We start from the raw sequence: 72,089 nt of genomic DNA, 5'->3' as shown, positions 1-72,089 counted from the left end.
AGTAAAACTCAAGGATCTGAAAGATACTTTAGTCGTCAGAAAGTTTGGAACCGTTGAGCCGGACAATTACTGGTATCGTGTCTGTGAAGGAGAGGCAGAATCTGTTATCCAAAGACCGTGGCACATGTTATGGAAGTCAAGAAGGTTGATGGACATAGTCTCTGCAATTGCATCGAGGTTAAACTGGGATTACGATTCTGTTCATATTGTAAGAGGGGAGAAAACAATAAACAAAGAATTATGGCCTAATCTTGATAGGGATACTTCACCCGATTCTCTTCTTACAACATTGAAGGACAAGATTGAAGAAGGAAGAAACCTTTATATTGATACAAATGAGCCCGATAAGTCATTTTTTGACCCGTTGAAAGACAAGTACACAACACATTTTCTAGACGAATACAAGGATTTATGGGAAGAAAACAGTGAGTGGTCTTCTGAGACAACGAAGCTCAATAACGGGGCTCCTGTTGAATTCGATGGGTACATGAGGATATCGGTTGATACAGAAGTGTTTTTGAGAGGGAAAAAGCAGCTCGAGACGTTCAATGATCTTACTAGTGATTGCAAAGATGGGGTAAACACTTGCACTACTTCCTCTAGTTAGTCTTAAATCTTAATATAATGTTCTTAGAAAGTCTCATTTGTTTAGTTTGATGATGCCTTCTTCCACTTATTTATGGTAAAATAACTCTTATATCCTTTGTTAGTTTTGTCCTTTTATTTTGTGACTTTAACTGTTTTGTAATGATCGAGTATGATTTTAACGAGTACCTGGAAATACTCAATTCTCTGTATGAGTGACAGATTTTTCCTGGGAAGAAATAATTGATTAGGAGAACATCAGAACATATATAGTACTCAAATCCATAACTGGCAGAAACTTTGATGACTTAGCTCACTTCTTAGTGTGACCACAAAAATACAGTTATAACTAATCACTTACGCACGTATAAAGATGGCTGTGGGTCGGGCCCATGGCAAGCCCATGTTGTATTAGGCCGGGCCGGGCAAAAATGTCAAAAACAAGACCTGGCCAAAGCCCATGGGCTTTGTGCCGGGTTGGGCTGACCTGTCGTGTCTAAGGCTAATTTTACTAAAATTAGTATGCTTTTCGTGCCGTGTTTTTTCCAAAAAATATTAGGCAAAGGCCCAGGCCCGCCCCGTCCCATGACTTCGTGCCCGTGCCGGACCGTGCTTTTTTCGTTTCGGGTTTCGGATCGGCCCGGCCCACAGTCATCTTTACGCACGTAGTATTGAAATATGTACAAGAGAACATGGTCTGATTTTAAGTTAATTTTTAATTTCATTAATTTAAAGTTCCAAACATCTTATGATCAGCACTTGCAGCATTCCGTATCAAATCTTTCTTTACTATTAGTTAATAAGTTATTGGTAGTCAATGAAGATTATGATATTACAAGATTTTGTGCCTGGATTTTGATATTATATCATCACACCATGAAACCATATTATGAACATTCCACAGCTTCTGCTAACACAAAATCAATAGAGCATAGCAAAATTGACCATATTGTGTATAGAAACTGCCGACATTAAATTATGAAAATTTAATTGGAAAAAATAGACTTTATAACTAGATTACATTCAACATTAAATACCAACATTAACACATGATATTGACTACATTACTAGTAAAATTACAATTTACTCAAATTATACATTGATTGTCAACATTTAGGATTTTCATTTTGAGCTCTTGGGAAAAAAATATTTAAATTGGGAAACACTTAAACAAACGGCTTATCTGATCGTTTATCGGGTACCCGTTCTTCGTAAAACGATATCCATAACCATATCAAATACCCGAATTTCGGATTTGGTACCCGAATCGATAACCATATCGGTTCGACCTACTTTTTTGGATCATACACCGGATTGAATTTCAGGTTTCTGGTTTTTCGGATAGTTTTGATCAGCCATATTGCCCGAACACCCGGAAAAACCAGACGTACACAAGAGATCAAAGATAACTCGCCGTGATTCAGCACTTGGCGAAAGGAGTAGACGCCGGGGCTCCAACGTACGAGACGAGATGAACATCCTGTGGCAAAAGCTGATACATAATCTGCAGATCCTCGAACATTTTCTTCATTTCCAGGACAAGATCAGACCTTCTACTTCCTTTCTCTCCAATGTTTTGGAAGTTGATGGTGTGATTGACATATAAAACCATCTTAATCTTGTTCATGTCCAGAATTTCTTTCAATTGTACACTGTGGCCTGATCTCCAGTGTTCAGGTTTGCTTTCTATATACCTGATCAAACCAGTAAAGTATGCTGAAATAAGTACAACGGAAAATCACAAGAGAAAAAGGGAACTGTACTCCCTCTGTATTTATTTAAGAGATACACTTGTCTTTTTCGGCCGTATTTATTTAAGAGATATACTTGCCATTTTTAGTAACTTATCAACCCCACCATCTAATTAAATAATCTATCTATACCTCATCCCCACCCCCCATCCCCTGAAATGACGTGGTCCCCACTTGTTTTACTTATTAAAATATCTACTCAACTCCACTTGTTTTATTACTTTATTTCATTCAATTCTTTTTCTTAATACCCGTGCCCGACCAAGTGTATCTCTTAAATAAATACGGAGGGAGTACTAGCTTATGACTTCAATCTAGTGTCAGCTCTCCTATTACCAGTGTTCATTCGGTAGAAAGTACACCCGGTTGCATATGTACAGACTTTAAGGTCGTTTTGTATTTTTAACCCTCAAAAAGAACATTTTTTACATATTAAAAGCACGTTTTTACAGCTTAACGTACGTTTAAAAAGATCATATTGTTAATAGTATCAAAAGGGATGCAATGAACCATTAAAGGAATTTAAATCTACGCTTGAAATAAATTGGGGTTTTCAAATTTGAGTGCAAAAGATTTGAGAGGATATGTAAATTGTTGTTGGTTTCTCCTACATTTAGATTTTTATCTAATTGGAAGAAGATACTCCGAATTATAGTATTTGAAAAAATACGTGCTTTAAAAGTGTAAAAATGTGTTTTTAAAGCGCAAAAATGTGATTTTAAACTAAAAAAAAGTTGTTTTTAAGGGGTTAAAGTACCAAACGATCTGATTGCATCTAGCTATACAAACAACCGGGTGTATCGTCTAATATGTGAAAAGTGTTAAAGGATGCAGATAACTTACATTTTTATCCTGGTCTTTAGAGCGGCGATGGTATCTACCGTAGTAGAGAAGTGGATGGCGAATTCAACTGAGTCGCCCATTTCCGGGCTCCGGTAGAAGTTGCTGATAGGCTTGGTTGCCAAAACAGAATTTGGATAGATAATCTTTTCATTATCATATCTTAAGAATATGGTGGTCAAGATGTTCATCTCTTCAACAACCATCTGCCAAAAAAAAAAGCTCGATTGATTAAACACAAATGAAAGAGATCAAGATACAGAATGTTAAAAAATAGTATAAAGCACGACGTAAATAACATTATAAAACAGACTAAAACAGAAAGTGTAAGATCATTTTGAAACGGAGGTAATAATAGCCATTTTCAGCTTACCTGAACACCATCAATCACACAACGGTCACCCACATCGAATGGATGCATTATGAACACGAAAATTATTGCTTCGAAAACCATCTTGACAGAATTGCCAAACACAAATGCCACAAGTAGACATTGTGATGTGATAAAGACAAGTATTTTGGTGTTCAAAAATCCCATCATAAGATTCCACACAATAACCATGATAATCAACACCACGACTGAAGCTATTCTATTCAACTCCTCCACAGCAGTTTTTGTATCATTTAATGAATGAGCAAGTGATTTACGCTCCAGGTAAGAATTAACCTGCAACCCAACAATGAAGTGAAACATCGAATCATGTCTACAATACAAACTCAAAGTAATTAGCATAATAACCTACAATCAGAAATTAATACTCAAGTCCCTCAAAAAGAAATTAAGATTCATATCTATAATATCTATAGGTCTTATAAATTACGAGAAATTCCGAGTTAATCTCACTGATTGGGAAAACTTTTTGATCAAATGGCAAATTCGTAAATATTTTGCTTGAACATTGTAGGCAGTATAATCTTATCTGTATATTAGTTGAAGTTGATTGTGAACTACTTGCCGTTGACCGTATATTTTATGATTGATGATGTATTACAAAAATGCAATATTATTTATTTGCAAGTGATTGAGTGAATATTTATAGTGTTATATTGTGTATTAGTAGATATTTATTGTATAATGTTAGTTGACAATTGATGTATTACGAAAATACAACGCTAAATGTACATCTGGCCTACATTTAAGGTCTTGTGACTGTACATCTGGCCTACATTCAAGGCTCACATTTAATGACATTTTCGTAATAAAACCATCCATTATTTACAAAGACGTCATTTGATTAGGAAAAATTCCCAATCACTGAGATTAACTCGGAACACCTCATTAATTACATTTTAGAAGACTTCTTGAAAAAATCAAACATACTTCAGATTTCAGAATCAGTAACTTACCACCCACTTCTTCAAAGTTGTCTTCTTGATTTTACCCGTTTCAACAGCTCCCTCAAACAAAGGAAATACTTGGTTCACTTCATCCATTTTCATGAAACGTAAGAGATCATCCTCATCAATATACCTACATCCAACAAATGATACCAAATTAGTGCAACAATTTCAATACAAGTACTTACAAGATTATACTTTCAGATACAGAGGAGAATACATCTTACTTGTAACCAGGTTTAGCAACATTCTTGAAGAGTTCAATAGCAGAAACTTTAGCTTCCCATTCACTTGTAATCTCTTTATTCTGCTCATTCATCTCATCATCTTCACCAAAATCAAGCGTATTCGATATAGTAGACAGCTTCGTTCTCCTTATAACATCAATCAACCCTTTCATAGTCCATGCAGAAATTTTTCCCTGGTCTATTTTATGAAGTTTCTCTACATTAATAACTTCTTCTTTCAACCCATCACCTTTCGTTATTCGTTCTAAACTCAACCTTCCACTCGTTCTTGATCGGGTCAAACTTTGGGCCATCTCCATTAACGGAGGCCCAGAAAGTGTCTGAAGAACATACTGATCAAATAAAGACTCCTGAATTCTATCAAAGAATCTCTTAACATGGAAATTCAGAGCTAAAGTTTTGATCAGTACAGTTTTCAGTAGCCATATTCCAGATCCAACCAAAAAACCAGCAATAGCCATTGTAATATAATGTAATACTCTTTTGGTCTTCCTTGATCTGTTATTCCCATGTGCAAACAACAAAATCCATGCTACAAGAATAAAACTCAACCAAAGGAAAACTCGTAAACTTTTCTTCAGCCCGTATACAAAATACAGAACTTTTTTCTTAAGCAAAAGTTTTCTTTCAACCAAGTATACAAGAATGGTGATGAGCCACCCTGTTACCAATCGACCACAAACTATAACTATGACAAAAACACACCATTTCCAAAGGCGTAAACTCCACATCGCGGTATCTTTCAAACGGTTGATGGTTAAGCTAGTGATTAACAAACCCATCAAGCTAGTGAACACTATCCATTCCAACAAAACAAAGAACTTCGGTCTCCTACGAGAATTTTTATTCTGAAGGTTAAATGATTTGTATACATCCTCATCCTCCTCCTCGTCTTTTCCTAGGACCGAAAATGGTGATTTTGTGTTGCCAACTAATGGAGACGCCGCCTTTGGCGTTCTAAGAGGTGTTTTAGAACCCATCACCAAATGAGTGTTTTCATCAACAAAAGCATCATTATTATCACTACTAGGATATGGTGGCTCGACTAATCTCGATTTAGTTTTCGACCTAGCTAATGAACTGCGCCTTCTCATGAGGTCATTCGGGATTTTGGGAGGTTTTCGGGGAGTTGTCATGGGACTTGTCTTTGAAATTTCAGGAGATTTAATCCCAAATCCCTCTTGGTTACTACTTATGTAGCTAGAACTCCCACCTGTCTTATTCATATCAGCTGCTACTCCGGCAGCAACTATAGATAATACAACATCATCAGTTCCAATCTGCTCACCAAATTCTCTGCTACCCTCCATTCTAATTCAATAACAACTCTTAGTTTACTACTCCCTTCGTTCCAGGAAGAAATTTGCCAAAAAAGGAAAAGATTCGGAATGGGAAGAACAAAAAGAAACGTCAATTCGGGAAACGGGAAGAACTTTTAGGAACAGAGGGAGTGAGAAGCAACACCATCAACTAAGTGAAAAACCCAGAAAAAATTGAATCAAACATACACAGTTACCCAGAAACAAACAGAGAAAACAACTACTACTACAACCACAATAGAATCTCAATCCCCAATCTGATGAGATCCCATGTAAACCCACATCGCCACATGTAGGTTGCATGCACTGGAGGAGGGTTCGGACCACTTATAATCCCGTTTATTGCTATTACAATCAGCCAAATATGTTACTTTTCACAATGACATCAGTAACAAAAACAAAATTCCTAAATTTTGTTCATTCAATCATTACCAAAAATACCATTCTAACACTAAAATTTTCACAATAATTAGCTTGTAGCAAAGCAAAACTGACAGATTAAAGGTTATAAAAGAGCTACTTTAACTGACCCGAAAGTTGTTACTTTCCCAGTTTGGAGGAAAATGGATTTTTCTGGTATGAAATGCAAAGTTGCATAACTTTTATAATTGTTTAAAGGGGTGTGAATATGGCGGTGGGAATGTTCAAAGTTCAATATTAGTAGACAGTGGCTTAAATACGTCAGCTGAAATGACCAAATTATTAATTGAGTAAAGCACATCCAACGTGTGACATAATTTTATACTATTATATGGTTTTATATTCAGGATTACGTTAAAACATCTAAATCCTGTTGAATATAATAAGTCAACTTACACCACCTAATCTTTTGGTCATTTTTGGATCTTTTTGGGTGGCTAAAAGAATGTACAGCTAACACTGTTTCATTATTACTTATTAGTCCTAGTGAGTTCAGGCCTTGTGGGTCAGCACTCAGCACCAATACTGCAGGCTGGAATTCTAACTGCCCCTCCCCTACAGCAAAATAAGATTAGTATTGTAATTAGGTAAGATTATGATAATCCAGCTAGAAGCAACTAGCTTTTAAATCTCGTCTACATCATTTCCTTTTGTGGTTCTATTATACCAAAATAAAAATCTAACGGTATTTATGATCACGATAATTTAATTACGGCCATAATAGAAATCATATCTTAAATCTCAAAACAAATTTCAACTCCAATTCTGCAAATGGTTTTACGATTTCACTACTATGTTACAAAACTGAAGCTTTACTATGCTATAACCGTTTAACCGATGAAAGCCCCTACAAAAACCACCGATATCTTTTTGGGTTATTTAGGTAATGGTTCTAGAGTGCTCATACTAAAATAGAAATCAAGAAAAACAACAACTTATCATTTTAGCATCTTTTTGGGTTATTCAGGATAATAGACAACAATAACACACTGAATGTGGCAATGAAGCCAACATTATATTCAGCAACAATGATATTAGTAACTATGTTACTCGGACTCGGGTACCCATGTCGGACACGGGTACGCGTCCAGTGTTCGGCTCGGCTATTTTGTGAAAAAAAAATTCAAGACCTTAGTCCAAAATGAAGTGTCCGGTGTCCGTACCCATGTCCAAATGTCGAAGATCCAACAAGGGTACTGGAGGTAAAATGAAGAGTCCAAGTAACATAGATTAGTAACACCATTGTACTCAACCTCTGCAATTTTGCATTAGAGCAACAGAGGGTTGTTTCTCATCTAAACAACACAAAAATTACTTTTAACATTGATAAAAACACGGCATTCAGAGATTAAAAAGAACACGAATATCTTCAAAGGAAATAATTAGTGAGCATTCAACAATAGGATTAAGATGTTTTAACATAATCGTAGATGCAGCAAATTAAAACCAAAATATGTAACATGAATCTTTTGTGGCTAAAGATGATATCGAATTCCTAACTCTTCAAAAATATTCTTAAGTTCCAAGATAAGCTCAGACCTTCGATTGTATCTCTCCTCGCAATTTTGGAAGTTAATAGTATGTTTGATACCAAGACACATCATAATCTTGTTCATCTCGACAATATTTTCCACTTGAACACTATGACTTGATCGCCAGTACTGAGGTTTGCTTTCTATGTACCTGCAATATCGAGAAAAGTCAACAAAATTGAGCTCTATATCGAAAATTAAAAAACAAAAGGCAAGAGGAAATGAAATATGTATAGGTTTTTTTTTTTTTTTTTTTGATAAGGAAAAAAAAAAAGGCTAACTAACCCCTTTGACTCTTTGAGAGGGCAAACCTAACTCATGATCAAAAGACGAAAACCATAACGACATAGTAGGACATATATAGGTGAAAACCAAGAAACATGTATAGATGAAAATAGCTTACACTCTTATTCTGGCTTTGAGAGCAGCAATGGTCTCCATTGTGGTCGAAAAACTGATAGCAAATTTTATCGAGTCATTCATTTCTGGACTCCGGTAGAAATTTCCAATAGGTTTTTTTGCCAGCAGTGAATTAGGATACATAATCTTTTCATTATCATGTTGTAAGAATATCGTTGTCAAAATGTTCATTTCTTCAACAATCATCTGTCAGCAACAACGCATCCACAATTAAGATTAGCAAGAATAACACGTAGACTCTAGCATGTAATATACCTGATCAAAAGGCGAGCCTGGTTCGGGACGGACCACGGCCTAAAAATTTCCATTATTTCGGGCCGATTTGTGTACCCATACCCCGCTATTCGAGCCAAAAATAGCGGCCTTTTCGGGCCCGGAAAAAATACGTTGCCCCAAACCCGTCAAATTTTTTAATTGGGCTGGGCCTGGTCCAATAAACGGGACTAAGCAAAACCCGCTAATTTTCGGGCCGTGGCGGGCCATCAGGCCGGCTCAAGTTGATCAGGTCTAGTATGTAACAATTGACATGATAATTTTATGCGTTGTGAAGTTACCTGAACACCATCAATCACGCAGCAATCACCCACATCGAATGGATGCATTACAAAAACAAAGATGATAGCCTCAAATATGTTCTTGACTGTTTCACCAAACATAAACACTACTAGCAAGAACTGAGATGTAATAAACACAAGTATTGTGGTTGTCAAAAATCCCATCATAAGATTCCACACAATGATTGAAACAATCAACACCACACCCGAAGCAATTTTGTTTAACTCCTCCACAGCTGTTTTAGTATCGTTTAAAGAATGAGCAAGTGATTTACGCTCCAAGTAAGCACTGACCTGCAACCAAGTTATTCGTGAGCTCGGGCCATATTGCTTATAAGTATTTATAGTAGACCTGATCAACATGAGCCCAGCCCGAACCAAATTGCTTATAAGTATTTATAGTATTTTGGGCAAAATTTGTAGGCCCGTTTTCCGAGCCCATCCTGGCCCGAATTTTTAATTTTTTGGTGGGTTTTGGGCACACAAAATCGACCTGAAGCTTGGCCCGGCCCGGGCCGACATAATGAACTGATTTTTTACGCCGCAGCCCGACACGGCTTTTGATCAGGTCTAATTTATAGTGTGATTACTATGTACATTAACCTAAATTAAGAATAAGAAACTTACCACCCACTTCTTCAAAGCTGATTTCTTAATCTTTCCAGTTTCTATGGCTCCTAGAAATAAGGGAAATACCATTTTTACTTCATCCACTTTCATAAAATGTAGGAGATCTTCCTCGTCAATGTACCTAAGTCCAAAACACGATAGGAGTGACTCAAAATCATAAAAAAGAAGATTCCTTCCAATTACTTGACCATAATCTCGATCCGACAAACATTTATTAGACTAAGTTTTGTCAAATAATGCAATATCTTACCTGTGATCAGGCTTGGCAACATTCTTGAATATCTCATCAGCAGCAACTTTTGCTTCCCACTCACTTGTGATCTCTTTATTCTCTTCACCCCTTGCATCATTTTCATCATAGTCAAGAGTACTAGAAATAGTAGATAGCTTTGTTTTGCTAATCACTTTCATCAACCCTTTCATGGTCATTCCAGAAACTTTATCTTCCTTGATATTGTGCAGTTTCTCCACATTAATTACCTCTTCTTTGATTGTTTTACCTTTTACTTTTCGCTCACAAATTAACTCCCCACTATTTCTTGTTTTCCTTACCCTTTCAACCATCTCTGATGATGGAGGCCTGGAAAGTTTCTGAAGCACATACTGCTGAAATAATGACTCTTGAATTCGATCAAAGAATCTATTAACATGGAAAGAAAGAGCTAAAGTTTTGATCAATAAAGTTTTGAGTAGCCATATTCCAGCCCCAACTAAACATCCAGCAATAGCCATTGTAACATAATGTAATACCCTTTTGATCTTCCTTGATCTATTAATCCCAACATTAAACAAGAGAACCCATGCTAGAAGGATAAAGCTCAACCACAGGAAAACCCGAACACTTCTCTTCAAACCATATACAAAGTAGACAACTTTCTTCTTCAGCAAAAAGTTTTGTTCTGCGAAATGAACAAGAATGTTGATGAACCATTCTGTTCCCAATCGACCACAAAATACAACTACAACAAGAACGCACCACCGCCAAAGCGGTAAACTCCATATCATGATAACTCGCACTTTGTGGGTAGTCAAACTTGCAATCATTAAACCCATCAAGCTAATGAAGAGCATAAACTCCAATAAAACAAAAAATTTGAATTTCTTACTAGACCGGTTATGCATTCGAAGATCAATGGATTTGTAAACATCCTCGTCCTCCTCTTCGTCATCTCTTTCAGCAGCTGGTAATGTTGTTGCGTCAACAAGAATAGCTTTTTGAGTGTCAACACTAACTCTTGAAGAGAAATTTAGTGCATTTTGAAGGAGTAAATCTGAATTTACAACATTATTCCTCTCTCGAACCAAAGCTCTTCACTCAATCAACCTTGATTTGGGTTTGGAACAAGTTGATCTAGCTAGCAAAGAGCGCCTTCTCAATAGCTCATTAGGGATTGTTGGAGGTATTTGAGGAGTTGAAAAATTACTTTGCTCTGTAAACTCAATGCCAGAGTCATTTAACTCGTTACTTTCTGATTCTATCCCAAATTCTGTTTGGAATGTGCTTCCATAACGTGAACTACCACCTCCCTTATTTGATTCACTTACTAATCCAGGGGTAACTATTGATAAAACAACATCATGGGTTGCAATTTCCTTAGTACATCTTTTGCTATTCTCCATTGGAATTCAATCATCAGCACCACATTAACAGCAAGAGCGAATCTTGCCTTAGTAGTGTTCTCTGTAAACAATAGGGTGTACAAAAACCCTGTGAATATTACTCATTAAAGTTGAAAAAGAAAAATAAAAGCTTATAATATTATTTGTGCGTGAAATTATGAACTATTTGAGAGGTCTATAAAACATTTCCAACCAGGAAAAGAAAATTGCTAAATGTCTATCTAAGCTTGCTGATTGTGAAAATATTTTCAAGGAAACTATTTAGTGGGAGTAATAAAAATGGGTACATTAGACATCATTATTTTCTTGTTTAAACATCAGTATATTGTTACTTCATCACAATAATAGTTGCGAATTAGAGCATTTCTCTTAATAACTCCATGTTTGCTGCAGAAATGATATGTTTATAAGAGGTTATGTTTCTGAATTTATTAATCATACGGGTTTATGATTTATAGCTTATTAAACAGAGATGTTTCAAGTTAGAGCATTAATCGCCAAATATGAAATATACAACTCCTTCCAATGGAATGACCAAATGATCAATAAAAAATGCAAGAAAATAACCTCAATTCACAAACATGCAAATTACTCATTCTTTTACTATTCTGTCATTTCAAAGTTCAAACCATTACGGACCGAAGAGACTGCAAAATAATTTTCTTGTCATGGCAAAGACAAATGACAATATTGAATATAAAGGTATTATGTGTCTACGTATGTCACGAACAATTGATTTAGTAACAAATCAACACAAGAGGAAAATAAAAGAGGAATTCAAGACTGACCTGGAAGTTCTCATTCTCTGTATAGAGTGACAGATTTTTCCTGCAAATTTTTCTTGGGAAGAAATAAACCAAGAGAACATTAGAACATAGAAGTAAGAACTGATAATGCTTACCAGTACTCAAGTTGGGGGCTCTTAAAATACTCTAACAATGGCGGGTTGATATGTTCAAATCTATAACTGGCAGAAACTTTGATGACTTAGCTCACTTCTTAGTGTGACCACAAAATACCGTTATTAACTAATCATTCACACACGTAGTATTAAAATATGTACACGAGAACATGGTCGGATTTTAAATAAATCTTTAATTTAATTATAATTAATTAAACATCTCACGATCTAGTCACCGAAGATTATGATATTACAAGATTTGTGCCCGGATTTTGATATTATATCATCACACCATGAAAATCATATTATGTACAATTCACAGCTTCTGCTAGCTAGCACAAATCAACAAAGCTTGGAAAAATTGACCATATTGTGTATAGAAACTGCCATCTATCTTCGAAGACTAAATTGACCCAAATTGTCTACACAAATTTTAGCTCTGAAATGTGTTAAACATTGTGTAGAGCCAAGAGGCCCAAGAATGTGATCAAAATATACATGGGCAACTCGAGTGACCAGTTGACGCGTCTCAGCAAAGTCATCTAAATATATCCAAAGACTCAGCTAAAAAGGTACAGAGTATGAGATAAACCTCTACCTGCTTTGCATGCCTCGCTTCATTCATCACGATCTATAAGCTTCAGTACATTATGGTCTCCAGATCAATTCAATGGGGTTGAGCAAAACCTCGTCGAATAATCAAGATGGAGCACAACATTGCATTGCTGTTTTGTATATGTCACCTTCCCCTGGTATGGTAATCTGCAACATCTACTGGTCTCAGCTCAAAACAGCAACAGAAAACAAAATAGTACTTCACTTCCTTTCTGTATTTTTCTGAGCAGTTCATCTGGGTGTTGATAGTCTTGTTCACTTCCTACGACTTCGTTGCTCAGTAGTAGACATGATCATCATGATCCCGGCCCGAAAATAGCGAGTTTGGGCAGAATTTTTTGGCCCGTTTTTCAGACCCAGCCCGGTTTTAAAATTTTGTGGGTGGGTCCATAGATAAAAAATGCGGTATCGGTCACGGTCGCGGGATCGGTCGCGGAGTCTCGGTAACGGAAATGATGCGTTAGTCGCGGACCGTGTCGCGGTTGGCGCGTAGGAATTCGAAATTTGAAAAAGAAGCCCTATGTCAGCCCCATTCACTACCTACCCTAGTCCTCCTCCTCTAAATCATACACGTGACATAATTAAAATGAATTCCTTTGTCTACCTTCTCTCTCCTCTCTTGTTTTAGATTTGAAAATGGAGTTCTCTACTCTATTTCAATGGAGTTTCTCCATTTCTTTCCCTTTTCCCTTTCTTTTTGTCGAAAACATGGGGAATTCGGCCGAAAACCAAGTAGATATGAGGTTCATAGAGTTTAATGCGGACAAACATTCGTTCGGATCGGTTGAACCGGCCGAGATCTCGCCGTTTTTAAAAACACCTTTACAACTCGGGATATCTCGTATCGCCAGCCTCCAAAACCTTGTTAACTCGGGCGACACGAGTTAACTCGGGCGAGTTTTTACACCATGGGTGGGTCTTGGGCAACTCAAAATCGAAATTCCAGTTATAATTTAGGCCCGATCCGAAAGCCCGTTATTTTTGGCCCGAGTATCGGGCTTGGGTAGAAAATTCGGCATGAAGTTTGACGCCCGACCCAACAGGGAAAAAAATTAAGGTGTGGCATGACCCGAACCCAGCCGGCCCGTAAGTTAATCATGTCTATTCAGTAGCATTCTTGTTCTCAACTTCTCATTCTTAGAGCTGGATGGAAGAGCCGAGGTTGTAGATACCTTTCCAGCAAAAGCTCTGACTTTTCTGGAAACCCATTTCAGGGGCAAACAATGCACCACAGTGCCAACATCATTTGCACTAGCAAGTTCAACTAGACTCTGGGTACTTGATTTAGCATCTGATGTGTCTACAGTTCCACACCATTGCCATGTCCATTGAACCATCCACAGATCACAGGCTTTCATCACGTCTTTAGATATGCCAATATGCCATGTTTATCTGAATAGCTGTCCAACCGGTAGATATACTGCAGCTTAGTAGTCAATTGTGCACTAGAGTCAATCAATTCTTTGACATGCAGCTAGGCAGATTTCATCATTTTCTTTTCGAATAGATATGATAGAATTTATTAGCACCAGTAGGCCGCAGCTTCCGGCTTGGAAGTGGAACACTTTGTATTATTGACAGCCACGTCTCTAACAAAATCATGTACCTAAGGTAAGCTCAAGAAAGTAGTTAAAACTTCATATTTATCATTGAAAGAGAAAAGGAAGCAGAACAAACCAAATTTAGGCAACCAGCAATCTTTGAAATACTGCATGAATGCAATAGGTCGATGAAATCTTGCATGAACTTTTCAACAGAGACTGAAGATTCCAGTCCGTCCAAAGTGCTGCTAATGATAACACAAAGACGTTTGAAGATATTTCTTTGAACTTCCATTTGCACTGCATTTTTCACTATAAGGCGTGGTCAAGTGCCCTACGGACACACCAAAGAAAAAACCACAGAGGACAGTAAAACAAAGTCCTGCAGCAGTAATAAGAAGTACATTAGTAAACAGCATATACAGATTTTACCAAACAAACGTATATCATAAGTAGCCTGCCCTATTGGCTCCAACACTGCTGCTGCATCATCTATTCACAAAACCACACCAGTATCAACTGCAAACAATTGACCTACTAGACCTTTCATCCACTTCGAAATATCTGTCTAGGAAAAGTTATGAGTGATAAAATTACGCCACAGGAAGTGCACGCTGTCTTGAATCAAACAAAAGAAGTGTGCACAAAGGATACTGAATAACCAGGGACAAAGCATAACCAGTGATTTCTGTATAGAAATGAGGCTTAGATATGCGAGAAACATAAATCAACAGAGTTTCAGAAAAAGCTTCAAATTTTCAATAACAGCATATTGCTGTCATCTTACTTTAAGCTTCTTTATCCCAAAGGTAGAACCAGCTGCAATGATGCTGACATGCCCAAATCTTATCATCTGTTGCATTCGCCACTCAGTTTGGATTCCCAAAAAAAATGGATTGACGTCAGGATGGAATGATCCCTGAACAGTTATATGAAAACGGACTTTATATTGCGCTCAACGCACAGCAGGACACTAGCTTGGTCATCCAGAATTCCAGATGTAGTTCATAAGTGGATCTTTTAATAACCATTTCTAGCTTCTGTACATAATTGAGTGGCCATGTTACTAAGTTTTGTAACCTTGTCACAATAACGTAAAAATCCCTTCATTGTTTTCTGCACTACATTATATGCAGGAAGGCCAAGGTAAATCATCTTGTCTGTTACTGAATTATGGTGCTAGAAAAAAATTCTTAGCACCAGGACCTAAGGAATCTCTATCAAGAATACCATCTTGTTCACATGACGCCTCTCGTAATCTCATTATACAGGATGAGTACAAGTGAAGGGCATGCATACAGGTGCCTCACCACAAAATGACATGTTCAACCTCTTGTAGACTGCGGCATGGCAGTGCCATTTCAGGTATTCAAACATTATCATCGACTAAGTAATATGTTACTTGCTCTCTATAGTGTTTGGGTCCAAATGGACACCAAATTTGCACTTCAGGAGGCAGAAATTCCCATCAAATTAAAGTCTACTTGATCTTGCTGCAAGCCAGAGGTAAGCTTTCAAGATGTGAAAACAATCGAAATAACCTGATGTAATATATGGCTCATATGTAGTAAATAAATATACCAAGCAGTGCTTTGGCCTAGTGAAAGCATATTATTTAAAGTGTCTAGCATGCTAACTCGGGCCGGGTTGACCTAAGAGGGGTTCCAGCCCAGTAGGACTCTTCGTCTAACCTATTAAAAAAACTGTAGTAAATAAATATCACTTCTGAAACCCATCACAACAGAAGGTGGCTGCTCTTAGTATCTTTAAGCAAAAATCATTTTCCACAAACCCAAAAACATATATAAATGGTCTTCTGGAATGCAAAACATATGATTCTCAATTATAAAGGATAAAAGAGCATTCCATCTGTACGTCAGATATGCACACAACATGTACACTTTCCAAAGTCACAGAAAGATCCTTGCAGAATACGCTTCCTTGTTTCACTTAGGTACATGGAGTGAAACAAAATAAATCATTTGTTGATTATTAAACATGTTCTTCAAAAATTTAAAAAAGACAATTAATTCGTCAAGACATTCCATTTGAGGTTATCAAAATTCAGATAATTTCATCTAATGCAAAAGTTGAAAGTTCAAGAACATGCAATTAAACGTGGGTAATATAACGGTCTCACTCTATCTGAATAAGAATTAGTTCCTACGAGCCACAGTTTCTAGGAGTAGATTTCAAAAACTAGATTTCCTAGGTCATGAAAATTCAAACCCCCAGGCCCCAAGTACATTTGATTGGCAGCAGGATAATTTGCAGCCTCAAACGACTTGTAACTTACTGAAGGTAATCTACTTACCTACACATAGTGTTAGAATCCAACCTTCCTTTACCTTTATTTCTCCTTTCTATTGCTTTCTAGGATCTTTCTAATAGTTTTGTAGGGTTTAGGGAGAATTATTATGTTACTATAATTCCAGTGTTCACTGGCAAGTTTTAGCTAATTCAAAATAAACCTCTATGAGGGGTATGAACCAATACCTCTCATCAGAAGTTGCTTTTGCTTAATTCATGTGTTGTTGCTAGCCTTTATAGATATTGTGCTGTCGCATGCTTTTAAGCTTTCCAAGACCCATCAAAGTCCCTCGCAAAACAGATACACTCTCGTCGTCGGTCCCGCTTGTGCCTGCTGTGCGCACACAAGCGTCCCGATCGACCCCCGACCCTCGCTCTTGTCGCCAATAGGCAAGAGTGCCCATTCTGAAGCAAACACCCGCTCGTGCCCCGAGCCTTGAGATTCACTTTCCGCACAAGGCTTGCGCCCTTGCCTCCCCATAGGCAAGAGCGCGCCGCACGATCCGTTGTCAAAACACTCGGACCGTGACACATAGTTTCTACACTCTTTTACTATGTTACTTCGATTCTTCATTTCACCCTCAAGTATCATTTAGACACTTCATTTTGAACCAAATTCAGGCAAAATTTTCATAAGATGGTCATGTTTAAGACTTGGACATGTAACCACATCTAACACTTCTAGCCGAGTCTGAGTAACATAGCTCATTTAGGTAGCTATCTTGGGGTGCGTTCTATTCACCTAATTTTCACTTATTTTTCATGAACTTATCTTATCTGAACTTAACTGAACTTATCAAAACTTATTTTAGTTATAAATTATAATTGGTCAACCCTTTTTTTCCTGAACTTGTCTTATCTGAACTTATCTGAATTCATTGTTACTTAAATAAGTTAAAATAAGGTAAACATAACATAGTCTTAGTTCGACATGGTCGAAGTTTATAATACACTATGCACATCAAAGTTTCAAACCCGTTTTGGAGAAAAAGCTGAAATTGGCAAAATACAGTAATACACTAACAGAGGCCAAACCCTTGGCATTACTACCAACAAGGCAACAATGGTCAACAAACAAGATAGCAGAAACAATTACAATACTACAGAACTTGAATAATTCATAAATTTGAAGATTTAGACATAACAAATCATTCATAGTAGACTGCAGGCCATTCTGCCAACTACTAAATTGCTCAAATTTCTAGAAATTGGGGGGCAATATCATTATAATTCGATTTAAATATCTGGAAATTCCAGATTTTGAATTTCCAACTCACATATTGGACAAATTATAAACAACAAATAACGATAGAATTGAATAAAATGAGAGAATTCCAACTCAAAATCAAGAACTCGTGTTAAATCGAAGAAATTAACATGTTCATACCTCAAGCAATCAATCGCTGATGGCACTCAAACGGCGATAGTAAGGATAAAATAGAGCTTGAAATTGAATCCCCCGGAAAATTACACTTGAATTTCTCTGGTATTGTAGAAACTAGAGAGAGATGAGTAGATGACGGGTATAGGATTTTGGGGAAAAGATTTTAATTTTTGTTTTCGTTAAGCTTCGAACTCGCGTCACAAGTTCACAATTATTTTCAATTTCTTTTTAAATGTTATGTTTATTCTTTGTATTATCATTCTTGGTACACCAAGCCTATTTTCTTGATAGACAAGAAAACAATTTTGGGGATTTTAAATGAACAAGAAAATTATTTAGTAGTAACCGTTGAAATTGATATAGTTGATGTATAGCAAATCAGCAATAATATCTTATCTTGTAGGGTGATTAAAGTGTCAAAAGAAACCTTTAAGAATGGTTGCCCTTTTCCGAATAAAGCTAATAAATATAAAATCACGAGGATGTTACTTCTATGGTTATACGAAAAAATATGAAAATTATTAGGTGCACCCGGATGCAACGTGCACTCAAGTACATTTTAATGCTCATTGATGATCCCTCTTACATTTTCTCCTCACATTAAAGAGAAAATGTGAGAGGCCAGGGTGCACGGTACACCCGGGTGCACCTAATATATTCTAGAAAAAATACACTAGCGCTAAACCAGTAACGCTGTAATACATTACGGTGAGTTTAGAAACTACACTATGCTACTGTTACACTACTAAGCTTAGGCCTACACTAAGCGCTAGAAGCTAAGGCCCTGTTCTGTTCACCTTATTTTCACTTATTTCAGGAAAAATAAGTTTAGATAAGTTCAATTAAGTTCAGATAAGTTCAGATAAGATAAGTTCAGGAAAAATAAGGGTTGGCCAAGTACAATTTATAACTAAAATAAGTTTTGATAAGTTCTAATAAGTTCAGATAAATTCAGATAAGTACAGTTAAGTTCAGATAAGTTCAGGAAAAATAAGTGAAAATCAGGTGAATAGAACGCAGCCTAAGTAGGAAACAATGAGAAAATGTTCTTAGGCTCACGTGCATCCGGGTGTATAAACCATATACTGTTAGGTTATGATACATATGACAATTCATAAATCATGCGGAAAAACCATTTAGCCAGGAATACATATTATTTACACATAATCATTTAGCATAGTTTAGATGCATACTCTTTGTTGCGTGCCTTCCCTAGCTGCGCCCGAACCGAACAAGAACAAGTCTTTAGGACTCCAAGTGTCGTCCCTCCGTAGATAGTCCACAGCACGTCCGGATCCGCCTTAAGATTGACCAACTAGAATCGCCCCTAAGGTACTATAAATTTTCGGCACTTTTGAGCAAGATGTGTGACTGAATTTTTCTCTCAAAAACTCACTTTGAATACTTGAATAACTCGTTATAAATTGTGAACCCAGGCCACATATTTATAGGGGTATGGAAAGAGAATTGGAATCCTATTAGGATACGAATTAATTAAATTAGAATTATAATAAAACTCTTATTTAATTAATTTATCAAATAGAATTAGGAATCTAATCATTAAACGAATTCTGCACGTTTTAGGTTTCGTATGCGAACACAAACACTTACGCGAGCATGACCCGCAAGCGTGCAGGCCATGCCCGCGCACAGCCCACACGGCCGCACGGCCCACGCGAGCTACAAGCCCACGCGAGCTGCAGCAATGCTCGCAGCCCACTGCTCGTAGCTGCGCGCGCTGCCACGGCCTGCTGGGCCTGGCGTGGCCTTGGCTGTTCGTGTGGCGCGCTTGGCTTGCTGGGCGATGGCCTGGCTTCGTGCTGGGCCCTCGTCCGATGCTTATTCGTACGATACGCTTCCGATTAAATTCCCGATTCCGGAATTTATTTCCGATACGAACAATATTTAATATTTTCGATTCCGAAATAAATTTCCGTTTCGAACAAATATTTAATATTTCCGTTTCCGGAATTATTTTCCGATTCCGATAATATTTCCGATTCTGACAATATTTCCGTTTCCGGCAATATTTCCGATTCCGGCAATATTTCCATTTCCGATAATATTTCCCGATACGTACCATGTTTCCGTTTCCGGCAACATCTACGACTTGGATAATATTTATATTTCCGATACGATCCATATTTCCGTTTCCGGCAATATCATCGTTTCCGGAGTATTCATTTCTTGCCTGTGACGATCTCAGCTCCCACTGAAACCAAGATCCGTCGATTCCGAATATCCATAGATGGAGTATTTAATTCCATTAAATACTTGATCCGTTTACGTACTATTTGTGTGACCCTACGGGTTCAGTCAAGAGTAAGCTGTGGATTAATATCATTAATTCCACTTGAACTGAAGCGGCCTCTAGCTAGGCATTCAGCTCACTTGATCTCACTGAATTATTAACTTGTTAATTAATACTGAACCGCATTTATTAGACTTAACATAGAATGCATACTTGGACCAAGGGCATTATTTCCTTCAGTCTCCCACTTGTCCTTAGGGACAAGTGTGCATTTCCTAATTCCTTTGTCGCTCGATGCTTGCTCTTGAACATAAGGTAAGAGTTGTCATCCTTATTATGTCCAGAGGTGTTCCTCGGTTTCAGAGTTCAACTGATCAAATAAACAGATAATCATAGCCTATGATTCATCCGAGCACGGCCATGCATTTCACAGTTTCTAGCTCTCCGAGTGGCCTTGTACAACTTTTAAGCATCTCATCCCGATTTATGGGAGGACAATCCCAATCTCGTGATCTTGAGATTAGACTTCGTTTGATAGGTGATTACCTGAGCGTTGCCTTTATAGCCTCCTTTTACGGTGCGACGGTTGGTCAACGTCAAAGCAACCAGTTCTCAAACAAGTAATCTCAAATCACTCAGGTATTGAGGATTTAGTGTCTAATAATTTTAATGAAATTTACTTATGACAGATTTTCATCTCTTACAGTAAAGTTTCATAGGTCTTGTCCGATACTAGTCTTCCCAAAGTAAGTATCTATGCAAATGATTATGACATTTCCATGTCCACATAGTTCAAGAAATAGAACTACTAGTCATCTTGCATTCTAATCGTCTAACGTTTTCTATGCGTCCAATTTTATAGAAAACTCCGACTAGGGACCATTTTCAACCTTTGACATTCAAGTTCACTTGATAGACATTTCTTAGTCACAGGACTGGTCCTGACAGTCTATCTTGAATATATCGTCAAATTGAAGGGACTCATCATTTAATACTAAACCAAGATTAAATGGAATATGAAAATACATTTCATATATGATAAATGTTCAACCCCAATGTTTTACAACCATGGGCCTCAAACCCATCTTCTAAAACATTTCATGGAATTCAAAGCTATGCTTGATTTCCAGTGCTACAACGTGAGTGTTGCTTCTCACTTGTTGCATAGGTTTAGTTATCATGCTTTTCCAATCTTAATATCCTTTTCATCGAATGTTCTTCGAGATATGATGATAAGATCTTTTCGAGTTTGTTTATTATGTGATCTAGTCTTTCTTACTTCGATGGTGGTTTTACTCATTTTGCAATGAAGAACCATCAAGTTAGCAGACGTTTTTCTTGCTTCAAGAGTGGTTCTACGCATTTTTCAATGAAGAACCATCAAGCCAGCAGATAGGTGATCTACCCAAGTTCAGTGAAGAACTTTAAATAACCCTGTTTTATTGCTTCTTAGGCAATAATTACTTTTACTTCAACTGTATAGGTTGCTAGTGATGCTTTGTTTGGATTTACCTATCCAAGCAGTTCATAGATATGTGGAAGACTCTCCAACTATATCTTAGAACATAGAAATTATTATTTTAATTTCCCACGCAACAACTCATGGTCTCCAACCCATGTTGCCATTTTCAAAACACGATGCTCTATAGCTCGTCCTTATCAATGGTTAACTCCAAAGGGTCTTGCTTGATCCTTTGCCAGTGTTTATGCGTGTAGCATCAATATTTAGCATATCTTTATTTCCTTGAATCAAGAACTATTCCTATGTACCTTTTCAAGTACCATAAGTATTCTTGATCTCAATCTAGTTGATCTTTACTTAGATCAATAGAGATTGGTATATGTTCGTCATGGCTAAAGTCATACGATACGTTTTTGGCAATCCTCGTATTATATCATACATGATAAATTCTTTTGCAGAATAATTCCCAATTGAATTCTATTCATGTAACTTTAGCTCATTTAGTTTCAGTAGATACTAAATCCAGCTAAATTCTTTGACATATAATATAGGTTTAAGAATCTTACTTAGATTCTTTGATGTTTAACTTAGTAAATGCTTATACATAGTTCAAACATCCTTTACTTAGATTTATTCATATGGGTCGAATATCTCCAATGGAGTCTTTCGTGTTTGATTTAGTAAATGCCATTACTTAAAACAATATCATAAGATCTTTGTAAATAGATCTTAATACCCAGTATGTACTAAGTTTCGCCATGGTCCATCATTGATGAATAATTTCAAATCTAAGTCATTAGCATTTGAATGTTATTTCACAATAGAGAGATATGTGTGATACACATAGGACCAAATAAGTTTTACGTACTCCCACTAAACTTCTTATATATCTATAAGAATCATGTATATTTTATGAAACTAAAATGCTTATTAGCTTCACTAAAACACAGTTCCAATTCCCAATTGCTTGCTTAAGTCTGTACTTAGATTTTATAAGCTAGCTTTTCTTTTCAAGCATTTATTTGGATCCACAAATCCTATGACATACCATGTACATAGTTTATTCCAACATTTGACTGAGGAAGATGTTTTGTCATCCGGCCATATGTACCAATATGCAATCATTGCTTGAATTATAGACTTAAGCATTACGATTTTGCATGAGGTTTCAACACAATCCATGTCATGAATTTGCTTGTAACCTTTAGCAACTAATCTAGCTTTGTGTGTGAACACAATTTCATGTTTGATGGTTTTTATCCTTAAAACAAACTTGCAACCAATAGGTGTGAAACTTATTCTTGCAAATCAACAAAATCTTAATTTTGTCATCAAAACATTGAGTATGTTTTATGGCCTCTAACCATTAAAACATTTGAGTCTATATATGGCCTCTAACCATTTTAGGGAATCTAGGTTTCGTCATAGCTTTCTTACAAGTCACAAACTCATTAATCTACATGATAATAGTTTGACTGCAAGTTGTAGGTTTCTTCACTATCTAATAGAAGAATCTCATAGTTTCATTGACCAGAACTCTATGTTTCTTTACTATCTAATAGAAGAATCTCATACTTTCAGTGACTTGAATTCTATGCCTACTTGGGTATAGAACATCAAACAATAGAATATCAATAGCCACTTGAAAGTCCTTTGAATATTCTGTTCTCCTTGAAGCACTTGTAAAGTCTTCTAAGAGATGTCTATTCTTTAAAGCCACTTGTAAAGTCCTTACAGAATAAGTTCGGATTTTCTGAAGCACTTCGAAAAGCCTCCGGAATTTCCGTTTATGTTTGTTGTTCGCCTCGAAGACTTTCGAGATCTATTTTCTCCCACTTGTCATTTTGGAAACGAATCTCCAAAAGGACATTATTTCGAGCAAACAAACATTATGTTCTCAAAAATTCGTGGTAGAAACAATACCCTTGTGTCTCATTTGAATAAATCACAATGAAACATATATCTATACTTGGGCCTTAGTTTGTCGAATGACAAACACTAAGCTCCCACTGAGTTTTGCAACTCTCTAGATATATTTTATGAAAAGTTATTCTGAAATTACTTTTCAATAGCTTTGACGAATTTGGTTTAGTTTGGTGGTAGTTGAGCATTTTGTTTTAGAAATTATAGGAAAAGTCTTTATGATTCATCATTGATCGAATCAAGTGCTAATTGACTTCGATTATTCCAACTAAGATATGCCACATCTTATGGACCTAGATTGTGAAATTACAACACACAATCATTGATGATCATATTTGGTCTCAAGTAATCATCAACATGATCTAACCTAGATCTTTATGATTTCTTGCCAAGTGGATTTTATACTTCTGGATCTTTGAACTAGTCAAACAGATTCAAACTTATATCACTTTGAGTAAATAAACCTATATTCACTCAAATCCATGTGAAATAATAAAGTCATAAAATCTTTCTTTAGCTTTGAACTCTATTGTCTAGGCGTTCTAACAATAGTTCATATCTTTTGTTACTTTCAACAAGTAAGACTAGTCGTCTTAAATTAACTTTCAAAAGTCCATCAAAATAGAGCTTTTGAATGTTAACTTGTTGATATGGTCTAAGCAACAATGCCAATGATTAGTGGAAGTCAAATCAAGGGGTTGATTTGGACCTAGTAAAGTTTTTATTGTTAAAGAGTTGTTTGTTTTAATCAAGCATATTGACTCAACCCGTAATTGACCATTTCACTCAAATAAACAAACAAACATTGTTTTTGTTTTTCTTGAATGTGAGTCTTTCTGTGTTTGAAAAACAGAAATTTAGGTATGCTGATTATGGAACAAAATAGCCATTAAGTTCCAGCCTTTGAAAGGACTTAAAACAAACTAGATGACCCTACAACTAATGTAGCATTGCCATGCTTCATTTCCCACTTGTAGGTCATTAGTGTAGCCTAGCTTCCATTGTTTGAGTTTTTACCGAAGTAAGAACCTCAAGCGGTATATGATACCAAGGAAGTTTGATTGCTAGGTCACTTCTCTTTAAACATAAACTTATAGGTAGAAACGGAATCGTAAATTCCTTTCATTTGTTCCTCGTTTTCCTATTTCTTGTACCCTTTCTTATAGTCTTAAGAATTGAATTCTTTAGTGTTGACTTTTATACTTTGTTAGACATGTCCAATGTCACCCCAACAAGGTTCTTACCATTTTAATTTATGTTGAATATTTTGTTTCAACTAGATGATCTTACCAGAAGCTTCTAAAGTTCTCTAAGCATCGATCTATTCGAATGTCTAGGGACTAGACTCATTCGAGAATTAAATGGACAAAGATGTTTAGGTTGTTAACCATTGGTAAAGCTGAGCGTTTAAACTCAATGCTTTATGATCTCAAAACTACATTGTATTTTGAATTCACAAGCACCAATCGGTTCGCCATTCGACTTTGATACTCGAAAACAACCATAAAAGTCGCTAAAAGAAACGTAAATTTTAAATCGCTCATTCTCTCTCATTTCCGTGAATCGTTCTTGGATTCACTACCAATCGAGGAAATTTACTGTTACCTTTCTAAAAGGATTTATTGCAGTGCAAGATATTTAATTATAAACAATAATTAAAACATACATTGAAGCATGCAAAGTCTAAACATTTATCATGAATAATAACTTGAAAATGAAAGCAATCATGCAATTTAAACAAGTCATTAGCATTTTATTCGAATTATGTGTTCCGGCAGGTGTGAATAAAATGATTCCAAGACCCTAAAATCATTGAAGAACTAAGCACAGTTTGTCGACTTAATCCTAAAACATCTTAGGTAAGCAAAAGCCTTTTGCTAATAGTCTAGAAACTATTCTTGGTTGATAGGTACGTCTAAGAACTTATTAGGTAAACCTATCGATTTTGCCACGACATAAAAGGACTCCTTACTTATATCGTTGAGTTTCACCAAAACTAACATGTACTCACAATTATTTGTGTACCTTGCCCCTTTAGGACCAATAAGTAACACCTCGCTGAGCGAAAACTATTACTAGATTGATGTAAAGGATATCCAAGCAAGTGTATATTTTGGCATGGCACCTTATAACTCAATTTTTAAGTTTGGAACTTAAGGCTCTTACTATGTTGGTTAGATTTTAAGTGAACTAAAATCCTTAATCATGCAACATAATCAAGCCACAATCTTATGCATAATTAAGACATATTTAAAGCAATTAATAACTTAAAGCATGCATAAGATAAATGTGATCTAATATGGCCCGACTTCATCTTGAAGCTTTGACTTCAAAGTCCGTCTGAAAATCTCCGTGGGAGGCACCATTTTCTTCAAATAGGATAAGCTATAATTAAAACTAATTACAACTATTTGATGGTACGCAGACCATATTTGAATTGAAAAACAACTTTGGTACTTTAGACCAATTACATTCAAATTAATGGTACGCAGACCATATTTTCTATCCTATTTGGGCCATACTAGTCACTTCATAACCTGCAACACAGTACATATACAATATATACCATTCACCCATTCATTATCATGAATGGCCCACATAGCTGGTTAGTAAAACACATTATGCATCACGTAAACATTTGCAGCAATTAATCAAGGGCACCAATAATCTACCAATTATTCAGTCCTTATTAATTCTAATCAAGTTGTTTTAACCTTAAGGATTCGTAGACCTAATCAAGAGTTTATGACTAAAAAGCGCTCCCACTTAAACCAATAAATTCATATGCTTTACTAATTTTAAACATAAAAATGTATTTCAAGTCTAACCGGAAACATACAAATTTAATTAAAATTTAAAGCTCATATAAATTTATAATTGAATCCAAAAAGTTTAATTTAATTTCAGTCGTATTTAAATTAATTCATGATTTTAATTTTAGTAAAATAATTAGAATAAATAAAATTTATTATAATTACAATATTCAAAATTAAAATCCAAGAAAATAATTTAAATTATTAATTTTAAAATTAATTAAAATTACGTAAACTGAAAATTTCAAATTAAACATTCAAAACGATCTAATCGTAATGCAAACACCCTACGCATCGCACGCCCATGGGCCACACGCACACAGCCATCGCTGGCCATGTGCGCGCAGCCCATGCGCTCGTCGCATAGCTGCTGCATCTACCCATCGCAAGCCATCGCACAAGTTGGTGCTCGCTGCGCGCGCGCCAGCGCTCGATGCACGCGAGCCATCGCTCGCTGTGCGCGCTCGCCAGCGCTTGCTGCGCGCGCTCCAGCGCTCGATGCACGCGAGCCATCGCTCGCTATGCGCGATCGACGTTGGGCGCAGCGCTCGTGGCACGCGAGCTTGCGCTCGCTGCGCGCGAGGCTGCGTGCGCTTTGCGCGAGGCAGTGCGCGTTGTGGCGCAGCTCGCTTGCTGCCCACACGCGACTGTCGTGCCTTGCCTTCGCCCATGCCCATTCGTCCATAGCTCGTGGCCCACGACACAAGGCAGGGCTGCTGCCTTGTGCTCGTGCACCATGCCCTTGCTCATTGCATTCGTGTCGCACGGGCGACGAGCTCCCTTGCTCGTCGTCGCATGCCCGCACTATACAACACCCCTTAAGGGTAACACGAAGCGTCCATTGCTTTGTGCGTGCAAGTTATATGAACGAATCGCATAAAAATTTAAAATTTATATTTAAAATTAATGACAAATTAATAAATTAATATTAATTTCATAATTATAGGGCGAAAAATCGAAAATTTATTATTCAATTGATTTTCGATTATCATGGATTCAAGCCTAGGTCATAAAAATTTAAAATTTATCATAAATTTACAATTTTTATGGTGGTTTTTAATCATAGGTTTCTAATTAAATTATAATTAATTATGAAAATCAAATTAATTCTAAATTATTCTAATTTTCAACTAATTAATCATAATTACAAATTAGATTGCATAATTAACAAGGCTAGGCATTAAAACTTGTTAAACATATACAGTAGGTCAATCAAAAATTCAAGATTTATCAACAAGAATCGCAAATATTTAATTTAACATCTTAAATTTACGAAATTTGGCATTCGAAAAACTAAAACCTTCGAAAAGTCATAGTTAGGCTTCGAATTTGAGAATTCTGGGTTCGATAGAAAAAAACTATTTTTGTCAAAATTTTAGAATGCCTTTTACATGCGGAATTGACACAAAAATCACTCGATTTGGATGAGTAACGAAAAAACTGCCGAAAAACTGCGTACGTATAATTAAATAAACGCAATTTGCAATTAATTAACAATTACGAAAATTAATCACCCCTTTTAATTCTTGCAAATTTGTAATATTTAACCACGTTCATGCAATTTAGATTATGAAAATAATAAGAGGCTCGTGATACCACTGTTAGGTTATGATACATATGACAATTCATAAATCATGCGGAAAAACCATTTAGCCAGGAATACATATTATTTACACATAATCATTTAGCATAGTTTAGATGCATACTCTTTGTTGCGTGCCTTCCCTAGCTGCGCCCGAACCGAACAAGAACAAGTCTTTAGGACTCCAAGTGTCGTCCCTCCGTAGATAGTCCACAGCACGTCCGGATCCGCCTTAAGATTGACCAACTAGAATCGCCCCTAAGGTACTATAAATTTTCGGCACTTTTGAGCAAGATGTGTGACTGAATTTTTCTCTCAAAAACTCACTTTGAATACTTGAATAACTCGTTATAAATTGTGAACCCAGGCCACATATTTATAGGGGTATGGAAAGAGAATTGGAATCCTATTAGGATACGAATTAATTAAATTAGAATTATAATAAAACTCTTATTTAATTAATTTATCAAATAGAATTAGGAATTTAATCATTAAACGAATTCTGCACGTTTTAGGTTTCGTATGCGAACACAAACACTTACGCGAGCATGACCCGCAAGCGTGCAGGCCATGCCCGCGCACATCCCACACGGCCGCACGGCCCACGCGAGCTACAAGCCCACGCGAGCTGCAGCAATGCTCGCAGCCCACTGCTCGTAGCTGCGCGCGCTGCGCGCGCTGCCACGGCCTGGCCTTGCGCTGGGCCTGGCGTGGCCTTGGCTATTCGTGTGGCGCGCTTGGCTTGCTGGGCGATGGCCTGGCTTCGTGCTGGGCCCTCGTCCGGCAGGCCTCGTCCGATGCTTATTCGTACGATACGCTTCCGATTAAATTCCCGATTCCGGAATTTATTTCCGATACGAACAATATTTAATATTTTCGATTCCGAAATAAATTTCCGTTTCGAACAAATATTTAATATTTCCGTTTCCGGAATTATTTTCCGATTCCGATAATATTTCCGATTCTGACAATATTTCCGTTTCCGGCAATATTTCCGATTCCGGCAATATTTCCATTTCCGATAATATTTCCCGATACGTACCATGTTTCCGTTTCCGGCAACATCTACGACTTGGATAATATTTATATTTCCGATACGATCCATATTTCCGTTTCCGGCAATATCATCGTTTCCGGAGTATTCATTTCTTGCCTGTGACGATCTCAGCTCCCACTGAAACCAAGATCCGTCGATTCCGAATATCCATAGATGGAGTATTTAATGCCATTAAATACTTGATCCGTTTACGTACTATTTGTGTGACCCTACGGGTTCAGTCAAGAGTAAGTTGTGGATTAATATCATTAATTCCACTTGAACTGAAGCGGCCTCTAGCTAGGCATTCAGCTCACTTGATCTCACTGAATTATTAACTTGTTAATTAATACTGAACCGCATTTATTAGACTTAACATAGAATGCATACTTGGACCAAGGGCATTATTTCCTTCATATACTTCCTCCGTTCCTCGTATATTACACCATTTAATTTTTACACTATTCATGTTGTGTCTTTGACCATCTTTTGTAATGTATATGTACGTAAGAACATATGAAATCATGTAAGATCATGTTAGATTCGTATAAACAAATAACTTTCAAAATATCAATTTTTTTACAATTTTGTACATATGCATAATTCGAGAGATTGAGAGTCAAAGTCTTGTGTTCAGGAGTGTAAAATACTCCCTTTATTCCTAATACGTGTAACCGTTTGACTTTTGCACTATTACATTAACTTTGATCAAATTTTCTTTCTAATATATAAAAATCAAATGTTATTGGGTAATATGTTGTTTGATTAGTCTTAATGTACATTTTTCAAATATCATTATTTTAAGTTTTTAGTAAAATATAATTGCGTATAATTAAGGTCAAACTAGGGTCTTGTCAAATATGTTAGTCAACTGTTACAAGTATCTAGGAACAAATCTAATATATATATATATATATATATATATATATATATATATATATGTATATATATACATATATATGTATATATATATATATATATATATATATATATATATATATATATATATGTATATATATACATATATATATATATATATATATATATATATATTATTTAGTTTGTTAGTAATTTAATAATATGTGATGACGTGAAAATCCTACGTGGACGCTCTCAATGCTCTCTAAAAAAACTCCCCTTATATATAAGGGGAGTTTTTTAGAGAGCATTGAGAGCGTCCACGTAGGATTTTCACGTCATCACATATTATTAAATTACTAACAAATTAAATAAATAATATTAAATAAATAATATTAAATAAATAATACGAGAGTCTTGCCAAGATTTACTACTTAATACGATAAAGATAGATTCCACAAACTTCTTTTATCGATTTCCACGTCATCACATATTATTAAATTATTAACAAAATAAATAAATAATATTAAATAAATAATACGAGAGTCTTGCCAAGATTGACTACTTAATACGATAAAGATAGATTCCACAAACTTCTTTTATCTTTTTGTATATATATACATATAAACTTCTGTTGGGAATCAACAAAAATCTTAACCCTCACGTTAAAAATCTCAACCCTAACCAAATTGGACGGGCTTCATTCCATCGCAAGAATATGATATTGCATGGCGTCCATCGCAAGAATATGATATTGCATGGCGTTGGGTGAGGATAAGGTTGATGAACTCTTCATCCTTTTCTTTACAGTTGAATTCCAGAAATACTATTTCGTTGTCCATATTTTTACTTTAATTTTTATTGTTTTACTCCGTACGTCTATTCTTTATTTCGTTCCAGAAATACGGGCCAGTCGATGGTCACGGCGTACCGCATAATTGTTTATGTTGGGCTTCATTGTTTATGTCCCATAGGAAATAATTTTGTACATGCTTCATTATTTATTCATTGTTTATGTTCCGTTGCAAGAATTTTATACAAGCATAATTGTTTTTGTTCCATCGATTTATGTGTGTTTATTTAATACTACTCCGTATATATTAATTCTTTATTGTGTTTTAGCCCAAAAGAATGGAGTATGACATATATAGATTGCACACAAGAAAAAGTGTAGCACAAACTTTAAACTCTATTTACAAATCCAAGCTTGATCTACTGACTTTTGAGTGAAAAACAAGATGAAAGGTAGAGGCTTTCTGCTGCAGCAGTTATTTTCTATTTTTTTACTCCGCACTACTTTAAAGTAACTCAAATTGAGTTGGATTGTTCAGTTTGTTGTAACGCTATTTTAAAGTAATGATCACTATTGTAGTTTGAAGATTATTAGCAATGAATACCACGTTAGGGGAGATTGATGCAACAAATTATAGTAGAAGACAAAGATTGTCTTTTAACTGACACAACGAACTACAATTTAGATGTCAAAATTACACTAACATAGAACATACAATGATAAACATTAACACAATCGGGGTTGCAAGCCCACGTGTAGAAGGATACAATCTAGATCGCCCCAATATCATCAGAAAAATTCCATAAGTGCATCAAGAATTTTAAAAAAAGATTTTACTTGCATAGTTGGATATTATTAGAAAATAAGATTTTCACCAATAACAATTTAACTTAGGCTGTAATAATGAATGGGCAAGGGAATGTGAACCTGATAGAATTTTAGATTAAAAAAAATTCATTACGACCTAAAATTTTAGATAAAAAATTCTATACATAAACAAAGACCCGTTAAAACGGTCATACTCATTGATTATAAAAATAAAAAAATGTTCTAACTATCGGTTGAAGTTGAAAAAAAAATCTCATAAGATGCACGGGTTTTAAATCTAGTATAATATATATATATATATATATATATATATATATATATATATATATATATATAATCGGGATCTGGTGAAAACCACCCCTTAAGATGAGAACTGAGAACTAATCTCAGCCCTCGATCAATTCAATCCAACGGACCAAATTTCGCCCGACCAAATGCAAAAATAAGGGTAATATGGTCATTTTAATCTGGACGAATGACCTCCCTTTCTCTGCCCTTTTCCAGTTTCTTTTTCTCTCTCTTCTTCCCCTTTTCTCTCTCCTTCTTCAAATCCTCTCTACTATTGACTTATCTTCTTCAACATCTTTGATTCCTGCAAGTATATTCTTTGCGATTTCACGTTTTTCAATTCGCCAGGTATGTATTGAATTGTTCGATTTGTTTCAGTGTTTGCTCTTTTGATTTTTGCTCAAATTAGGGATTATTGTTTTTCGAATTAGGGATTTTGTTGCATTATTTTACGATTTCATTGTTAAAATTAGGATTTCGTTTTCTCGAGTTAATTAGGGTTTCATTTCAGTTTTTGCATTTTTAATTGTTAAAATTAAGGGTTTAAAACTAAACTTTTTTGTTTTTATTATTGATCTTGTTGTTTTGTTCTGAGTTATTCTTCGATCCCATTCATTTTTTGAGTTATTATTCATTGTTGTTTTATTGTTTTTGTTTGTATTACTGTGACTACTTTTACTAAGCAATTTGTTCATTAGCTTGTATTTTAAATTTTTCGGATTGTATTGATTTTGGACTTTCTTTTGCAATGGCAAAAAATTGAGTCTAACATAGATGCTTCACCAGCACTTACCTTATCCATTGTTAAATAAAAGGTGTAGGTGTACATCGTTTATCTTTATTTCTTCACCAATTTCTTGTTGTATTAGTTCAAGGATTAAGTTTATGTACTTTCTTAAAACCGATACAAGTGAGTCTGTTGTAGAAAAGATGGTGGATAAACTCAAGTTGACAGCAGGAGATGCATAAGTTATAACTGAGCTAATTGAAAATTTGGTTAGGGAACTTGTAGGTGTTGTTAATACAAGTGAGTCTATTGTTACTCAGGTTAAACAACTACTTAATGAGGGGATGGTTGTTAATCTGGCTTCTTGGGGCACCAAATTGCAAGGGGTCACTCCTCTTCACCTTGCTACCGAAGGGGTCATCTAAACGTCATGGATGTGCTGCTTGAACGAGGTGCTAATATCAAAGCTAGAACCAAGGGTCCATGTCGTTGTAAGTACGTACACGAACTATCTCTAACCACCTGCTAGCTAATTTTACGGTGTTCTTAACTAATCTTGAGGTCTTACCATGATTTTTTTGGCGGGGTACAGGGACACTGCTCCACTTTACAACTAAAGAGAGGAATAGGGAGGTAGTCAGATTCCTGGTTGAGAATGGGGCATTCCTACGACTTGATATCAGTGATGTCCGATTTAACCCACCATTACACTACTGCCCAGGCCTTGAATGAGCTTATGACGAGCTGACAGGAAAGTTCATTTTCTTCTGGTGAGACATCAACAGCTCTGAAACTGAAGCTGCCTTCCCACCTTTCACTCTCATCATCCATGTTTTAGCTTTTCAACCACATTTATGTTTATTATTTTTATGTTGATGATTATGACAGGCAGTTACTGTTTACGCTTAGGTGTCTTGTGTGAATTACGGGGCTGCTAAGCTCTGTTAAGCTCCATACAACCTGACACCTAAAGAATATTGTACAAATAATTCAAGTATGTAGGTTGATTTACTTTTGATTTATTATGATTTACTTTTTAGTTTCTTTTATTTACTGTGGGGTTCCTTTTATTTACTGTAGAGATTTTTAAATGATAAATCGTCAGATTCTGATTGCATTTGGTTTTATGAGCTGAAAAGTGGGGTTTGAGATGATGTTTGCAGTTGGTGCATTGGTTAAGGTTGTTCTATATTTGGTTTGCCTTCTGTAGTTAGGTGTTGTGAGGAGTTCGTTGTCTGCAGGGTTGCTGTAGCGGCTTCTATTCTGGTTTCAATAGGTTTTTAGTTGATGATGCTGCCTGGTTGCTTGTTTTTATTTTCTTTTAGTGTCGTGGTCTGCTATGCATGCTTGCTGTTTGCTTGGATATTTTGGTTTCAGTTGGTTTTTGCTTTATTTTTATTTATTTATGTGAAAACACTAGCCTACTAGCTCAATCGGTAGAGCATTGTGCAAATGCACAAAGGATGTGGGTTCGAATCCCACGTAGGTTCGTTTACTTTTGAATTTCCTTTATTTACTTTTACTTTGAAAACCTTTACTTTGACCGCCCTACACTCCAATATTCATAGTTTACTTTTCGAACAATTCCATATACTTCTCGAACAATTCCATTTACTTTTCGAACAACTCTACTTACTAAATACTCCACACAGTTGACAATACTTCAAGCATGAAAAATTATAGCAAACATTTCAAAGCTATTCAACAATTAGGTTTAATGTTTACTAATTTTACATGTACTTTAGAAATATTTCGAGTTACTTTTGATTTATTATGATTTACTTTTGAGTCTTTTTTATTTACATTGGAAATCCTTGTATTTACTTTAGAGATTTTTCTTATAGTTTGTTTCATATTGTAGAGAGATGAAAGTCTTGCTCGATCATTTTCCACTTTGAACTATTTGACCATGTCTCACCTCTTCTTTCAATGTGAGTTTACTTCTGAAATTTAGTGCAAGATTCTGTTTTGTTGGGTGCTAGCAGACAGATTCAGGCCTTTGAGGAGGAAGTTAAGATTGTTGCTCAAGCTTGCAGGTAGAAACAAATAAATCAGAAGCTTTATGGTGTTTGTTTTGCTGAAACCATATATGCCTTATTGACTTTGCGAAAGAGGAGAACTTTTCAGGCTAGCAAGGAGAACCAAAAAACTGTTGTCAGGAGCATTTTGTTTAATGTGGCGTGCAGATGCTCCGAAGAAATGAGAAGGTTGGTTGTCGTTTGAACACTGATGTTTTTTTTCCCCGTAAGCTCTTGTGTTTTGTTTTGTTGTTTTGGTGAAGCAATGTTTCAATTGGGGTTTTGCTTCTAAGATTTTTAGATATTTTTGAGTTACTATGATTTACTTTTGAGATACTTTGATTTACTTTTGAGTTTCTTTTGTTTACTTTTGAGTTTTTCTAAAATGTACTTTTAGAGACAACCTATGTAGGAATCGAACCTACATCCCCTATGCATTTGCATAGTGCTCTACCAATTGAGCTAATAGGTTTTCAGATAACACTCGAGAGAAAAATACAAGTGATGTAACTGCATCATTTTGCAGATGAAAAGTGAACAAACAAGCACCAACTAAGCACCAACTAAACAACATACGAGAACTGTACACTCCAGAGCAGTGGAAACAACGCCAACATCCAGCTCTGCACCCAGATTTAGAACAGACACAAAAATACCAGCATAAACAAATGACAGCAGCAGAGAACAACATAGAACACCATCATATTCACAAATTACTTCTGAGCCTATTTGATTTACTTCTACCAAGTTTCTATCTACTTTTTAAAATAAGAGAAAATACTACTGTATGAGAGACTATTCCAGGCAACTTACCTATGCAAACTTGTACTTGACGCAGGGTAGTAATATGATAAACAAAAATAACTCCAAAAATGAATTACATCACCGTAAAGAACAAGCTCCCGACAATTTCTCGAGCTACTAGTCAATTTTACTTCCCTTAACTTATAGAAAACATAACTGATGCATCCATCCAATTAGCATAACCATCTCTTGTAACTCCAAGATCTATCATTTAAAATATTTACTTTTAAGCTTAATTAATCTACTTTTACTCATTGTTTATTTACTTTTAAGCACCAATTTATCCCATTCCATCAGATTTTGATTTGTGGAATCCCCCAACAGTACAACAAGAAAAGAAAAATCTTTAAGCTCGCACGAGTAACATATACATCGTTACATACCAGCAAAAGATATGCATTTTTCAACTTGAAATTTTCACTACAGAATGTATGAAGTACTTTAGTAAAGCACAGGTTTTGAGCAAAACAAACGAGTTATACCTGCTCAAGAATGAACTGGATTAATGCCTCGATCTTAAGACCTCTGCGCATCATCCCTTAGATAGTTGGCAAACGAGGATCATCCCATTCGTCAACTCTACCATTTTGCACAAACCACAGAAATAAATAATAAGGTAAAAAACTTATAGAACAACTTATTATTCAGTTGCACTCATCTCCCATTTTCCCCTCCTCTGTCCTTAGTTCTCTATACATACTTCCAGTCCAACAGAAATAAAGGGTTAACAGAAGCAGAACGCTGCAGCATCCGCAGAACAACACATAAATTTGCACTGACATCAACTCTGTAAAACAAAACAGCAAGCCACATCAACTCTAATGTCGTTGCAGACAAATATCAGACTGTGCAGTGTGCACCACCCCCCTAGTCAACTAAGGCAACAACTAGCAGGTAGTGAAAACAACATCACAAAGTCAACCTTGGTCAGCTTGCTTCACATGACTAACCATACCACCACCACCATCAACAAAAACACCAACAAAAACCCAGCAACAGCGTCTCAACAGCAGCAGCTACTCGTAGAACACAAGAAAACAGGTTGCAGAAGAACTCTAGTCCAAACGATATTGGGCACACCACAAGAACATAACAATTATCCACCAAAAAACAGAAGGCAACACTGGCATCAGTTTGTTATTGATTTACTTTTAGAGAGGTTTTGTTTACTTTCATGGAGATTTTGTTTACTTTCATAGAGATTTTGGTTACTTTGGAGCAAATCGGCAGATCTAATCCAAAACCTAAGCTAAGCATTATAGAAAATTAAATGAACGAATTTAAGTAGTATTATAGATTTATAGGCTTTAATCTCAAAATCAGTTCGCAAATTTTCCAAAATCCGCACAAAAAACCATCCACACAAATTTCTCATGAATTCAATCAAAAGTTCGTTCATAACATCTCTAAAATTCCGCAAATTCGAGCTTCAAAATTTCTAAAACAATTAGACCTAGAAAATCATATAAAATTATTCTGACCTAATTTTAGGAAAAACATAAGAAATTGTGAGTAGTACCTGCTTCAGACATCGAATTTGCATATTCATGTGAAGATATTCGAACGTTGTACAACATACATCGAATTTTCTTCCACAAACTCTAAAATTTTATGAATATTTCGAGTATAATTCAATTTTACGAATAATTCGAGTATAATTGCAGCATAAAATTGACGAATTCTACCCATTTTTATGATAGATTTTCTAAAATTTGAAGAAATTTGGGTAGAAATTTGCGAGAGAACTGCAATTTCGTGGAGAGAGAAAGTTGGATACGGCATTGAGGTTTGAGGAGAGAGAAACATGGTCTTTTTTGGAAACAAAAACAGAGCGGGGTGGATTGTTATAAGATTTAATCACATCCGTCGACTTTTGTTAAATCTAACGGTTCATAAAGGTTCTCATTATAGGGAGGTTCTCATCTTAATAGAGGTTCTCACCAGAACCTGGTCCTATATATATATATATATATATAAAGGAGGCATATTTGCTGAACTATTAGAGCGCCACCTAGGATTACTAATGGTTTCGGCCAATGAAAAAAAAGATTTCTAATTTTTTTTTGAAATTAAAAAAATCGAGTGCCACGTAGATATTTAAATTAATTAATTGATTACTAATATAAACAATTCCATCCAAACTCAAAACACTCTAATAATTAAAAAATAAATCTAAAATAAAATTCATCCATAATCAAACACTAATCTAAAATAAAATTCAATCCAAAATCAAACATTAATCCAATATTAGAGCGCCACGTAGGAAATCTAATGGTTTTGGCCAATGAATAATAAGACTTCAAAATTATTTTTGAATTAAAAAGTCGAATGCCACGTAGATAAATAATTAGGCGCCACATAAATATTTTTATTAATTAATTATTAATATGTCTTATATACAATTTCATCCAAAATCAAACACTATAATAATTAAAAAATAAATCTAAAATGAAATTTAATCCGAAATAAAAAAACCAATCTAATCTAATATATAAAATATAGCAGTTGATATATATAGGAATTTTATTTTAACGTAACAATTTAATAGAAACCGTGCATCGCACGGGCTAAAATCTAGTCTATCTATACTATTATTAAAACTTCAAGGCAAAGAATGTCATCTCGCCACATGTCGCTCCTACATAACGATGACGTGACATATCGTCATCTTTGACATGGCCACTCATAGAATTTCCTTGATCATGAAAAAATTTAGTTACTCCCTCCGTCCCGGAATACTTGACCTGTTTTCCTTATCGGGTCGTCCCTTAATACTTGACCTGTTTCTAAAAATGGAAATATTCTAACAATATTATATTATTTCTCACTCCACCCCTATTAACCCACCTACCCCCTACTCCATACAAAAAATAATTAAAAATTCAACCCCTACTCTTCCCCAACCCCACCCCTTTACACATTTCCCACTAACTACATTAAAATAATACCCCACTATCAACTACTACCTATTAAATTAAATAAGTCAATTCAAGTCCCTTAAACTCTGTGCCGGTCAAACCGGGTCGAGTATTCCGGGACGGAGGGAGTACAAGTTTTGAACCTATGACCTCTCATTTGTTGATCACATATTTTAACCACTATGCCATAACTTATTTTGTTGTTTCTTATACGTTCAAAATTATATTAAATCAATATAGTAATTAGAAAGTTATCTAAATTATTTCTTAATAGTCTTGGACACTAATTAGTCAATAAATTTACGAGTTACTAATCCTTATATGATAAAATTTATTGAAGTATACTCAAAATAAGATACATTATAATCTAACAAATTAAATTAGACTCGAAATGAGTTATATAATAAATCTACTAATTTGATCCATTTTTATACTATCCGGGACATCGCCCGGAACACTAACTAGTGGAGTATTAAAACTTAAGATTAGGAAAACAACAAATACCCGAAGATAACATTGGAGAAAACTATTAACATTCACAAGGGAAAAAAAATCTATAGCAAGACAAGAAGATATTTTTTAGGTCCCCAAAGCTTCTGCAACTCAAGCTTCACATCATCCACAGGAAAAACCAAGAGTTTTCACAACAATTTATTAATGAAAGTAGTTATGTCATATCTCATTTGAAGGAGTATGTGACAATAATTCTGAGACTCACAAAGTCACAAGAGTGGACCCTAATTTCCCCTCTTAAATAATTGGACGAAAATGTTTCATTAATGGATATCAACGAATTGAATTTTTTAATCAAATATAATGTCTAAATATCTTTAAAATATTCTTAACAATGTGGTCAATAATTCGCCTTCTATTAGATTCAATAAGTTTATCATGAAATAAGAGTTAGATTGCTAGGCTACTCCCCCACCAATTGGTTTTGCAGTGGAATTATGTCCCATTTTATATGTTAGTCAATCTCTCTTTATTTTTTCACATGATTACTCTTCTCAACAAACTCCCGGAGAATTTGATGTTACTTGGTTACTTACGCTCCTCTATCGTATTCAAACTAGTCTTATATGCATGCGATGCGTGCGAATATAAGAAACAGATTTGTGTTATTACATTTAAACATGAAATAACATGTAAACTATATAATATAAATGTGATACGTGCGAATATAAGAAACATGAAGTATAAGTTAGATAGAGCCAAACACATATAAACAGGTTGATTAAAATGGTAAAAATTTATTTAAGTGGCTAGATTGATTAAAATATTTCTTCGAATTTTCCTATTGAGCATATTGCCATTATATTCTTTATTTTATAAGTGTGGAGGGTATTTTAGTAATATAATGGAACACCAAAAGTGAATTTACTAAAATAACCTCACATAAACCAAAACGCAATCTCTTCGCTTATATAATAGAGATGCATTAGTTGGAAGCGGAATTACCTAAACCAAAACAAGTCTGAGTCTAGTGTTGCATTATCATGATCATTATTCATTAATAAAAGATTTTACTATTACAGAACTAACCCGAGTTTGTTACCATTACCACAACTTATTACCGCGTAGTAACTACTTCGTAGTTCGTACACTATTGTTTATTGTTTGAAGGGAAAGCTCTAGGACAGTCGGAGGTACCTGAAACTGAAATAATGTCCAGCTCTTCACCTTTGTCTATTTGCAATAAAAAGTCACCACAACCCAAAACATTAATGTCAGCCGTCCTTGTTTGGTAGCACATATTCCTATAGCTTTGTCCTCACTTCCATGATGATCTTCAGTCTTGGAAAGCGCACACCAAAACCCAAACAAACTTTCCTTAAACTCTTCTTAAAACAAGAGGAAATTGATGTCAACGTCTCTATGTAAAAATGATCGCGGGTCGGGTTGGATCGGGCTTTGAGTTAAGCTCACGGACCGTTGGTCTGAACGGGCCCGACGCACACCAAACACATTTCAAATTGGGTCAAAATTTTCAAAATAGGGCTCAGGCCCACGGGTCATTAGGTAGGGCCATCGTGCCTATGCCTAATTTCACTAAATTTAGCGTGTTTTGTCAAGTTCTATGTTAATCGGACTCTTCATTTTACCTTAAGTACCCATGTCGGATCCTCGACACTCCGACATGGATACAGACACTCCATCACTTCATTTTCGACTTAAATCAAGGAAAACTTTCACAATTTAGTCGAGCCGGACACTTGGACACGTACCCGTGTCCAACACTAGTACTCGGGTCCAAGTAACATAGGTCGTGTCTGATCAAGTCGTGTCGTGCTTTTTCCAAAAAAGCGGCACAAGCCCGACCCACGACTTCGTGCTCATATAGAATCCTGCTTTTTTCATTCCCTTGCCGGGCTAGATTGGGCCCCCCGCTGGCACAGACCACATCCATCTTTACCTTACCTCTATGTAAGTAGAGTACGGAAAGTTGTAATCTCTTAACAACCACTTTCCACTTCATTCTTTAACTCCATATAACATCAAACCTGCAGAAATTTCTTGTAACAAAAGCCAAACAAACTCAAAAAATGGGAGATTCACCAAACTATCACTTTGGCCCTCCAACACTAAACGAGCAACAAGAAACAGGCCACTACAACTTAAGCATGCTCTACTGTGGATTCTTCGTGGTTGCAACTGCAGGACTTATCTTAGCAGTCTACCACTGTCTAGCTCTCAACTGGTGTGCAGACTACCCTTCTATTACATGGCCTCCTCGAAACAACAACGAAGCTCAAAGAAGCCATGCTCATCATCATCACCAGAAGATTAATGGTAGGAAACTTGTGGAGTTGGATTCAACTCTGTTTAAGTACAAAGGACAAGGTTGTGGTGGTGGTGGTAGTGGTGGTGCTGGTGGTGGTGCTGGTGGTGAAGAGTCAGAGTGTGCAGTGTGTTTGTCTGTGTATGAACAAGGGGAGGATGTTAGGGAGTTGGTTAGATGTAAGCATTCTTTTCATGCTTCTTGTATTGATATGTGGCTTTTCTCGCATTTTGATTGCCCGCTTTGTCGAGCACCGGTGGGTGTTGTTCCGGGCTGTGGCGGGCCTGCCGGGTCTGAGAATTTGGGTGCAGGTTTATCAGATTCAACTGTTCTTCCTGTATAAAAAGGCTTCATTTCTTCTTAGTTTTTTCTTCAACCATGTTCTTCAGTTTTGATTTTGCCCCTTCTTTTGTTTTTTGTATAGAGAAAGTTCGAAGTAGACAATTATAATTTGTGAATTACGGAGTAGTATTTAGTCAATCTAAAATATCTAATGGCAATCTACAGAAGTCAAAGAAGAAAGAAAAATATCATTAAATTTCAACAACACAATTATTGTTTGTTATTATGAATTTTGTATATCAACTATTCAATCTTAAATTACTCCATATAAACTATAAATGATTATATGTTCATAAAGATGGGGTGGGTCAGGTCGGGCTTCGGGCTAAGTCCATGGTGTCATGGCATGAACTGGCTCAGTCCACGTCAAGCCTACTCTACATCAAGCCGGGTTGTTCCAGACTAATTTTTAAAATAGGTCCTACAGGAAGGGTCGTGTCTAAGCCTAATTTTACTAAAATTAACGTGCCTTGTCGTGTTTTTTCTAAATGAGTATTGTACTAATGGCAATCTACAAAGTCAAAGAAGAAAGAAAAATATCATTAAATTTCAACAACACAATTATTGTTTATTATTATGAATTTTTTATATCAACTATTCAATCTTAAAATTACTTCGTATAAAGGGATTATTCGTTCATAAAGATGGCGGTGGACCAGATTGGGCTTCGAGCCAAGTCCATGGTGTCATGGCATGAACTGGCTCAGTCCGCGTCAAGCCTACTCTACATCCGGGTTGTTCCAAACCAATTTTCAAAATAGGTCCCACACGAAGGATCGTGCCTAAGCCTAATTTTACTAAAATTAACGTATTGTCATGTTTTGCCTGTGTTTTTTTCTAAATGAATATTGTACTAAAAATGCGGCTTAGGCCTGGCCGACGACTTCATGCTCAGACCAAATTTTTTCATGTCGGGTCAGGCCGGGACTCAGGACAGCCCAACACACAACCATCTTTATCAGGAAGTGATAAATCCAAGAAATTTTTTAATTCTTTCTAAGAAATCCACATTTTTCAAAGTTGATTTCCTTAGAAGAAGTAAAATTCTCCCTTGGATTTATCATTTGTCATCTTTATCTGTTCAATATTTCTTACAGCAGGCTAGCTTTGACTTCTTCAAACTTGGTACAAAGAGAAATATCCATACTTGTTCCGAAGAAGAAACAAAAAAAAAAAAAAAACAGAAGGCGATCGAGGACGATTGTGTCACTTTGTTAGTACCAACCGGCAAAATCCAAGATTGAGGCCTCTATCACTCTCAATGTTATCTAGTGTAACTGTGTAAGTAGATATTAGCAGCCTTGAGGTCGTTTTCCATTCTCAGCACCATTGCTTCGCCAGAAAAACTCACCCGAAACAGTATTACCAAACATGGAAAGTTTGATCCAGGGGAGTTGGCCGAGTGCCCCGAATCCAGGAACAAGGTAAAAAAAAAAAAAAACACATCATGAAACAAAACATGTACAGAAATATGCAAAAACAATGCTTCCAGTTTGCATACAAACAGAAAAGTAATAAACATTCCATATAGTCGGGGAAATGTCGAAGGACATGAGAATACATGGGCAAAATTATATTCATATGAAGTAAAGATCTAAGAGAAACTGCATTTGTAAGTAAATCATTCTTAGTCCTTATTATATGTACAATCAAAATAAAGTCAGCTGGCATTTCAACAAATGTTAAGCAGAAAATTTTGCACAGAATAGACATTCAATAATATATTGAGCACTCTTGTTCAAAGTGTGAAGTAATGTGGACAGAGGAGACTCTACATTCGTCTCAAATTATCCAACCTTGCCTGTAAGTCGTCATCAATTCCACCATCGTCATTACCAGTAGTTGCTTCAGCCTGTGGAACCTTGCCCTTAGCTGCAGGTGTAGCTACCGCACCTGATGGTGCGTTCACAAGCTGCAAACAAAGCATTGTCAGTAAAATTTTAAGAAGTTGACATGATAAGTTGTTTGGTTGTTTGTTTGGTTGACATGACAAAATTTTGTAATCCAAGGGAAATTACTTCCCTTGTTAAATTCATGGGAACTTAAGTTGTTTGGTTGAAAACATGGGGATTAGAAATTCCCATGAATTACAAAGCATTCTCAGAAAAATTAGTTGATGTTATTGAGGGAGGGCTTGTTTGGTTGACATGATAGGAAGTTGTGATTCAAGGGAAATTACTTGCCTTGTTAAATTCATGGGAACTTCCTTAAGTTGTTTGGTTGACAACATGGGGATTAGAAATTCCCATGATTTTTTATTGACCAAGGAGGGGTTAGGCAATTTACTTCCCATGTTTTTGTAGGAATTCCAACTTCCTCCATTTTTTACCTTTTTATGTCAACCAAACAACTACCCTATCTATAAATTCTCATTAACTTCCACTTCCCCCAATATTTAGTTGTCAACCAAACAATCCCTAACCCCGTCACAGAAACTAATGCCAAAACACTTAGCAAATACGTACCTCTTGGTTGACATCAATACCGATTTCATCAAGAACCTGGTTAACAAGCTCGTCTGTTTCATCCTCCTCTTCATCTCCCTCCAAAGCATCATCAATAGCATCTCCCATGACTTCACTGGTGAGCTCCATCCTTTCGTTTTGCCTCTCAAAATCTTGCATTATTTTCTGAAGTGATGGAAGGTTCATCTGCCTATTCATTTGACCCATGGCCTTTGTAACTCCCTTCATTGCTTCTCCCATGGCTTGTGTAGATTTCAATGTCTGCTTGTGCAAAAAAGAACGATCAATTATACCAAAAATTACAAGGAGAAAAATCTGTGGACACTAATACACAATGACAGAAGCATCAATTGTCCATTAAATGGATAGGCATAATGCTGAGGAGGATGATTACTGTACTGAATTTGTGCAAAAAAAATAAGAAAATAAGTGAAAGTTTTGACATGCCTGGATCCTCAACGAAACACCCTGAAGCTGCGATTTAAGCTTGTAGAACTTCTCAACCTGATGCCGCGTTCTAATCAGATCTTTCGCCATGACTCTGACAGCTCCCTGGCAATAAAAGAATTCACTAAATCAGACATCCAAATTCGATAAAGAGAATGCATACGAGACATCTTTAATTAAATAACAGAGCTAAAAAGCTGAGAACATGTTTCTCCATGTTCATAAAAAGCTGAAAAGATAAGTGACATGTTTCTCCATATACTTTGCTAGTTTACTTACTTGCGCATACTAATACATAATCACTATCACCCCATTGCATCTCAGAGCTCCCGCATAGGGGAGGGTAACTGGAGTCAGATAAACGCAGGTTTACCAGTACAACAACAGATACCCTGTTCTCCACATACTTTGCTTTTATGCATAGTTATACATAGCACAATCAACATCACCCCAATACTGCTAAAGAGCTTTACCCCGTAAGGGTGCACGGTGTCAAATATACACTGCCTCACCGTGCATTAATAGAAACACTATTCTCGTTAGACCCTTTACCCGAAAAACAATGACTGTCTACTACTTCTATTTCACAATACAAAAACAGACACCTCTTTCTACATATACTTTGCTTTTTTGCACATAGTAACACATAATCACTAACAACATCACTCCACTCTTCTTAAGAGCTCTCGCATAGAGTAGAGTAAGAGCCAAGTGATGCCATATATATGCAGACTAACAAATGCAATTAGGCCCTTGATCCCAAACACAATGAGTCAATGACACTCTGCAATAAAATAGAAGTGTGCATACAACTTAATGCCCCATCTTCATTTAATCAAAACATCCGTGTTTCGACTAACTTTTCTACTATTCAAGCACAAGGCCAATGGCATGACACAAGAAACAAGCTAATACACATATTGGATTACTATAAAGCGAGTAAATTAACAAACCATTTGTCCTTGCTTAGCACTTTTCTTGATTTCAGCAATTAATTTCTTCTCTTGAGTTTGTAAACCCTGTCTCTCTCTTTCGATTTCTCGTATCGACTTATCCAGCATTCTCTTGTTCTCTCGCAGAAGTTCTACCTCATACAAAACATAAAAGAAATTTAGAAATTCTGCAAAAAAAACACTTCTCAATTGACAGTATCATCAACATCTAACAACCCAAATCCGTATCATTCAAATTCCAAATTTCTCAATTGTTAATAGCTAAACAATCAACTGTAGTATAGCCATCTAAAAATTCAACTCTACCAACACAAGAAGTCAAGAACCCTAACTAGAGATACCCAATTTCTATGGCATTTTTCATATTAATGATCATAATTAATCTACAATTCATCAAACATTATTGTACAACATGATTGAACAGACAAATTCTGCAAAAACTACGTCCAAATTGACAGTAACATCAACATTTAACAACCCAAATCCATGTCAATCGAATTCCCAATTTCCCAACTGTTACAATCTAAAAATTCAGCTCTACCAACACAAAAACCCTAACTAGCTATACCCAATTTCTATGAAAAAAAATCATTATTAATAATTAAAATTAATCTACAATATTGTACAACATGATTTAACAGACAAAAAAAATAGCATATTAGATCGAAAGTACACCCAGATGTAAAATTAAAAAAATTAAGAAGTAAGACAAGTATGAAAATCAGATAGATTGATCAAACCTGCTGGGGTTTTCCGTTTGCCGAAGATGAAACTCATGTTGATGGATTTGTTATGTTCAGCAGCAGATCAAAAGAATCACGCCGTTTTGAAATTCTTCGATTGATAACACTCAAAATTGCAGAGAATGAAATTGAATTGGGGGTTTCTCTCTCCTTGAATTGAATTAAATGATGAGAGTTGAAAGTGAAGGGGATAAATCGATAAAAAGGAAGGTGCCTGCCGTTGAATGCCCGAAAAGCTTTTGCTTAACGCGGAAATTAGTTTTTGATTCTAGGAAAGGTCCGACTACTACAAGACATACTATTATTGTATCCTCTATGCGAGGGTGTATTGTGATAGTGTGTGTTTTATTTGTTGATGGAATATATACTTCATCCGTTTCACAATAGATGCATCGTTTCTTATTTGCGCACTATTCATCAATTAACTTTGACAATCATTTTTTTTTACTGTTGTGTAACAAAAAACATAGTCAAGTGAGATCTTGTTTATTTTGTATTAATGCGAGGATTCCAAATATCAAACTTTTTATAATTTTTACTTATACGCATTTAGATATACTCCCTCCGTATTTATTTAAGAGATACACTTGGTCGGACACGTGTATTAAGAAAAAGAATTGAATGAAATAAAGTAATAAAACAAGTGGGGTTGAGTAGATATTTTAATAAGTAAAACAAGTGGGGACCATGTCATTTTAGGGGATGGGGTGGGATGAGGTGTAGATAGATTATTTAATTAGATAGTGGGGTTGATAAGTTACTAAAAATGACAAGTGTATATCTTAAATAAATACGGTCGGAAAAGGCAAGTGTATCCCTTAAATAAATATAGAGGGAGTATTAATGTTCAAAGAAGTGTATTGGCATACATGCAAATAGAAATGAAGCATCCTTTGCGGAACAGAGGAAGTACTAGACACATGTCACTTCCTGATGTAAAATATTTCCGCCTAAAATATTTTCCTAAAATATGTATTTTTTTTTTCTTTTTTATAAACTATCTATGTATGGAAAAAAATTACTCTGTACAATATTCTCTTCAATTATGAATAGTGCCAAAATTTTAAACATTGTTATGTAACGGATAGAGTATATACTAATAAAGTAAGAGAAATATGTAATTGTAGTTCACATTTACCCTAGAAATCAAACCTCAAAAGCCAAAAAAAATTAACGAAAAGGAAGTTTCATAGAACTAAACTAGGTATCCATATATGAGAGAAAATTAGCAGCTTAATCATCATCAAAGAGAGAATAACCAATGTCGTCGTCTTCGTCTTCGTCGTCATCATCGTCATCGTCATCATCATCATCATCTTCGCATTTGGATCCATGGAAGGTTTCCATTGTCTGAGGCATATCTTCTTCATTATGAGGATTCCAAATCGTGCCAATGAAAAATATAGTGTCATTCAAATCCTCTTTGATCAAGAACATGAAGGGATGATTAGCAATGAAGTTAATAATCGATTTCCGAGGTGGCGAAAATTCATCAAGACTAAAACCAATATCCTCATCCCAATTGTTGATTCTGAGTTTTGATGATGACAACGCAAACTTCCTAATCGTTGTTTAAGTGTGTTTTTGGAATGCTAAGTTAGGGAGTGCCTGAGTAGGACAAACTAAGCATGTGGAACAAACACTAAGCAATGCATGGAATTTCTAAAGAATCGATCAAGTCTGCATATGAAGGTTGTTCCCAAGACAGTTGTTCCCGAGACAGCAGGAACAGCTGTTCCCAAGACAGCGGGAACAGCTGTTCCCAAGACAGCGGGAACAGCTGTTCCCAAGACAGCGGGAACAGCTGTTCCTAAGACGACTGTTCCCACGACGGCTGTTCCTAAGACGGCTGTTCCCAAGACGGCTGTTCCCACGACGGCTGTTCCTAAGACGGCTGTTCCCAAGACGGTTGTTCCCAAAGACGGTTGCTCCTAAAGCAGGCTGATCCTCAACGACTGATCCTAAAGCAAGTTATTAAGGGTGCTCCTCATATAGTATGAAGATCATCAAAGTTCCGGAGAAGGAACAATGCATGAAGCATTCAGGTGATGCTTCAAAAGGTGCCAACATAGAAGCTACAACATATGAGTTTATGTTTAGATTTTATGTAAGTATTTTAATAACGTTTATGCATAATATGGAACAAAAGGAACACGTGTGTTTTAATATGTTTGAGAAAATAGTTTTTGTAAATAAAATAAAGTTTTATAAAGGAAAATCTTTTGGAAAATAAATAAAACGATTTTGAGAAAATCAACATTGGATTCTGATTTAGAATTCCTTGTTTTCCAAGAAAAGGTTTTTACTTGTTCCTAAAACTACTCCCACTATTTTCTCTAAAATTGAACGTGTTAAAAGTGGTTTGAAGAAGTCTCCCTGTTTCTCTCAATCAACGTGCACGTTACTGCTCCCAGTAACTGTTAGTGGCCGTTGAGGGGAACATGGGAAACTGACCAAGAAAGTTCTTCTATAAAAGGAAAAGGTTTTTCATTTCTCAAATGACAACTGACAACGTGCAATATTTCTAAAGAACTTAAGAGTTTTTATAAAAAGTCAGTTTGCGAAAGAGCGTGTTCCTAAAGTTCCTTTATTGTACATAAGCTTTATTGAATACTAGAGTTTTCATAATTCGAGTTGTAATTGTGGGGTTAAGGATCGAGTGATCCTTGAGTTGTGGGGTTAAGGATCAAGTGATCCTTGAGTTTTGAGTGTAAGGGTTGAGTGATCCTTAAAGTGACTTAGAGTCAAGTCAGCGAGAGAGTGTGAAAGGAGCAAGCACAGTAATCAACGGGGATTGCTGTGAGGAACTCGTGTTCAAGTGGAACTCGAGTTATTGAGTGTGTTGTATTCGAGCGATTACAATATATAAAAGAGTTTGAGGTTTTCGCTTCTTGATAAGGATCAAGAAGTTTCCTCAGTTTTCACATTCTTCGTACTAATTTGTTAGTTGTTCCTTTAATTTCTAAATTCCGCAAAGGAACACCCTAAGTTCAACGAAACAATTCACCCCCCCCTCTTGTCAGTGTTCCTACTGGAATATCAGTTGGTATCAGAGCAGGTTCTCACAAAAACACAGGAAACCCTGTCGAGAAAAAGCTCCTGGCAAACATGAACACTTACGAGAAACTCGAAGAAGGTTATTCAACTCAGAGACCTCCAATGTTCAACGGGAAATTCTATACTTATTGGAAGAACAGGATGGAGATCTACATCAAAGCTGAGAACTATCAAGTCTGGAGAGTCATAGAAGTCGGTAACTTCGAGGTAACAAAAACCAATGCTGAAAATGAGGTAGTTCCTAAACCTATTTCTGAATTTACGAAAGAAGATTTTGAGAAATACGAAATCAATGCTATGGCAGTTAAGATTTTGCATTGCGGCCTTGGACCTCATGAACACAATAGAGTCATGGGGTGCAAGACTGCAAAACAAATCTGGGATCTCCTTCAAATAACACATGAAGGAACAAATGAGGTCAAACGTTCCAAAATTGACTTACTGATGTCTAAATATGAACGCTTTGAAATGCAACCAAAAGAAACAATTCAAGAAATGTTCACTCGTTTCACTAACATCACAAATGAACTTGTCTCTCTTGGTAGAATTATTCCCTCTGATGAACAGGTTAGGAAAATTCTGAGAAGCATGCCTCAAGATGATCGATGGAGGACCAAAGTCACTGCATTGTTCGAAACCAAGGATTTCACAAAATTTAACATTGAGCAGTTGGCTGGATCCCTAGTGACCCATGAATTGCATCTGGGAGCAGCTGTTCCCGAGAATTCCAAAAACCGAGGCCTGGCTCTTAAGGCTGAGGATGAAGAGGATTCGGAACCTGATGAAGAAGAAGCTGCCATGCTAGTCAGAAGGATGAGACGATTTTACAGGAACTTCAAACCTGGAAATCAGAAAGGCAGAAATTCTGGAAGAAAAATAAATGGTTCTAAATCTGATCAAGGATGCTTCAAGTGTGGTGATCCTAACCATCTAATCCGGGAATGCCCCCAGTGGGAAAATGAAAAGGGAAAAGGCAAAGGGAAGGAACAGCCTAAGGAAAGATTCAACAGATCTACCTTTTCAAAACCAAACCTCAAGAAGGCGATGATTGCAGCTTGGGGAGAAGTCTCAGACTCGGAGGATGAAGAGGAACAACCAGAGGAGGAAACTGCCAACCTGTGCCTCATGGCAAAGATCGAAGGAACAGGGAAAGATCCTTCAAATGAGGTAACCTCCAAAACTCTTCAAACTCTGTCCAAGAATAGGTTGATTGAATTACTAATAGAAACTCTAGATGATTTTAAGAAGCTTAGTATAATAAAAGAACAAAGTGATAAAGCTTTAGAACTCAGTAAAGGACATATGACCTACCTAACTAATGTCAGATCAGATATACAGGGCAGGTTCTTTGAGTTGCTTGATAGGAACACCTCGCTTAAAGACTCTTATGAAAGAGTAAAAAATGAGAATATTCTTCTTAATGTAGAACTCAGTCAATACAAGTTGTTCAATTTAAGTCTAGACCCTACTAGATCCACTGAAATAAATATGGGTGTGTTTAATGTTGATCTAGAAAGATTAAACAGTGAGCTAATCATTGTGAAAGAACAAAAGGAGAAATTGATAAAGGAACTAGCTCTAGTCAACGCTTGGAAACAATCTCCTAAAATAACACCTAAGTGGATTGAGACTGCCAAATCCAAAAGAACTGAAGGTCTTGGCTTTTACTCTAAAAACAACAGTAAGAAGAAAAACTATGTTGATCTACCCAGTGTAAAGGCTTGTTCCTTTTGCGGCAATGGTGATCACGTTGTAACTGAATGTCTCAAGAAAGAGGAACAAGCTCGAAAAAATGAAAACTATGTCAAGAAAATGTGGGTTAGAAAGGCTGATCTTGTAGTTGAAAAGGAACTCGAGGAAACCCGAGTTCCTGTAACTAATCATTAGTTTTCTTGCAGGTCCTAGTGAGGGGGAACAACTCGTGGTATCTGGATAGCGGGTGTTCCAAACACATGACAGGAGACAAATCTAAATTTCTCTCACTAGAGGCCTATGATGGAGGAACTGTGACTTTCGGGGATAACAAGAAGGGCGAAATCATTGCCATTGGAAAAGTCGGAAGGTCAAGTTCCCATTCAATTGACAACGTGTTCCTTGTAGAAGGATTGATGCATAGTCTGTTAAGCATCTCACAATTTTGTGATAAAGGAAACTCGGTAAGCTTTACTTCAGAAAATTGTCGAATTATAAACAATGACAGCAAGAAAGTTATTTTGGAAGGAACTCGAAAAGGGAACACATATACTGTGGATCTAAACAAAGTTCCAAGGAACAACTTAACTTGTCTAAGTGTCATTGAAGAAGATCCCCTTTTGTGGCATAAGAGATTCGGACATGCCAGCTTTTCACTGCTTGACAAACTAAGATCAAAGGAACTAGTAAGAGGGCTACCGTCTATCAAGTTCCTTAAAGATAAAGTTTGTGAAGCCTGTGCCAAAGGAAAACATGTCAGAAGTTCTTTTAAGCCTAAGAACATAGTAAGCACAACAAAACCATTGGAACTCATCCATATGGACTTGTGCGGACCTATGAGAATACAAAGCAGAAGTGGGAAAAGATATGTCTTAGTTATAGTTGATGATTACTCACGTTTCACTTGGGTTATTTTTCTAACAAGCAAAGATGAAACTTTTGACGAGTTTGTTGCCTTTGCAAAGAAAATTCAAAGAACCACAGGTTATCAACTCATACATATAAGGTCAGATCATGGAACTGAATTTGAAAATCACAAGTTCACTGAATACTGCAAGGAACAAGGTATGGATCATAACTTCTCTGCTCCTAGGACTCCACAACAAAATGGAGTCGTTGAAAGGAAAAACAGAACCTTGGAAGACATGGCTAGAACCATGTTAATTGCTAGTTCCTTACCTAGGAACTTTTGGGCAGAAGCAGTAAATACAGCTTGTTACATTGTCAATAGAGTCATGATTAGAACCTTATTAAACAAGACTCCCTATGAGCTACTAAAAGGAACAACACCTAATATCTCTTACTTTAGAGCCTTTGGATGTAAATGCTTTGTCCATAACAATGGTAAAAGAAACCTAGGGAAATTCGATGATAGAAGTGATGAGGCTGTGTTCCTAGGATACGCCTCAAATAGTAAAGCTTACAGAGTCTATAATAAGCGGTCAATGAGTGTTGAAGAGAGTGTGCACATTATTTTTGATGAAACTAACAATGTTAATGAAGTTCAGGAGCAGGAGAATTTCGATATTGGTTTAATTCGCCTTACAGATAATGATGAGGAAGATTCTCCAGCTGAACTACATAAGAAAGATCAAGGAATTCCTGTGCAAGAGGAACAAGAAGAAAATCAGGGTGTTCCCATACAAGAGGAACAAGCAGAAAATCAAGGTGCTCCCATGCAAGAGGAACAAGTAGAAAATCAGGGTGTTCCCATGCAAGAGGAACAAGTAGAAAATCAAGGTGTTCCTATGCAAGAGGAACAAGCAGATAATCAAGGCGTTCAAAGGACGGAAGCAACCTTGGATGTTCCTGTGGCTCAATTTCAACCTAAGCCATGGAAACATCAAAGCTCCCATCCAATGAAACTAATTGTCAGCGACATTAGAAAGGGAATTCAAACAAGGTCTCAACTCAGAAACTTTTGTGCCTTTCATGCGTTCCTTTCCACAATAGAGCCAAGAAATCACACCGAAGCTCTGGAAGATGCTAATTGGATAACAGCCATGCAAGAAGAGCTAAATGAGTTCGAAAGGAACAAGGTGTGGCACCTGGAACCCAAACCTAAGCACCAGAAAGTGATAGGACTGAAATGGGTGTTCCGGAACAAGAAAGATGAACATGCAACAATCATAAGGAACAAGGCAAGGTTAGTGGTCAAAGGCTACAATCAACAGGAAGGTATTGATTTCGAAGAAACTTTTGCTCCTGTTGCTAGATTAGAAGCTATAAGAATCTTGATTGCCTTTGCTGCTTTTATGGGTTTTAAACTGTACCAAATGGACGTCAAATGTGCTTTTTTAAATGGTTTTCTAGAAGAAGATGTCTATGTGGAACAACCTCCTGGTTTCGAAAATCCTGAATTTCCCAACCACATCTATAAGCTTGATAAAGCTCTTTATGGATTGAAGCAAGCGCCTAGATCGTGGTATGATAGATTATCTAAATTCCTTTTGCAAAATGATTTTAAACGAGGCAGAATTGACAAAACTTTATTTCTAAAATCAAAAGGAGCAGACTTGTTAGTTGTACAAATTTACGTTGATGATATATTATTTGGTGCAACTAACGAAATTTTATGCAAGGAATTTGCAAATTTAATGAGCAGCGAATTTGAAATGAGTATGATGGGGGAACTAAATTTCTTCCTCGGTTTGCAAATCAAACAAACCAAAGAAGGAATCATGATCCACCAACAGAAATACGTGAAAGAACTCCTCAAAAAGTACGAAATGGAAACTGCCAAAGTGAATCACACACCAATGGGAACAACCACAAGATTAGACGAAGATCCCAGAGGAACAAGTGTGAATCAAACAAGATACAGAGGGATGATTGGATCCCTGCTCTACCTAACTGCAAGTAGACCTGACATTTCATTCAGTGTAGGCTTATGCGCAAGGTTCCAGTCAAACCCAAAGGAGTCTCACATGACTGCTGTAAAGAGGATTCTCAGATACCTCAAAGGAACAGACGATTTATGTTTGTTCTATCCAAGAAGTGGAACATTCGACTTAAGAGGATATGCTGATGCTGATTATGCTGGTGATCTGGTAAATCGTAAAAGCACATCAGGTATGGTTCAATTCTTAGGTCCCTGCATGGTTTCTTGGGGTTCCAAGAAACAAAACACTGTTGCTTTATCCACAGCTGAAGCTGAGTACGTAGCTGCTGCTGCATGCTGCTCTCAAATCCTTTGGATAAAACAACAGTTAAGGGATTTTGGTATCACATATGACTGTGTTCCTATTTATTGTGATAATACTAGTGCAATATGTATTTCTAAAGATCCAGTTCACCATTCCAGAGTCAAGCATATACATATTAGACACCACTTTCTTAAAGATAATGTAGAAAAAGGTTTAATTAAGTTGGATTTTTGTCAAACAGAAAATCAAATTGCAGATATCTTGACTAAACCTTTAAGCAGAGAGAAGCACGAGAAAATGAGATTGGAACTGGGAATGATCAAGCTAAGATAAGGAAGCAGGAAGATCCTCTAAAGGTATAAACTTTAATATTAAATGCCTGGCCTTAATATTATATTCATAATTTTACGTGCGAAAGCATAGCTGAAGTTTACCATCGTTAGGGATCGACCTACATAATGAAAGTGCATAATACATGATTAAATAAATGAATCAATAATACGAGATGCAAAAATAAGCTGTTCCACAACCAGGTTTACCGTTATCATTTTTCCTGTATTCTCTCCAATTCTTCAGTTATCATTTATTTTTATTTTTATCTTTATCTTTTTTTTCTCCTCGAAATTTTTTCTTTCCGAATTTTTTTTTTGTTTATCTTCCACATACATAAACCTCACAAATTTATTTCTTAATCCTCAAATTCTTCCTGTTCCCAACATCTAAGAAAACAATGGAAACAATCCCAATGGATCTCAACTACTCAACCCCCACACCAACAAATACACGTTTATCCCAGCCCCGACGGTCGCCCACACATCAACCACCCCTCCTGCTCAGGTCGCCGAAGAAAACAAAGAGGACCACCACCGACCCGCGAAGAATCCGCGGCAGCCGGGTGGTGTGGTTATTGCAAAAAAAAAAAAAAAAAAAAAAAAAAAAAAAAAAAAAAAAGAATTACGGATTGTTCTAAGGGGGAATTTACCTTATTCCGGTTGATGATGCAAATTTGATGACGAGGTGTGCAATTAATATTGAGGATTCATGGGTTATGTACTATATTAAAGGGAAAACGTTGTTATACCCAAAAAAAAAAAAAAAAAAAAAAAAAAAAAAGGTTAACAACGTGGTTCCTAGGGTGAACAACTCTCTGTTTGTTGAAATTCTTGTGAGGATGAGGATGATGAGGGGGAACAAGGTGAGGAGGATATTATAAAAGAAAAGGAACAGGCATCCAAAGTCCCTCAACCCATTGATGTTGTTCCTAAGACTAAACCCTTCACCCTTAAACCTGATCCGCTACTTTGATTGTTACCTTGGTTTTTTATTTGTTTGGAACAATTTTTTTCTCTATTTTATTTTTTATGTAACCCTCAGTTTGGGTGACATCATTATTATTTTTATTTTTAGAACATGTGGAACCTAAAGCTTGCATCTCTAAAACTTGGTTGATTTCTTTTGTTATATATTATGTTTACAATTAATTATGCATGTTGAGACTTGACTTTGAGGCTAACTTAGTTTGCCAAACGTTGATCGTGGGGCGCTATGAATATTCTATTACTGCCTTGTATTTTCTCTTTTTGTTAATGCCAACAGGGGGAAAAGAATGCAAACTTTGTTTTAACTTGATCTTACCTGTCTCCATGTCCCTCATTGCCTCACTTCTCGCTGCTGTAAGTTTTTGTTTTAAGTTTTCAATTTGTTTCACTTTTTTTTCCGTAAATTTTTTCATTTCCATTTTTGTGTTTTAAAAACTTGTTTAAGATTGCAAATAAGTTCGATTTTTTTGGTAAAAGTTTGCTTATGTTGTCATCACCAAAAAGGGGGAATATTGTTGATTCTGAGTTTTGATGATGACAACGCAAACTTCCTAATCGTTGTTTAAGTGTGTTTTTGGAATGCTAAGTTAGGGAGTGCCTGAGTAGGACAAACTAAGCATGTGGAACAAACACTAAGCAATGCATGGAATTTCTAAAGAATCGATCAAGTCTGCATATGAAGGTTGTTCCCAAGACAGTTGTTCCCGAGACAGCAGGAACAGCTGTTCCCAAGACAGCGGGAACAGCTGTTCCCAAGACAGCGGGAACAACTGTTCCTAAGACGACTGTTCCCACGACGGCTGTTCCTAAGACGGCTGTTCCTAAGACGGCTGTTCCCAAGACGGCTGTTCCCACGACGGCTGTTCCTAAGACGGCTGTTCCCAAGACGGTTGTTCCCAAAGACGGTTGCTCCTAAAGCAGGCTGATCCTCAACGACTGATCCTAAAGCAAGTTATTAAGGGTGCTCCTCATATAGTATGAAGATCATCAAAGTTCCGGAGAAGGAACAATGCATGAAGCATTCAGGTGATGCTTCAAAAGGTGCCAACATAGAAGCTACAACATATGAGTTTATGTTTAGATTTTATGTAAGTATTTTAATAACGTTTATGCATAATATGGAACAAAAGGAACACGTGTGTTTTAATATGTTTGAGAAAATAGTTTTTGTAAATAAAATAAAGTTTTATAAAGGAAAATCTTTTGGAAAATAAATAAAACGATTTTGAGAAAATCAACATTGGATTCTGATTTAGAATTCCTTGTTTTCCAAGAAAAGGTTTTTACTTGTTCCTAAAACTACTCCCACTATTTTCTCTAAAATTGAACGTGTTAAAAGTGGTTTGAAGAAGTCTCCCTGTTTCTCTCAATCAACGTGCACGTTACTGCTCCCAGTAACTGTTAGTGGCCGTTGAGGGGAACATGGGAAACTGACCAAGAAAGTTCTTCTATAAAAGGAAAAGGTTTTTCATTTCTCAAATGACAACTGACAACGTGCAATATTTCTAAAGAACTTAAGAGTTTTTATAAAAAGTCAGTTTGCGAAAGAGCGTGTTCCTAAAGTTCCTTTATTGTACATAAGCTTTATTGAATACTAGAGTTTTCATAATTCGAGTTGTAATTGTGGGGTTAAGGATCGAGTGATCCTTGAGTTGTGGGGTTAAGGATCAAGTGATCCTTGAGTTTTGAGTGTAAGGGTTGAGTGATCCTTAAAGTGACTTAGAGTCAAGTCAGCGAGAGAGTGTGAAAGGAGCAAGCACAGTAATCAACGGGGATTGCTGTGAGGAACTCGTGTTCAAGTGGAACTCGAGTTATTGAGTGTGTTGTATTCGAGCGATTACAATATATAAAAGAGTTTGAGGTTTTCGCTTCTTGATAAGGATCAAGAAGTTTCCTCAGTTTTCACATTCTTCGTACTAATTTGTTAGTTGTTCCTTTAATTTCTAAATTCCGCAAAGGAACACCCTAAGTTCAACGAAACAATTCACCCCCCCTCTTGTCAGTGTTCCTACTGGAATATCACCAATCATAAGTGCAAGCTACTACTTCTGTACCTTTCTCATTGCATTGTATTTGAGTATGTTGTGTGATTCTAGAAACACCAAGTGACACATGTTCATCATCATCAACTATACCATTGAGTTCATCCATGTGTTTAAATGGCAATGTTAACCCTAATTTTTTGATATCTTCTGAAGGAAGAAAGGTATGCGACAGTTTAAATCTCGGGATCTGTAAGGATGTTATCATCGTGTTCTCTAAATTTAAATGTTCTCTTGACAGAAGATTAGGGTTTTCTCGGAACTTGTGGATTAAACTTGGCAGCCCTTTTGTTTCTTTTGGAAGGATGATGATCATAGAGAATTGCCTCGAGAAATTTGAATTGTTAGTAGTCTTGTAAGGAAGTTTTAGGGCATTGTAGTCATCAAATGAACCGTAGTCGTAAAAGCTTTCGAAATCCATCATGAAGGGTACGTCAACGAACCTGTTTTTTTTTTTTTTTTTTTTTTTTTTTTTTTTTTTTTTTTTTTTTTACAGGGAAAACAATATTATTATTAATCAATCATACAACATCTACAATGATAAAATAAATATACATCACATATACTTCCTTCATTCTTATTTACACGACATAATTGCGTTTTCGATACTATTCACACAAGCACATTTAACTTTATTTTATTTTGTGATTTTTATTTAAGAAAAAACACAATCGTGAGGGTAGGGGTGTGCAAAAATTGGTCCAGACTAAAAAAAATGGATCGGACCGGACCGACCCAGACCGAACTGGACCGAAGGCAATCGGTCCGGTCTTCGGGTCGAGAAATATCAAATTTCGGTCTTCGGTCCGGTCCCGTCCCGTCCAAAACCCGGTTTTGGACATGACCGATATTTCCTTAATAAAATATAATATAAATTATTCAAAATTTTAATTCTCTCCTTTACTATGTTGTAAAGGTTAATATATTGTGATATATTTTATTTTATCTTACAAAAAATGCCTTAAACAATTGGATTTTTTATATATATTCTTTCTTTTTTACCATAATATAATTTGTAGAAAAATAAAAAATATATAGAAATAGATCTACAATCGGTCCAAACCGGTCCGGTCCGGATTTTGGACTGATATTTTTGGTCCAGTACGGGTCCGGTCCAAGCATGATCGGTCCGGTCTACGGGTCTTGAATATCAAACTTTCGATCTTCGGTCCGGTCCGGGTTTGGACCGATGAACACCCCTACTAGTGTGGGTTTTTTTAAATTCCTCTCAATAAATATTTTATAAATATCAACTTTTTTATAATTTTTCGTATCCATAATTAAAAATATTAATCTTTGAAATCTTGCATTGGCAAACGTGACTAAACGAACAATATCATTAATAATCAACCATATATATGATATCTACAATGATAAACCATATATGCGTAACACATATTTAGAGAATTAGAGGGGTACATGAACGAACCTTGGGTTTCCATCTATAAGGTTAAATTCGCTTATTCTTGTGTTAAATTCCGAAAACTCATTTTCCCACTTTCCATTGAAATAGAGTCCATTAGCACGAATTAGGGTTAAGGATGAAGATTCAAAGGCTCCTTTAAGCAAAAGTGTTTTTATGAGGCCTTTTGTCTCTTGTGCGACCCATGCATTCACCTCATCAACTGCTTCATCCTATAACAAATAAAGAACGTGTAAATCAGTTTTGTTCTATTTATCTATAGGATATGTTCTTAGAAAAAGTAAAAAGCATTCACAAAAAATATACAGACAAGATCATAAACCAAGAAAAATAAAATCGATAAGATCAAAATCTAGAAAAATCAGAAACTTAGATAGTCATAATTTTTTCAAATTTATTAATAAGGTGAATATAACATAGCCTAAAAAATAATAAATTAAACAAGCAGTACAAAATCATGCATGAAGCTAAGATGTCATAATTAATTTGTGACACAAACACCCAACAAAGAACAATCCTTTGAACTAATATAATTATCTTTTGATAAAATCGATACGGAAGGGAGATTAATTTAAAATTAGTATGTTATAGGAATACAGGTATACATATATGTTACTAATTAGTGTCAATGCGAGTCACAGTTGCATTGAGTTACTTGTGTCAGATTTAATTGAGTGACTTGACCCTTTTTATACGAGGAATAACGTTTGAGATGTCACGTTAATATCTTTTGAATTAGGTTCAATATATAAGAAAAAAACATAGTCTTGTGAAGTCTTTTTGATTCGTCTCATTGAGTACTTTAACAATATGAAAAATTTATCATTTTTAATAACACGTAAATAAAGATATTAACGATGTAAAATGTGCATTGACAAGTGTGCCAAGGAGAAATGGGAAGAAAATTTAGGAACATAGGAAGTAACATATGTCATTTTTTGGGAAAACGCAGGTAATCGGGCAAGACAACCACATAGCCACATAGGCACACGTGACGAGATAGTAATTTGTACAACGTAACGTATGTTTTAACCTTTTAACAGCCCCGGCCCTAGGCCCAAAGTGTTGGCTGGTACTGTAACAGTTTCTTACATACTTCCTCCGTCTTTTAATACTCACAACGTTTGGACTTTTGTCACTATTCATATAATCTACTTTGGCTGTTCTTAGTGCTTTTTATATAAGATAAAACATAGTCATGTGAGATCTTGTTAGATTTGTCTCAATGTGTATTTTCAAAATATTAACTTTTTATAATTTTTGCATAAAGAGAATTTAAGATATAAATGATCAAAGTTATGCATTGGCATGCGTGAAACTAACAAACGTTGCGAGTATTAAAAGACGGAGGAAGTATATCATAAGAAGCTCTTTAGTAAATGAAAAAGAATGTGGCGCAGTGGCAACGCTCAGATTGTGCAGGGGTGTGCATGGTGCTCTTGGTGCACCTGTCCCAAAACGCACATAAATAACAATAAAACGCAACAAAAATAAAAACCGCAAAAAAAAAAGAACATTAACAAAAGAACATTAACAAAAAGAACATTAACAAAAAGAACACTAACAAAAAGAACACTAATATTGACAAATCAGACAAAAGGTACAAATATAAAAAGCAGTTATATTTTTTCTTGTTATTTTAAGTTCTGGAAATGTTCTTTTCCAACCAATTTACAGTATGTTCTAATTAAAAAATGAAACGACGAACCTTTGATGAACTTTAAAACCAGATTTATAATTTTTCTTGTTCTTTTAAGTTCTGGAAATGTTCTTTTCCAACCAATTTATGTTCTAATTAAAAAATAAAACGACGAACCTTTGATGAACTTTAAAACCAGATCTATATTTTTTCTTGTTCTTTTAACTTCTGGAAATGTTCTTTTTCAACCAATTTATGTTCTAATTCCGTTATTTTATTTATCAAAAGATATCTGAAAACAACACTATAAATATGTAAAAAGAACAATTGCTGATTCTAAAAAAGAACACACTGTTTTGATGCCACAGAAATAGAAAGTTATAAGAAAAGAACATTAAAGTTTTAAAAGAACATCGAATTAAGAACGAGAAAATTTACCTTAATCACCCGATGCACCTTCATCAACAGCATAAACCTCTTTGAATGAATAAAAAAATTCAAAAAATAGCGAAATTGAAATAGTATTTCGCTTAATAAACTAGTTTTTTGTAAACGTAATTCAATTAAAATCACATTTCAGAGAAAGGAGGAGAAAATTTGTTTTGAACTTTCTCTCTCATAAAATCTCTCTTTTGTTGGGAGAAACTAAAAGCACTCCTCTTTCTCTCTCAAGAATGTGTTTCTAAAATGAGAAATTATGAATCCAATAGGAGAAATATTATATATATAGAAAATGAAAAATAAAAAAAAAAGAGGGGGAAGGAGAAGAAATACAAGCCATGTTCATGATAAGAACGGTGCACTTGTTTTTTTTTTTTTTTTGGGTTTAATGTTTTGTTCTTTTATGTTTATTAGATATAAATCTTAATGTTCTTTTATGTTTGTTCTTTTTTCAAAAAGTACAGTATTGAAGAGCAAAGGAAGCTTTTACTTGACCAGCAACAAATGATGTTAAATCTTCAAAAACAGCTGAAAGAACAAGAAGAGAGGCTGAATAAACAGAGCAATTCCTCAAAAGAACAAAAAGAGGATGAACCTAAAAGAACATTATAAATAAAGAAAAAGAACATTATAAATACTGAAAAGAACATATCATGTAGAACACTTATTTTAACCATGTAAAACAACATTACCAATAAAAAACGAACAACAAAAGAGCATAAAAGAACATAATAAAGTAAAGAAAAAGAACATTAAAAATAGCAGAAAAGAACATATCATGTAGAACACTTATTTTAACCATGTGAAAAAAGAACAACAAAAAAGATAAAAGAACAACAAAAATGGTAAAAGAACAATTTGATCTGAAGTGTGTAATATCAAAAGAACAACAAGCTAAAGCAAAAAAGAACAAAGAACAACAACCTAAAGCAAAAAAGAACAACATGTTCAATAATTATTTTCTGTATTATTACAATCTCTTAATATATATATGAGAACCAATACATAAAAGAACAAAAGATAAGACTAAAAGAACATATAAAATCGAAAAAAGAACCGAAATCAAAATCATCAGAAATATATAATCAAGATACATTAATCATCAAGATTATCAAAATATAGAATCAAAAATTAATCAAGGTTATTGAGAAATGCAAAAATCGAAATGATCAAAAAAATCAAAATAAATTGAAATGATGAAAATAATGAACATGAAAATCAAAATCATCATAAATAAGTAATTCGTTTTAAAAAATTGAAAAATGACCTTCACAAATCGGATTATTAGCAGAGGAATTCAAATTTGAAGAAGAAGAATCAATAGAATTTGATAATGAAGTAGAAAAATCAACCAATATCTGAGAATTTTCCATTACTTTCTCTCTCCTCTTCACAGTTTCTCTCTCCTTTCCATAGTTTTTCTCTTTCCTCTTCACAAATTCTGATTTGAAAATTATAAAAAGAAGGTATATATACCAGAAAAATGGAGTGAAAAACAAAATAACGAAAAAAAAGGGACAGAGCAGTCATTGTTCTTTTTTTTTTAACAAAAGAACAACGTTTGTTCTTTTTTATCAAAAAAACAACGTTTGTTCTTTTCTTCTCCGGATTCAACAAGATATGCGCGTTTTATATTTATTAAATGTCGTTTGGACACCAGTGCACCAAGAGCACTGTGCACACCCCTGCACCATCATATTTGCGGCGCAGTGGTACTTCTATGCAACTTAAGGTTTACAAGTTGTGGGTTTAATTATAAGAGTAAATCGATAGTCAAAATAAAATTATATAGCATATTTTTTCTTTCGTACTTCCTACTATTGGACTGTTCGATCCTTAAATTCTGTAGATTTTTTCTTTTATCTTTGTGTTTCTTACCCCATAAGATGTGTTATAATTTAATTCCATTTTTTATCCGAGTATCTTCTATTAACACATCTTATTTTAACTTTATTTTTTTCTCAAGTGAGTTGGTATCAATATATAAAAATAAAAATAAAATCAAAATATACACTAGTATTAACTATTTTTCTTGAATAAATATGGTGTTTACATTAGTTGTTTACACTCTTAACTTTAATAGGATTGTTTTAATAGAGGATTATACTACGTACGTATATATTCTTCACTCTAGCGTTTTGATTAATTAATCAAACAAATTGGCTAAAATTAAAAAATTGTAATTTGTTTTACAATACTACGTACTCTAGCGTTTTGTAATCATACCGTACGTAGTACGTACTCTAGCGTTTTGTTTTACATTGTCCAACACAAACTCTACTACTAGGCATATTAATTTGACTTAAACACCGGAGTAATACATACTCCCTCCATCTCTTTTTGTTCTTTACCTTTTTATTTTTTGGTATTTCAAAATGTTCTTTACGTTTCTTTTTATATTATCACATAAATGACTTAATATTCTATCAAAATTTGTGTCCAATTATTATTTTAATCAATTAAATTCATTGGGTCATTTAACATCTCACATTTTTCCATTTGGACATTAAAATTTTCTCATTTTGATAAAAGTGAAAATATTATAAATAAACGTAATTTATCTGGTTTAAATAAAAAAATTAAGGAATCTCGATGCAAATTAATTAATCGTTAAAACGCGTGAAAATTACCAAACGTAAAAAAACAAAACAAAAAGAGACGGAGGGAGTAATAAATATATATCCTTAACAATAACAATATTACGACAAAAAAAATTAACAAGGAAGAGCATAATTACGTACCTCTCGACTAAAATCAACATAATTGACTTTCACTTGGTACACATCCTCAAGAAAATCTTGATGAATTTTTCTAAGAGAAATTGATTTCTTCATCAAAACAGCATTAAAATTGCAAATAACCGGATTATCATTATTATCGTCGTCGGAATCGGATGATTTGGCTAATTGCATGAGTTTAGAAGCATGAGAAACCAAATCATCGACACTTTGAAACTTTAGAAATTGGAGAAGTTGTTCAAGGGTGGCTCCTTTAGCAACATTAGCAATCATGTTCAATATTACGCAAATTCCGATAGGCGAAACAACGACGTTTTCGAACGATTTATTATTGGATGATTTCGCGGTTTTTTCTTCGTACAAAGCAACATCTAGGCAAAACTCCATGGTTTGTAATTTTGTTGAAAAAAAAAAAAAAAAAGAGTAGTTTGGATTTGGGAATTTGCGTGGGATTGTCAAGCTTATATAGTACAGGTCAAGTAGAATATTTTTGGTAATCACGAAACGGGAAGTTTAGAAGAAAAAAAAAAAAAAAAAGTAGAGTGGGTAACGGGGTGGAAGCTAGGCCCATTTAGCCCGACCCATCGTCATGTTTAATATTACTCGTGGGTTTTTTACATAATTATTTTGATTAATTTCAATTAGCCATTGTAATTACTGTTTATATTGGATAGTAATTAGATTAATGTTTTCCCAGTTGATAGTAATTAGATTAATATTTCCTCAATTGGCTATATATTGTTTGGTTCTTATATATTGTTTGGTTTGTAATTGTTGGAGTGAAGCGCCTAACGGGTCAAAGTAGGCCATGACCCCCCTTAAGTTGACAGCTGGACCAATTAAAATAGTTGTAGAATTTTTTGTTTTGTTTTATATAACATTGTGGCCCCCCTTCTGCAACAAAGAAAATGGTTGTCTGATGCATCTACTACTTTGTGGCAGTACTACATATTATGCCTATTACCTACTAGTCTATTACGTACTACAATCACCTGCTTGGTAGAAAGTTGCAATTAATTTATATTCACATGGGAGTGGGAAACATTGTACTTTTACCTTCATTCTTTTAATTTAATCTATTTCATTACCTTCATCTTTGGCCTTAGCGTCGTCATTTCCACAAGTAAATGCTTCCCTTGAAATAGATAGTATTTCATGTTTATCTCTTCTATTTTAATATACTGTTTACCTTATTTATCGTATACACCAATGATCTATCATCTACTAGCTCCATATATTTTTGTTTTGTTTGTTTATTACTCCATCGGGTAATGATGTTTCTCTAATTATTTATTCTGTATTTCTCATCCATTAATGATGATTATTAGTAGCTAGTTAATTGTGAAAATAATTACCCCTGACTTACTAGAAAAGGTATACCTAAATTACATGTCTGTCGTGAATGAAAAAACGATAACCGAAAATTAAATTTGGCTCTATTTGAATTTATTTCTTTAATATTTCCTCCGCAACCTTTACTCGTAACGGTTGCACTTATTCACTATTTATTGCATTGTCAAACGTGAAAATCAAATTATTGAAAATACAACGTATAAATCGGATGAAATATCATTGTTCATGTTTCGGAGAAATACAAATACTATCAACTGGCCCCCCTCCACGGCAACGTCTGGCTTCGCCCCTGAGTGAGATAGTGAGTAATATGTTTAGAATTTTGACCAAAGTCCGTATAAATTCTAAAAATGATTTAGGATGCTATCTATTTTCTTTTCATATTATTTAGATGTATTTAAGCCTGTGTAATGCACGGAAATGTTTTATTTGATTCGGTGAATGTGACACAAAATCTATCATAAAAAAATCGGATGAAGTATAGGAGCAGAAAATGAGAATTAAAAAAATGTGAGGTATTCTCTAAATGCTTGTACTGACCGAAAGGATTTACACAATGTAGCAATGTTGTATCAACTCTTGAATAGCAGACCGAAGAGCATGACCACCCTCTGATAGCTTCAGCTTCTGCTTCTGCTTCTGCTTCTGCTTCTGCTTCTGCTTCTGCTTCTGCTTCATAAGTAAAGGCGTCTGAAGCAATCTGTGGATCCTCCATTGATTCCTGCAACTCAAACTGATAATTTAAACCACAAAATAGGGATGCTAAATATGAAAATATAAGACACATCCTGTCAATTAAAACTAAACTAACCTGAAAAATGGGGTATATGAAGTAATCATTGATAAGCTTCGAGATGAAGCTTTCATGGGTTCTAGAAAGGTCTGAGAAATCTGTAGTTTTGAGGTGTTGTTACTATGTGAAATTACACGATAAATACCAAAATTAGCGAGCTTGCGCACAAAATTATCACCTAGTAGTATATTTGAAGGCTTTATATCTCCATGTATAATACTGCGAGGACGACTTGAATGGAGGAAGATGAGACCAGCACATAACTCCATAGCTATTAAGCCGGTGGCAAACTGACAAATCCAACATCGTAACATGACCAGATTGCTATTTTAATGCAGAGAACTGTCAACACGTGCTCAACAACAATGTCAATATCCATCAAACATACAATCTAGTCTCTTAATCTCATACAACAACAATGTCAATATCCATCAAACATACAATCTAGTCTCTTAATCTCATACAACAACAATGTCAATATCCATCAAACATACAATCTAGTCTCTTAATCTCATACACAACAATGTCAATATCCATCAAACATACAATCTAGTCTCTTAATCTCATACAACAACAATGTCAATATCCATCAAACATACAATCTAGTCTCTTAATCTCATACAACAACAATGTCAATATCCATCAAACATACAATCTAGTCTCTTAATCTCATACAACAACAATGTCAATATCCATCAAACATACAATCTAGTCTCTTAATCTCATACAACAACAATGTCAATATCCATCAAACATACAATCTAGTCTCTTAATCTCATACAACAACAATGTCAATATCCATCAAACATACAATCTAGTCTCTTAATCTCATACAACAACAATGTCAATATCCATCAAACATACAATCTAGTCTCTTAATCTCATACAACAACAATGTCAATATCCATCAAACATACAATCTAGTCTCTTAATCTCATACAACAACAATGTCAATATCCATCAAACATACAATCTAGTCTCTTAATCTCATACAACAACAATGTCAATATCCATCAAACATACAATCTAGTCTCTTAATCTCATACAACAACAATGTCAATATCCATCAAACATACAATCTAGTCTCTTAATCTCATACAACAACAATGTCAATATCCATCAAACATACAATCTAGTCTCTTAATCTCATACAACAACAATGTCAATATCCATCAAACATACAATCTAGTCTCTTAATCTCATACAACAACAATGTCAATATCCATCAAACATACAATCTAGTCTCTTAATCTCATACAACAACAATGTCAATATCCATCAAACATACAATCTAGTCTCTTAATCTCATACAACAACAATGTCAATATCCATCAAACATACAATCTAGTCTCTTAATCTCATACAACAACAATGTCAATATCCATCAAACATACAATCTAGTCTCTTAATCTCATACAACAACAATGTCAATATCCATCAAACATACAATCTAGTCTCTTAATCTCATACAACAACAATGTCAATATCCATCAAACATACAATCTAGTCTCTTAATCTCATACAACAACAATGTCAATATCCATCAAACATACAATCTAGTCTCTTAATCTCATACAACAACAATGTCAATATCCATCAAACATACAATCTAGTCTCTTAATCTCATACAACAACAATGTCAATATCCATCAAACATACAATCTAGTCTCTTAATCTCATACAACAACAATGTCAATATCCATCAAACATACAATCTAGTCTCTTAATCTCATACAACAACAATGTCAATATCCATCAAACATACAATCTAGTCTCTTAATCTCATACAACAACAATGTCAATATCCATCAAACATACAATCTAGTCTCTTAATCTCATACAACAACAATGTCAATATCCATCAAACATACAATCTAGTCTCTTAATCTCATACAACAACAATGTCAATATCCATCAAACATACAATCTAGTCTCTTAATCTCATACAACAACAATGTCAATATCCATCAAACATACAATCTAGTCTCTTAATCTCATACAACAACAATGTCAATATCCATCAACATACAATCTAGTCTCTTAATCTCATACAACAACAATGTCAATATCCATCAAACATACAATCTAGTCTCTTAATCTCATACAACAACAATGTCAATATCCATCAAACATACAATCTAGTCTCTTAATCTCATACAACAACAATGTCAATATCCATCAAACATACAATCTAGTCTCTTAATCTCATACAACAACAATGTCAATATCCATCAAACATACAATCTAGTCTCTTAATCTCATACAACAACAATGTCAATATCCATCAAACATACAATCTAGTCTCTTAATCTCATACAACAACAATGTCAATATCCATCAAACATACAATCTAGTCTCTTAATCTCATACAACAACAATGTCAATATCCATCAAACATACAATCTAGTCTCTTAATCTCATACAACAACAATGTCAATATCCATCAAACATACAATCTAGTCTCTTAATCTCATACAACAACAATGTCAATATCCATCAAACATACAATCTAGTCTCTTAATCTCATACAACAACAATGTCAATATCCATCAAACATACAATCTAGTCTCTTAATCTCATACAACAACAATGTCAATATCCATCAAACATACAATCTAGTCTCTTAATCTCATACAACAACAATGTCAATATCCATCAAACATACAATCTAGTCTCTTAATCTCATACAACAACAATGTCAATATCCATCAAACATACAATCTAGTCTCTTAATCTCATACAACAACAATGTCAATATCCATCAAACATACAATCTAGTCTCTTAATCTCATACAACAACAATGTCAATATCCATCAAACATACAATCTAGTCTCTTAATCTCATACAACAACAATGTCAATATCCATCAAACATACAATCTAGTCTCTTAATCTCATACAACAACAATGTCAATATCCATCAAACATACAATCTAGTCTCTTAATCTCATACAACAACAATGTCAATATCCATCAAACATACAATCTAGTCTCTTAATCTCATACAACAACAATGTCAATATCCATCAAACATACAATCTAGTCTCTTAATCTCATACAACAACAATGTCAATATCCATCAAACATACAATCTAGTCTCTTAATCTCATACAACAACAATGTCAATATCCATCAAACATACAATCTAGTCTCTTAATCTCATACAACAACAATGTCAATATCCATCAAACATACAATCTAGTCTCTTAATCTCATACAACAACAACAACAACAACAACAACAACAACCACAACAAAATATCAAATTAACAACAATCAGAAGTCAAAGAATCCAAAACCTTAGACTTGGGTAAATTGACTTTGCAACCGGGGATCAGAACAATTACACCCTCAAACCCAGACATCTTTGATATCCATATTTAATTTGACAATTGCCTATCCTTTAAACCAAATAAAAATTGACATGCCCTACCATTCCGATTACATTTAGGTAACCATGTTAATCTTACTGGGTTATTTAGGTAACCATGCTAATGGGTATGTACTATGTAGATATTGCTGTTATTGTGAACTAATACGAAGATACTTAAATTAAACCTATTGAAAGAACAATTATCCGTAGTTGCAATTTTACCAAAAGCTAGGCCTGTTGGTAATGATATACATAACAGTAATTGTCGTGGATGTGTTCATTAGTCTCATGGTGAAGAACTACATTACAATCACACTTTAAAGAAAAACCAAGAAACACAACAGGACATCAACATATAGCAATACTAAAACAATTTTCAATTTTCAATTTTCAATTTATGCACTTGCTCTAGTTTTCTCAGTATCTAAGCAACCCTTGAAAGTTGAAACTATAATAACGTCTCAAATCCTAAAATATAACTTAAAGTAGTAAAATACGAAACACCCCACAACAAATGGGCATATTTCTAGGGGTTAAACCTTAACATTGCTTATCAGTAGCATTTAACATACTATGCATCGGCCAACGACCCTTCTTGCAGGCCAGACCATTCTTCAGGGATAACCCCTGAATAATCACTCCCAAAATCAGTGACTAATAATTACAACCACTTTACCCAAAATATAATGCAATATGTTAATCATGTATTCTGAACTTTATCGGAAAATGTTCTGAATATTTCCCACATTATAGAGAAACATTATAAGAAAAAACTAAAACATTCAAAATAAAAGAAAGCAAAATTAAGTAAACGATCACACAATGAGCATACACTACAGAGTATACATCCATCTACTATTCAAATAACTCAACCACGATTATGATATTGCTGCTATTGTGATATTTAATGGGCATGTCCATGGTTACCTAAATAACCAATCAACCAATTAACTATTCAAACAAAATAACCCAACAGGATTAACATGGTTACCTAAATATAATTGGAAATGGTAGGAAGTCCACGTTGATCAATGCTACAACATTTCTGTGTAAGAAAAACATTGAAATTATGATTAGGATTCAAAACGTTAAGCAATCATGAATTTCAATTAAGAAAACAACAAACATGATTCGAAAATGATAAAGATCGCAACATGCGACCTTTAAGCCGTGTCACAATGATGACATGACATGCTTATGTGTCATGATTTAAATTGGAAATTAAAATATTTAACTTATATAATCTATTATATACCTTTCAAAAAAAGGTAGGAAAATCTTAATATCCTAATTTGTTTCCTTTTTTACATTGATTACCTTATTTATATATTTTTATAGTAAAAATATTGAATTGATAGTAAAAATATTCTGATGACACATAACCTACGTGGCGCCTATGTGTACCAATTAAACTGCGACACGTAAGATTGCGACAACTAAATGTTGTCGCAACTTGCGACCTTTATCATCACATGATTAATAGACATTAGAATTATGATTTCTTTGTATGCCACTAAAATCCAGTACTTGTTTGGCCAATGTAAACGATACAATGGAGTAACTTACAGTATTGAGCGGTAACAATGGAGGGGAAATTTTCTTATGATATAATAAGTATTATGCTTATAGCATGTAACTTTATACAGGTGTTTTTTAGAACTTTTAGAGAAGCAGTTACTTTCCATTATAAAAAAAAATCCACTTGAATCGTCACGTTCAATGTAAATTAGAAATTTAGAATCGATTTTTTTTTCATGAGAGGAAATAAAAGGACCAAAAAAATCTTACCCAATAATACATACGGAGTAACAACTTTCTCGGGGGGTAGAAAATTACAACGAAAGATTTGCCGGGAAGGACAGACAGAGGACGAATTTTGACCTGCATACCAGTTTCTCGATCATGTCGTTTGTCGGGAAAGTTTCCCTATATGTTTCATTTGTTGGAAATCTTAGTGAGAAATACAAAAGAAAAATGAGTGGGAAAAAGGAATGTGGAAAGTCCCATATGGGAAAAACATCAAATACTTTCTATGTTTATATTTGGGGACTTGAAGGAAACATTTGTTTAAGAAAGCATGTGAGTGGCATGAGTGGACACACAACACATACACGCGCGCGGGTCGGGCCATGGGCCTTGGGCTACTTGGTACTTGGTAAAGGCAACTTAAAGCTTTTACCAGCCTGCTTTCTCACTCCTTTGATCAATGGAGATTGATGGGGATGATTAATACCTCTTAAATCTCGAGTGAGAGTGAGATTGTTTGTACACAAATCAAAACTTCAACCCAGAAACATAAGTGGGTAATTCAAACGTCGAATTAGCATGACCATCTGTACGGGAAGCCCTACCGGACATCCCTTAACATCTATGACAAATGCACAGTCGCAAAAGAGACACCAATCCTGCAGTCGGCATTGCTCCCACAGATCCCAGTCGGCATTGCTCTGACATTATCCATCAGTCAGACCCGAAAGAGAGGATCCGGAACCAACGGGTACGTAATAACCCGGATCCTCCGTACAAGTAACCCGTCTATATATACGGACCCTCATCAATGCCAAAGGTACGCAATCCAACCCCAATCATTCTTACTAGCATTTATTACAAAGCTATCAGCATCATCTGACTTAAGCATCGGAGGGGTTATTCTCGGATCACCCCCGAGGCAAGTTAACAGTTTCACTGTGCAGGACACAGTCAGCATCTACAGTCGGAGATCCAGTCAACCCTCTCCTGTTCCAAGTCCTCAACCGGAACAATTGGCGCTAGAAGGAGGGGAACCCCACTTGCAAACAGAACCCACAGCCACACACACACACACACAAAAAAAAAACGTTTCAACCCAAACCAAAGAAAATCACCAAAAAAGAATGGAAGGTACACAGTCGGATTCGTATAAGAAAAGCAAGAAGCAGGCCTCAAAAACAACCCCATAGAGCATACAGACGGCGAAAACAATAACCCCCAGAAACCCACACTATTGTCAACAGACCCAGTCATAACACCAATCGATGCCCAGCCCACCCCCCACCA

At 35.3% G+C, this 72,089-nt stretch overlaps 7 protein-coding genes and 1 pseudogene across 7 annotated transcripts in view; 2 read left to right on the top strand and 6 right to left on the bottom strand.

Annotated features, from left to right (window-relative positions):
• Positions 1–797, top strand: part of LOC110793014 (uncharacterized) — a 3,757-nt gene extending 2,960 nt beyond the window's left edge. The window contains exon 2 of the mRNA XM_056836471.1: positions 1–797. This exon is cut by the window's left edge and continues 1,291 nt beyond it. Coding sequence (XP_056692449.1) covers positions 1–607 — 607 coding nt within the window. The 3' untranslated portion in view covers positions 608–797.
• A 686-nt stretch (positions 798–1,483) lies between these two features.
• On the bottom strand, positions 1,484–7,314 carry LOC110793015 (mechanosensitive ion channel protein 10). The gene is made up of 5 exons (XM_021997843.2): positions 4,742–7,314; positions 4,524–4,647; positions 3,550–3,843; positions 3,180–3,382; positions 1,484–2,279 (listed from the first exon to the last, which is right to left on the bottom strand). The coding sequence occupies exons 1-5, from the start codon at positions 6,070–6,072 to the stop codon at positions 2,006–2,008; spliced, it is 2,226 nt and encodes a 741-aa protein (XP_021853535.1). The 5' UTR covers positions 6,073–7,314; the 3' UTR covers positions 1,484–2,005.
• Positions 7,315–7,749: 435 nt separating this feature from the next.
• LOC110793016 (mechanosensitive ion channel protein 10-like) lies at positions 7,750–18,214 on the bottom strand (annotated as a pseudogene).
• A 21,624-nt stretch (positions 18,215–39,838) lies between these two features.
• Positions 39,839–41,575, top strand: LOC110793008 (RING-H2 finger protein ATL52-like). The gene has a single exon (XM_021997834.2). The coding sequence runs from the start codon at positions 40,853–40,855 to the stop codon at positions 41,429–41,431; it is 579 nt and encodes a 192-aa protein (XP_021853526.1). The 5' UTR covers positions 39,839–40,852; the 3' UTR covers positions 41,432–41,575.
• Positions 41,576–42,928: 1,353 nt separating this feature from the next.
• LOC110793017 (vacuolar protein sorting-associated protein 2 homolog 1) lies at positions 42,929–46,302 on the bottom strand. Its single transcript, XM_021997846.2, has 5 exons — positions 46,036–46,302; positions 45,296–45,426; positions 44,343–44,447; positions 43,896–44,156; positions 42,929–43,342 (listed from the first exon to the last, which is right to left on the bottom strand). Exons 1-5 carry the CDS (start codon positions 46,070–46,072, stop codon positions 43,202–43,204), a joined length of 675 nt encoding a protein of 224 aa, XP_021853538.1. The 5' UTR covers positions 46,073–46,302; the 3' UTR covers positions 42,929–43,201.
• Positions 46,303–57,271: 10,969 nt separating this feature from the next.
• LOC130467206 (serpin-ZXA-like) lies at positions 57,272–57,715 on the bottom strand. The gene has a single exon (XM_056835641.1). The coding sequence runs from the start codon at positions 57,713–57,715 to the stop codon at positions 57,272–57,274; it is 444 nt and encodes a 147-aa protein (XP_056691619.1).
• A 986-nt stretch (positions 57,716–58,701) lies between these two features.
• On the bottom strand, positions 58,702–63,922 carry LOC110793009 (serpin-ZX-like). Its single transcript, XM_021997835.2, has 2 exons — positions 63,539–63,922; positions 58,702–58,929 (listed from the first exon to the last, which is right to left on the bottom strand). Exons 1-2 carry the CDS (start codon positions 63,920–63,922, stop codon positions 58,702–58,704), a joined length of 612 nt encoding a protein of 203 aa, XP_021853527.2.
• Positions 63,923–65,437: 1,515 nt separating this feature from the next.
• LOC130467205 (U-box domain-containing protein 33-like) lies at positions 65,438–65,950 on the bottom strand. Its single transcript, XM_056835640.1, has 2 exons — positions 65,700–65,950; positions 65,438–65,609 (listed from the first exon to the last, which is right to left on the bottom strand). Exons 1-2 carry the CDS (start codon positions 65,948–65,950, stop codon positions 65,438–65,440), a joined length of 423 nt encoding a protein of 140 aa, XP_056691618.1.
• Between the last annotated feature and the right edge of the window lie 6,139 nt (positions 65,951–72,089).

This window comes from Spinacia oleracea, chromosome 2, assembly GCF_020520425.1.
Source record: "Spinacia oleracea cultivar Varoflay chromosome 2, BTI_SOV_V1, whole genome shotgun sequence".
NCBI lineage: Eukaryota > Viridiplantae > Streptophyta > Magnoliopsida > Caryophyllales > Amaranthaceae > Spinacia > Spinacia oleracea.
Note: the sequence above shows the minus strand (reverse complement) of the source record. Positions and strands in the feature narration are given on the sequence as shown.

Bases quoted from the DNA above. Each gene is read 5' to 3' on its own strand.
- LOC110793015 (XM_021997843.2), bottom strand. From the start codon at position 6,072: ATGGAGGGTAGCAGAGAATTTGGTGAGCAGATTGGAACTGATGATGTT. The intron at 3,844-4,523 runs GTAAGTTACTGA...GTTGGGTTGCAG, and splicing joins CAACTTTGAAGAAGTGGGTG to GTTAATTCTTACCTGGAGCG. The intron at 3,383-3,549 runs GTAAGCTGAAAA...TTTTTTTGGCAG, and splicing joins GTGTGATTGATGGTGTTCAG to ATGGTTGTTGAAGAGATGAA.
- LOC110793008 (XM_021997834.2), top strand. From the start codon at position 40,853: ATGGGAGATTCACCAAACTATCACTTTGGCCCTCCAACACTAAACGAG.
- LOC110793017 (XM_021997846.2), bottom strand. From the start codon at position 46,072: ATGAGTTTCATCTTCGGCAAACGGAAAACCCCAGCAG. The intron at 44,157-44,342 runs GCATGTCAAAAC...TTGCACAAGCAG, and splicing joins GTGTTTCGTTGAGGATCCAG to ACATTGAAATCTACACAAGC. The intron at 43,343-43,895 runs GTACGTATTTGC...CTTTGTTTGCAG, and splicing joins GTATTGATGTCAACCAAGAG to CTTGTGAACGCACCATCAGG.
- LOC130467206 (XM_056835641.1), bottom strand. From the start codon at position 57,715: ATGGATTTCGAAAGCTTTTACGACTACGGTTCATTTGATGACTACAAT.
- LOC110793009 (XM_021997835.2), bottom strand. From the start codon at position 63,922: ATGGAGTTTTGCCTAGATGTTGCTTTGTACGAAGAAAAAACCGCGAAA. The intron at 58,930-63,538 runs GTACGTAATTAT...TATTTGTTATAG, and splicing joins ATGTTGATTTTAGTCGAGAG to GATGAAGCAGTTGATGAGGT.
- LOC130467205 (XM_056835640.1), bottom strand. From the start codon at position 65,950: ATGGAGTTATGTGCTGGTCTCATCTTCCTCCATTCAAGTCGTCCTCGC. The intron at 65,610-65,699 runs GTTAGTTTAGTT...TTTGAGTTGCAG, and splicing joins TCATATACCCCATTTTTCAG to GAATCAATGGAGGATCCACA.